Source organism: Myodes glareolus, chromosome 6 (assembly GCF_982192425.1).
Source record: "Myodes glareolus chromosome 6, mMyoGla1.1, whole genome shotgun sequence".
NCBI lineage: Eukaryota > Metazoa > Chordata > Mammalia > Rodentia > Cricetidae > Myodes > Myodes glareolus.
In genome coordinates, this window is record NC_142031.1 from 41,095,567 (window position 1) to 41,158,373 (window position 62,807).

Here is a 62,807-nt window from a genome sequence, read left to right on the forward strand (position 1 = left end):
TCAACTACCTCTGTCCCTTAAAGTCTCAGAGGTCAATGTACCTCTGCCTCCCAGGCGTTGGGATTAAAGGTGTGTACCACCACACCCTATTTCTCCCTTTCTTTTTTATTTTTAATGACTTTAACCTTTAGCCTGTATATATTTTTAACACACTGTAAACTCTTTAGAGGTTTTTTTATTTTATCTTTGAACCTCTCTTTACTGTATCTCTCTCTTTTTTGACTACATGAGTCTTTAAGGAGAAGATTAAAGCCGTGGCTTTGACGGCTAGATCTAGCCCATTTCTTAACTTTTTAGCCTCACGGCTGAGATACCAGCCAGAGCTGTGTTCACTGCCACAACTCTATGGTGTTTCAAGGTCCTTGCTAGCAAGCAAGCTGCAGCATTCTGCTCACAGACCACACTCAGTCGGACTGCCTGCCTGAAAGAGTCAGAGTTTGCCCTGGCAGGACGGTCCAGAAAACCGGCATTTTAAAACAGCGCAGCGTTTTTCCTGCTACCACTGAAAACCGAAAAGCATGCGTTCAGCTTTTCATCAATACCATTTAAGTGTTTCGTGGCAGGACCTCTCAATGAGCTACAAAGTTTTGTAGCTAAAGCTGAGTCAGGAAGCCTCTTTTAAATGAGAGCATTGCTTGCCTCTAGCAAGCAGAGCAGACCCGAGAAATTGCTGCCACCAAGAAAACATGCTTCACTCTATTCTTTCCCAAACTTTCTCAAGCTTTCTGTGGATTCAGTTATCCACGTTGGCGCCATCTGTAGTATGTGGGGCTGGCTTGTTGGGGTATATCTGTCCTGCCCAGTACCCCACAGCAGGCAGGCCCCAAAGAAAATCACGCACAAGACTCCATAAGGTTATAATCCAATATAGATATGTTAAAAATACCTTGACTTCTGAATTTGGATCTAAGGATATGATACTTTGGAAAGGAGGTTCTTCTTTTGTTTTCACAGAGGATGAGACCCTGTGGATTGCTTCTATCCCAATATGGTATGATAGACCACGCCCTCCTGAAAGGTTGCTGTGAACACCCTCAAAAAATTTCTTCACTCAACTGCCGACTGAGATGAACCTGGCAGACAGGTTATACCATGAAAGACCTGATTAACTGCGCCCCTATACAGCAGGAAGAAGTTTGGAGAGAAATAACTACGTCCATATTCCCAGATATTGTTTATAAATGTTCTTTTACATTTAAAGGGGGATATGATATAGATATGAATAATTTCATTGGTATGGATTTTAAGGTCAATTTTGTTATATGTATATATATATTTCTGATCTTGACTGATGTATTGTGATTGTGTAGTTCATTTTAAAAATGTAATGTATAATTAGAAAATATAGGTTGTTAATGGATAATCATCGATAATAGTAAAGCTTGTAGTAATGTTAGTCTGATTTTCTAGAAGTGCATAGATATATTTCAGATAGACATTCATATCTTTCAAAGACTACAGAGCATGGCATATAATGTTTTAATAACTTAGGACTTTTCATGACAATGAGACACGTCTGCTCCTGGCAGCACCAATCTACTTCAAGAGGAAGATGGGCATCGAAGAGGCTCCTTATGGAGTTGGTTAGCCATTTTGTGCAAGAAACTGCTCTTGCCTGGACTTTTGTATAAACTGGACACAAAGAACCCGCAGAGAGAGGACTGCTAAACTTGCCTAAAGGTGAGATGATCTTTCGGGGTTCCTGATTCATGAAAGAGTCTGCGAGACATTCTACAGGACACAACAGATAGTGACTGACTTGTCTTTAAAATTTCCTGCTTCATGGAAATGTCTCTGGATATTATGGGCCTGAAGGCCAAAGATGGGTGCCCCAACGATACAGAGGAACTTTGGGTGACTGTTATGTGTAATTTTACTATGTTAAAATGAAAGCCTTTCTTTTTTGTTTAAACAGAAAAAGGGGAAATGATGGAGGAGGGTTATATGTCTATTGTGTTATTTTCATTGGTCAATAAAGAGACTGCCTTGGCCCCTCTGATAGGACAGAAAATTAGGTAGGCGGAGTAAACAGAACAGAATGCTGGGAAGAGGGCAATGAGGCAGATGCCATGGAGCCAGCCACCAGGTCAGACATGCTGAATCTTTTCCGGTAAGCCACTACCTCGTGGTGCTACCACGAGATTATTAGAATTGGGTTAATATCAAGATATGAGAGTTAGTCAGTAACTAACTCTCTAGAGATAATGGGCCAGGCAGTGTTTAAATGAATATAACTTGTGTGTTATTATTTCTGGGGCTAAGCTAGCTGTGCAGGAGCCGGGCAGGATGAAAAGCAGGCCTGCCCACAGCCCCTCACTACAAGACAAGTACTACATGTTCTGTCTTCCTTGTGGATCTTAGCTCTGAATCTGTTAGTTTGAGTATGCAACCTGAAATGGTTTTTAATGTCTATTCAAATCCAGGCCTTTAATTTAACACTAATGGAAATCATTTACCTCATTTCGTCGATCTTTCTTTTCCTTGGTTCCTAACAGGAAAAACAAACAAACAAAAGAAACAGTAGGACTTGAGATACACTTCAGTGTAAAACTCTTGTGAATATGTGGAAGGTCATGGGTTCACACTCAGGCCTATGAATATTGATCAATATTTTATCAGTGCAGCTAAATTACCTGCTATGTGTCTGTTATGTATTTTGTATCCTCTTGTAACTACTAGATGATGCTTTCATGAAGTTATAAACTTCATGTGAGTAGACACTCAGCAAGCATCTCCCTTTAACTTTAGTACCTTAGATGAGGCTGCAGCTAAGTGTTCCTTCCCTCACTGGAAAATGCTAGACCAATTTGAAAGATTTTCAAAATACAGTTGTGTGAGTGATAGAACTATCAATATCATTAAGATTTAATCCAAACCACTCTTTGATGCTAGAAACTTCTGTCAATGCAGGGTGAGACTACAGATAAAGAACCCTGACTTCCTTTCCTGATGTTATTTGGTTTGGCACAATTTCTTGTGTAACTCAGCTATCAAGCATTCCTGTCAGATGAGTCTACCGGAGTCAGTAGTCCCACATTTAGAAACCAAGAAGGAAGAATAAGTTGTGATTATGTTTTTTGAGTTAAAGTTCAGACTTTACTAGCTTGTTGATATGTGATCGCAGCAAGGTTCTTGGACTATCTGAGTTTCAGTTTTCATCTTTAAAAATAGAGGTAAATACAGTATTTATAGGATTATTATAAAGACTGAAAGTTGTGATCTCAGGATCTCTTGAAATGTTCTGCACAGTATGAAAGACATAGTGAACTGTGTGTATTGTTGCTATCGATGTCATTAACATTTTTAATTACCCAGTAATTGATGCTGAGGGATGGCTAAGATAATTAAGCCGACTTGAATAGTCAGACCTTCCTCAACTGCCTATGCATGCATTGTAAACCAGGGGTGTAGCATGAATTCTAATTGGTTTTAATAATAAAAACCCCAAGTCAAATATAGTGGTAAATCCTGAAAGATCAGAGAAGCAAAGCAGCCAGCCACTAGTTCTACCTCCATTGAATTCTCAGGCTGAATGACTGATCCTGTCTCTAGGAATCCTCAGACTGAATTCTATGCTCCTATCTCCTCCTGCCATACATTCCTTTCTCTGCCCAGCCATGCCCCTTCCTGTCTCCACCTCCCCAGTTCTGGAATTAAAGGCATGTGACTCCCAAGTATTGGTGTTAAAGGTGTGAGCCACCACTAACTGGCTCTGTTTCTCTTTTAGACTGGATCAATCTCTTGTAGCCCAGGATGGCCTTGAATGCTCAGAAATCCATCTGCCTCTACCTCCCAAGAGCTGGAATTAAAGGTGTGTGCCACCACTTTCTGTCTCGATGACTAACTCCTGACTAACTCCATACTCTGATCTTCGGGAAGCTTTGTTTGTTAGGTCACAAAAAAAAATATCACCATGTAGGGGTTATGTTATTTAGAATGAAACATCTAAAAATAATAAAGCAGACAGTGTGGTACAATGAATCACGAGACACTGCAAATTTCACATTCAGAAAGACTAAAGTACATTTTTCCCTCTATGTGTTAAGAATTTTTCAGGCATTTGTAATACATTATATTAAGTAAAATATTTAATTAAAAATAATAATGAAATTTTATTATATTTATTTGATATTTTTATTGAAAACAGATTTTCCGTACAATATATTTAACTCACCCAAATTCACATCCTTTCTTGCTTTCTCTTAATCTAAGAAAAATTAATTATAAAATAGGATAAGATTAATAACAAGCAAGCCTGAATAGGTCAAAACAAATTTACAAAGACTCCAAGTAAAAGCACAAGAAACATATATAGTCACAGAGACAAATATAAGCACCCTCAAAAATCCCTAAAAACACAAAATCAGAAACTAATATATAAGAAAAGACCTTTAGGATAAATAAGAAAAAAAATGTCCAGACAAAGCATATTAAGACAAAAACAATCCTCAAAAAATTATCTTGAGTTTGCTGAGATTGCTTTAGTTGGCCATCTACTGCAGGTCCTGCAGATCATGGGGCTTATCCTTAACAGTGGTTTGTATGCTCAGTGAAACTCCGTTATATAAAATTAATTTTTTTTATTTGCCAGAAGTTATCATTTGGAGAAAGCTTCCAAGCCAGGGGTGAGGACTTGTATCTGCTTTGCACTGGGACCCCATCAGGCCCAAACCTGTTCAGAACCTATGCATGCTACCATAGTCTCTGTGAATTCATGTATGGTGTGGGAAGTCCTTCTCTGTGTTGGTTTCCTTGGTTAATGAATAAAGAAGCTTCTTGGCCTATTAATAAGGCAGAACTTAGGTAGGTGTGGAAGACAGAACTGAATGCTGGGAAGAAGAAGGGCAGAGTCAGGGGACGCCATAGAGTTGCTGCCTCCGGAGATAGACTGCTGAAACTTTGTTGGTAGGCCTGACCTTGTGGCAATACACAAATTACTAGAAATGAGTTAAATTAAAACATAAGAGTTAGCCAATAAGAAGCTAGAGCTAACAGGCCACACAGTGATTTAATTAATACAGTTTCTGTGCGATTATTTTAGTTCTGGGTGACTGGGATGAACAAGCAGTCTTCCTCCAACACATATATGTACTGGTCCAGCTGTGTTTAGAATACCTTGTTTCCATGGTGTTCTCCATGCCCTTGGCTCTTACATTCATTCTGTCTCCTCTTTCACATGGTTACCTGATCTGTGAGGTGAGGGTTTTGATGGAGACATCCAATATAGTACCAAGTAGTCCAAGGACTCTAATTTTGTGCATATTTTCTAGCTGGGGGTCTCTGTATTTGTTCTTATCTGCTTCGGGAGGAAACTCTCGGGATAGCTGAGTGAGACACTTACCTATGAGTATAGCAGAATGCTGTTAGAAGTCATTTTCTTGTTATGTTCCTTGATCAGAACAGTTATATTTGGTTTTCATGTAGGTCCCTGAACTATCTAGTCTTAGTTCCTTGGACAGTCAAGCAGTGTCAGGGATGGGTTTGATCTCATGGAGTACACCTTAAATCCTTTCAGATATCGATGGATCATTCCCCCAAGCTTTGTGCCTCTATTGCACAAGGGCATCTTTGTTGCAGAATATTCCTTTACACTGTGTGAAGATGTGTCATTATGACTGGCTTAATAAAGAGCTGAATGGCCAATAGCTAGGCAGGAAGAGGTTAGGTGGGACTTCTGGTGACAGAGAGGACTCAGGAGAAGAAGAAAGTTGAGTTACCATCCAGATTCTGAAGAAGGAGAATTTGCAAAATGAAGATGAGGTAACAAGCACATGGAAGAACATCGAACAAAAAAAATGGATGAATTTAAATTATAAGAGCTGGTTATAAACAAGCCTAGGCTAAGACTGAGTTGTAGGTACCCAGGTCTTTTTCCCTTTTCTTCCTTGCATTTCGCAGGGCTGTTTGACCTCTGGCCCCTGGAGATTCTGCACTAGCACTGGTTTGAGGGTAGCTTAGAAAGAACAAGGCTGTTTTTGTTATGATAATTTCACCTGTAAACAAGGTTGCAGCTGCGGGCCCTACACGCCTCCCACGCCTGCCTCCCCCATAGCTGATCCTGCCTGAGGCTCTGGGAATGTATCAATCTATTCTACTGCTCCTGATGGGAGGGGGCCATGCCCTTTTGAACCCTCTTGTCTCCTGGTATATATACCCGACCTGAGTTAATAAACAGCAGCTTTTTTACTCTCTGGCAAGCAAGCAGGTCTCTTGTGTCTTTGTCTGCTTAAACCCTTAGGACAATCGTCCATTCTCATGGCCCTGGTTCAGGAAAGCACGCTCCTGGATTAGGCCTGGGTATCCACAGAAAAGTGCGGAAGCTAACACTGAGTTTCATAATTAATAATATCTGTGTAATTTTTGTGAGCTGGAGGCTCAAAGAAAAAATTTGTCTACATCTTCCATACAAGTTATTATTGTAGATCAAAGGGTTTGTAGCGGATTTGGTGATTACCTTTCTCTCCTTTGATGGCACACAGAGTAGCTTCCAGCACTATGAATAATTGTCAGTAGGGATGAAGACCCTAGGAAAGCCCCAGCTAAACTTCTCTATATATTCAATGAGTTATTTAGGCGTTATTTTCAGCAATAAAGCCATACTATCACTTTGTGCAGAACAACCAATAGTCATGGCAATAGCCTGACTTGTATGGGGGTTCCCGTCAAGCCTCTTTTGCTAAGAACTTGATTATAGGAGTAAGCAGATCCTCAAAGTGGAAACTTCATTTGGTGAAGAGAGATGTCCAGTTGGAGCACAATCTTTTCCATTATTTGATGATCTCATTTACGTCACCTGCATATATGTATATACTTTAGGAGGCTTCTACTGTATTTGGTTTCTATAACACCATTAAAACGGCCCTTAGTTTTAGCTGTCCCTTTTTATACTCACTCCCTTACCCCTTCTTCCTTCCGCTTCCATGTTTGGGCCCTCTGAACACCCCTTCCTCATCCTATCTTATCCATCCATAACTACTTAATCTGTTTCATCTTGCTAAGAAGACCTTTCCATCTTCCTAGCTCCTTACACTGTAGTTGCCTTCTATGGTTCTACACATTGTACTTGTCTCTCAAAGACATAACAGAACAACTAATGTCCACATATGAGCAAAGACAAAACACATTTGTCTTTCTGGGTCTGTAATAAATTACTTGGAATAATTTTTACAACTCTATTTATTTACTGCAAATCTTATAATTTCATTTCTTTTAAAGAGTCACAGTTTCTTTATCCATTGATGGAGATTTGGGCTGTTTCTGATTTCTGGTTATTATAAGTAGAGCAGCAAAGAAAATGTCTGAAAGTATATTTTCAGTCTGATGTAATGTTTGGGTGTATTGCTAAGTGTAGTATAATTGTATTGTGATTTAGATCAGTTTCCAGCTTCTTGAGGAATTATCACACTGATTTCCATAGAGGCTGTGCAAGTTTGCTGTCCCATAGACAATGGAGGAGTGTTCACCTTACTTCCCATTTTCTCCTGAATGAATTGCCATTTGTTATTTATTCCATTCAAACTGGTTTAATATGAAATTCCAAAGTAGTTTTGATTTATAATGATATATATCATTATATTTACATTTGATTTACATTTGGCTAAGATGTTGAACATTTCTTAATTGATTCTCTGCCATTGGTGCTTCCTGTTTTAAGAATCCTCCTTCTATTTAGGTCTATATCACATTTTAAATTGAGTTGTTTTCTTGATGTGCAGAATTTTTTTTGTTCTTTTTCTTTATATAGTTTAGATATTATCCCTATATTCAATATACAGGTAGCAAAAATCTTTTCCCATTCTGTAGGCTGCCACTTTGTCTGAATGACTGTGTTCTTTGTCATTCATGAGCTTTTCAGTTTCATGTAGTACTTTTATTATTTATGGTTCATAGTGTCTGTGCTATGGCTGTTCTATTTAGAAAGTCCTCTTACTGTGCTAATACATTCAAGACTGTTCCCCACTCTCTCTTCTTTCAGGATTTACTGTGTCTGACTGTACATTAAGGTCTTTAATCCACTTTTAGTTGAGTTTCATGCAGGGGAAAAAGTATGACTATATTTGCATTTTTCTACATGCATCTATCTGTTCAGTTTGAACAACAGCATTTGTTGAAGAGGCTCTGTAATTTTCCAATGTTTATTCCTGACCTCTTTGTCAAAAATCAGGTGCCTATAGGTGTGTGAATATATGAACAGTTCTTCACACACACACACACACACACACACACACACACTGGAGGCAGAAACACAACCATACAAATTAATTTTGAGGAACATTCAAAAGATAGACAATGTTCATCTTCATTAAAGATAATAGAATAATCATGAAAAACATTTAATAATTTTTCTATTCACCATGCTAGAGGTTGAATGTAGTGTAAACTCCCAGGTTTACCTTCTTATTTATAGCACTACTACTGTCTTATTGGCATTTGAAAGAGTTAGTGGTGCTATTGAATAAAGGGCTTCTTACCAGTGATTGGAGGTCTATGGCTCTGTCTGTCTGTCTGTCTCTGTGTGTGTGTGTGTGTGTGTGTGTGTGTGTGTGTGTGTGTTTGTGTGTTTTTCAACCTCCAGCCCCTTGTCCGAAGCTCGCCAACTGTATTGTAGAGCATAGTGCACAGACGGGGTCGCAGTGCGCAGCACCTATTCAGGCTCCCTGATAGTCTTTTTGACTGTTTCATTGGCCTACACTTGGAGACACCATGTAAAGAATATGATTTTAATATATTAGGGACAATGATGCTCCAATGGACTGATTTTTTGCTCCTAATGATCATGTGTTGAACCTTAAAACCCTAAAAAAATAGTCTGTGGGACTTGGTGTGGTAGAATTATCTGTAGTCTGTCAATCATGTATTTTAATAAAACGTTGATTGGCCAGGCAGGAAATATAGGCGGGAAAACCAGACAGGAAGTAGAGGTGATGCAATGAGAACAGGAGAATTCTGGGAAGCAGAAACTTCCTCTGCCATTCCTGCACAGACCAGCAAAGAGGCAACATGTGAGCTGTCACGCTGAGAAAGGTACTGAGCCAGTGTGGCTAACATAGATAATGATAATGGATTAATATAAGTTACAAGGACTAATAAGTAGCCTGATCTAATGGGCCAATCAGCTTTATAACTTATAGAGATCTCTGTGTGATTGATTTTCTCTGGGACTTGCTGGTTGTGGGGTACTGGGCGGGACAGAAACCCCAACAAGCTGGCCGTCATGTTACAGGGACTGATCTAATGGGAGCTCACCAAGGCCAGCAGGACTGGGAGTGGTGGAGCATGTGATCAAACTGGACCCTCTGAATGTGGCTGGCAATGAAGTCTGACCGAGAAGCCAAGGACAAAGGCATTGGGTTTTGATTCTACTGCATGGACTGACTTTTTGGGACCTGATTTGTTTGGATGTTCACCTTTATAGACCTGGATGGAGGGGGAAGGACCTTGAACTTCCCACGGGGCAGGGAACCCTGACTGCTCTTAGGACTAGAGAGGGAGGGGGAGGTGAGGGGGAAGGGAGGTGGAAATTTTAAATAATTAAATTAATTAATTAAAAAATAGTCTTTTAAGATGGTACCTGTGAGATGCAATTAGCGTTAGAAGACATCATGAAGGTGGCGGCTTTGTGATGACTCTAGTGCCTTCTGAGAAAAGACAGACAAGAGAATGTATTTTTAATCAATCTCTCTACCTTTATCTCCCCCACTCCCCTGCTACCTCCTTTCCCTTATAAAGATAGGTTATTGAACCCACAGAGTGTCTGTAATTATCGAGAATGTCAGAAAGAGAGCCATAGCTACTACTAATTGAATCCAACAGAACATTGATCTTTGTTGGACCTCTGGATCCAGAATAGTGAGAAAACCTACTTTTATTATTTAATCTACAAGTTTATGGTGTTTTTATTGAAGTCTAAATAGGATAAAAGCATCTCTAAGAAAGAAAAACAGTCTTCAGAGCAAAAATTTTCATGGCAGCAAATGCAGTGACATATCATTGCTAGGGATGCTGAGACTAGGGAAGACTGAGTGCCCAGAAGACCATTTATGCTAATACCACTAAGGCTCAGGGATCATCATGGAAAAGGGAGTAGAAAGAACTTAAGGTAGAAGACAAGGAAGAAAGAAAGATTAATTTATTGGTTGTCTGCCAAAGACACAGGTTATCCTAAAAACCAGAAACATTTTGGAAGCAAACAGGTAGAGTATGTTTCCCTGAAAACTAACTGCGGGAGGGAACTGGAGTCATTATTTTAAAGTTAGGAAAAACAAGATGAAGAAAAGAAGCAGAATAAATTCGAAAAATTTTAAAAGTTCAGATAAGATACACTCCAAAACACCCTTGAGCTCATCCTCTGCTGGTCAGCTATGTCTGCGAATGTGGTCTGTCCCTGTGAGTGGTTTGTTTTCCTAGTGAGACTCACTTGGTGAGAACTCATTTATCATTTGTAAGTGGTTATCATTTGGAAATAGCTTAGGACTAGAGATGTTGACATGCGTTCACTTTTTCTTCTAACTCTAGGATCCTGTCTGGTACACACCCACGTAGACCCTACGCACACTGTTTCAGTATCTGTGAGTTGTTATGTGCGCCAGCTCTCTTGTGTCAAGAAAGGCTTGTTTACTTGGTATTCTCCATCTCCTCTGGCTACTACAGACTTCCTGCCTTCCCTTTTTAGGGATTTCCTGTGTCCTGAAGGAAGAAGTTTGATAGAGACATTATTTTTATTTTTACTTTTAATTTAGTTTATTTTTTTAAATAATTCTTTTTCTTTACACCACAGGTTTATTACAGCTTCTGGTTTTGCATTTTTATGGGAGTTCTGAGCATACAGGAATAAGTGAGTCTCTGCAACTGTTTCTGTTTCTTGTGCATTTTCTTGGACTCTTTCCCTTAGGTTTGTTTGTTTGTCCTTGTACAACTGGTTTGTTTTTGTTTTAAATTATTAGATTTTATTATTATCCCTTAACTGCCTTTTTTATGAGGAACAGAAAGGAGGTGGATTCACAGGGAAGGATAGGTGAAGAAGAACTGGGAGAATTGAGAGGAGAGAATATATTATATGAAAATTAATTAGAATATATTATATGAAAAGAAATCTATTCAATAAAATAAAAAAAACAAAAGGAAAAAGGACACAAAATGTTTGATTTAATAATATTTGTGTTGAACACCCATTGATTTTAAGATATTAAACTCATTTTACTAATATTGGGGAGGGGAGACCAAAAGTGAAAAATCTATGTTTGCTTATTGAAATTATTTTCTTAGTTCTTTAAACACCGAAGTCTGGTTTCTACCATCTATGACTTTCTTCAGGGCATCTTTCACATCCTTGTTTCTAAGGCTGTAGATCAAGGGGTTTAGCATGGGGATGATCACTGTGTAGAAGACAGAGGCCATCTTATCTGTATCAAGCGAGTGGTCAGAACTTGGCTGTAAGTACATAAAGATAAGAGTTCCGTAGAAGATGCTCACGGCCATCATGTGGGAGCTGCAGGTAGAAAAGGCTTTACGTCTTCCTGCAGCTGAGCGCATCCTAAGAATGGCAGAGATAATGAACATGTAGGAAACAGAAACAATCAGAACAGAAGAAATGAATGTGATTCCAGCACAGGCCAAAATAGACAGCTGTTTGTACTGAGTGTCTGAGCAAGCAAGCCTGAGAAGGGGCATGTCATCACAGTAGAAGTGATTGATGATATTGGAATGACAATAGCACAGGCGGAAAGTGAGAAGAGTGTGAATCAGTGCCATCAGGAAGCTGTAGGTGTAGGGCACAACTACAAGCTGGATGCAGATTCTTGGGGACATTGTGACCATATACAGTAGAGGATTACAGATGGCTGCGTATCTATCATACGCCATGGAAGCCAATAACAAGCACTCAGATACCATGAACGTGAGAAAGCAGCCTAACTGGGCAGCGCATGCATTGAAGGATATGAAATTTTTGCTATAGAGGAAATTTCCGAGCATCTTGGGTGTAATGACAGAGGAGTAGCAGAAATCAACAAAAGCCAAGTTGCTGAGGAAGAAGTACATGGGTGTGTTGAGTCTTGCATCTGTTCTAATGACAAGGATCAGCCCCAGGTTGCCTATTGCTGTGAAAATATAGATGGATAAGAATACCACAAAGAGGGGCATGTTTAACTCCTGGTGATTTGTGAGGCCCACAATAATGAACTGTGTGACTTGGGTGCAGTTTTTCTGAGCCATGAGTCTTCAGAGCATCTGTAGGAGTAGAGAAAAATCCAAATGATACATTTCCACTTTATGTAACTCAAAAGATACTTAATACTTTTTGATCACCTAAAAAGACATTTAGTCATTGATTCTATATAGTGTAGGGATTGTCATAATACTGGGGTGCTGAATATGGGGAGGTAACAGAAAGAATTATGGGCAATTGATTCGTGTTATTGGAAGGGCTTCATTTTCTTCAGTGGTATTGCCAGAGATAAATTCCCCTTCCTTCACTGAGTAACTTCCCACCCAATCTCAAACAAGGAACTCTAGTTTTTCTCAATGGATCACACATTAAAAGGAAGACATGAATGGGAAAGGGGACATGTTGTAAATAAGGGTAGAAGTGAAAGAGGGAAGATAGAAGTGTAGAAGTAAAATTAGTGCAACTTATTATATATGGTGGTGGTCCATGACTTTAATCCCAGCACTCAGAAGGTAGAGACAGGAGGATCTCTGGGTTCAAGGCCAACCTGTTCTAAAGAGTGAGACACAGAGAAATCTTGTCCTAAAAATGTAAAAGAAAACCAAAACAGTATAAAGCCATCAGGCAATAAAAATGGAAAAACAGAAGAGATATTTAGATAAGAAGGATATTTTTCTTCTTTTATTTAAAGATGAGTGAAAGAGTACACATTAGTACATTTTTGGTTGGTTCAAATATTTTGTTCAGTACATTCTTGAAGTTATTTCTTGATTTGTTATAATGTCTAAACCATGACTTTTGAATGTGTTTACAAAGTATACTATATCTTCTGAAGTTGCAATACTATTAAAATTTCCTCTTGTCTCCATAGTCAAACATATATATGTTCATACACACACATGTAAAATTAGAAAGGTGAACCAACTGTCTTGGAAGACAGAGACACAAGAGAAAGAAGTGACAAATATGGATGGATATATAAAGAGTACATGCTACACTGTAACCGGTCTGTTATTAGGAAACCCATGGTTTGTCAGATGAATATATTAAAATACATAATTTCAAGTGACTTATTGTTCCAGTATTGGGATAATACAGTTTTATATTTTTCCTTTTTTATGCTAGTAATTTATTTTATATAAGTAGTCTAACTTTTAGTATGCATACTGGTGTGCATCTTGGCTGTTCAGTCTGCACTGTTAAACCATCCAATACAGCCTGCCTAGAAATGGTACCACCCTTAGCAGGATGGTCCCTCCCTCCCATGTCATTCATCCATCAAAGAGTATAGTAATAACAATAATAACTTGTCTACAGGTCAATCTTATGAAGCCATTGACTCAATATTCCTTCTTCTTAGATGATTCGAATTTGTGTCATTGCATAACAGCTAGCAAGCACACGTAGCAATTAATAACTTTCGAAAACTAAATTACTTCAATTTTTCTTTCTTTTACTAAAGAAACTAGAATTTAGTTCTCATCTTGAGACCCTAACACTAATTAGAACCAACCGAGTTCTGCTTTCTAGTAAGAACTGCATGGACACTCTTAGGAGTAGTCTCTAGGGACACATTTTCCGAATCTCTACTACATACTAAGAAAGCAATTATGAATCACAAGGCAACAGATAGCACATGAAAATAAAGGTAAAATGAAAATACATTTTCTGTTAGCCTTCTCAGTATCAATTCATATTTTGAAAAATTAAGGAAATAAAAACTGTTACAAGATGCTGTAAGATGATTAACTAAAAAATAATAATGTTTTCATTTTCTGAATTTGTAAGCTATTTTTTGTTCTAGTATATGATTCTGTTTTAATCCAAATACCACCCAACGATTGAATTAATGATACATTTTCAGATATAAACAAATTTTCAATTTTTATACTCTGGCGTATATTCATCATGTGACTTTAGCTAATAAGCAGCTTGTCTGCAAAGAGGTCTGAATTATTTCACTCTGCTCTATAACCAAAATCCTAAGCACTCTGTGATTCATGTTTTCCTTGACAATGTATGTAATTACAGTACTCATATGAAATTCTCAAAATATATAACAATATAACAATGAATGTAATTACAATACTCATATTTGAAATTCTCGAAATACATACTAGGTACTCTTTACTTTTACAAAAGAATGTGAATTTTTTCATACTGTGTTCTTGAATATTTTTATATTCCTCATTTCATTCAGTTTCACCAACATTAACTGTATCTACTGATCTAGTGTATGCATTTAGACATCAATTTGGTTCCAATTAATTTGGTTCTTTGTTTGCCAATAAGAACATTTACTTTGTCTCATACATTTCCTTATACTTTGTTCTTATGCACTTCTCTTCTCTACCAAAATGCATGGGCACTAAAAGAACAATCAGTATTTATTCTCATCACTAGTGAAATATACCTTAGACTCATGTATCTGGATTTCCCTCTCAGGTTGATTACCTACTTTTATAGTATTCTTTAAAACCCCATTGACCTCTCTCATCTGTATTTTCTACCCTCTCATTTCTTCCCACACTTCTTTCCTCTGTTCAAGTTTAGACACTTTATATTTGATGGCAACACCATTTTCATTAATTTCTTAATTTAACAATTTCTAGATAATAGAAAAGGAAGGAAATAAATTCTACTAAGAATATTTGAATAGTTCTTCCCTGTACTTTGAAGGCATATTCTTTTCTTTGCAGGGTATATCTAGGGGCATATTAGTGGCATTTGTCTAATGTCACTTTTAATTTCTATAAAAATCTGTAGGTACTGAAAGAATAAAAGATAATTTATGCATGGATTATATTCTGATCAAATGTGAACTTGGTTTTTCCCTGAGCATGTAATTTATAAACTAGATTATTTATTTGATGAATATGCACTTAAAATGTCTCTGATTATAACTTCTAGTCATATATAAAAGGCTAAACAAACAAGAGAAAATACTCCTGACATTATATAATGAAGTGAGTCCCAGTTATAGTTCAAACAACTTTACCATATTGTAGTTAAGCTTCACCTTGAAACACTAAAGTAGTGTTCTAAGTCAGAGGCATTCTTTTTCAACCTACCCAAACAGGATGTTCTTCTTTGTCTCCTCATACTGTGTGCAAAGAGAAGTTGGCTGTAAGATTTTGTTCGTGTCTCTGTCCCAGAGGCTCCTACTCCAGAGAATTAGAAAATGAGGTGATCAGAAAAATGAGATTCTATACTCCTGTGGGAGACATATTTAAAGAACTCCCTGTCTCGGAAGAGTAAATTGATAATATTTAATGTCGTGTTTTTATAAGGGATCTGATAACTTTTTATGGAGGAGAAAGTGTAATTTTCATTGTCATTTTATCATTTAAATAATCATTTATTATTCATGTATTAATTATTAATACATTATCATTTTATTATTAATTGTTTAATTATTTTCACCAGTCAATCACAGTTTCCTCTCTTTCCCTTCTCCCTTCCCAGTCCTTCCCCCATCTCCTTCACTTCCCTGCCCTTTACCATCCCTTTCCCTCATCCCCAGTCCCTGCCTACCCTGGGCATGCATTCACTGCTCTTTCTTTTTAAAAAGGGCAGGCCTCCCTAACCCTTTGACATCAGCCAGCCGTGGCAATAATGTTGCAGAAAACCTGTCATCTCCTCTCCTATTGAGGTGGGATGAGGCAACCCAGTAGGAGGAAAGGGTCCCAAAAGCAGGCAGCAGAGTCAGAGACAGCCCCTGCTGCTTTTGTTCAGAATCCTACAAGAAGACCAAGCTACCCAACTGTAACATAGGTGGAGAGGGCCTAGGTCAGCCCCCTGCAAGTTCTCTGGTTGGCAGTTCAGTCTCAGTGAGGCCCTATGAACCAGGTTAGATTCTGTGGGTTTTCTTGTGTTGTCTTTGACTTTTCTCGCTCCCACAATCCTTCCATCCCCTCTTCCACAGGATTCCCGGGGTTCCACTCCATGTTCGGTTGTGGGTCTCCACATCTGCTTCCATCAATTACTGGTTGAAGCCTCTTTGATGACAAGTGGGCTGGGCAATGACCTATGAGTACAGTAGAGTGTTTAGCATGAGTACAACATCTAACTATTGGAAGAATTCATTGTCATCAGCTCTTTATGTAGAAAATATTTCGTAAATCCCTGAGTAATTACTTGGCCTTCAGGGCTAAAGTCAGAAGTTTGTTTAATATGAAGATTAGAAGTGTGGGTGAAGATGGTGAACAAAGAACTTGCCTCTGATAATATTCAAACATAAACATTAGCAAAGAAAAATACTTAAAGAATTTAAGAATTCCATATGATTCTTCATTTTAATTTATAATTAGTATCTAATACTTATAGATATTAATGGGATAACATACAGAATTTTAATGGATTAAAGCATTCACTGACGAAATACAGCCTCCTATTATAACTCTTTTATGTCGCCTTTCTTTAGTAAACAATTTTCTTCTTTCAGTCTAAAAATTATGTTTAAACTTCCATGTTTGATGGAGACCAGAAAGTAGTCATCTTGTCATGTCTGGCTTATTCCATAAGATATAATAAATATCCATGGTTATAACAGTACTGTTAAACTAAACCAAGATGAAGAAAAGTCTGTGTGTCCCTCACTGCATGGATGCAGAAAGACAATATCAAAAACACACCCACTTATACACTTGATTTCAACCATGAAGAAAGAAATTTTGTTATGAACATAAAATGAGTGAGACTGAAAGACATTATTTTTGTTATGCTTCTTACCTTTTGTTTTATAGTATGATATGAAGGAAATATTAAATTTTTATTAATCAATGAATGTAAATTGATATAGGGATAAGAAAAGTGCAAACTATAGTTGCTTATTTTTTATTTGGAGATTTATAACTGTATGTAGTGAGTATTGCATATATTTCACCTAATGGCCTTGTTTTATATAAGATATGAGAAAGAATGAGTCAGAAGTGTATGTGGGTTATGAAGAGGCTACAAGAGATAACTACGGTAACAGGGGTCAAGGGAGCAGAAAAGAGAACCACAAAAGCATGTGTTGTTAGAATATCATAACAGTATCTAGCAAGTTATATGCCAAACCAAAAAAAGGTTTAATATTTTGAAATCAAATCTGTGGCAGGCACTGCAAATGCCTATGAGTAGTGACTCGATCTTCAGTCCGTGGTGTACATTCTCACAGCTGGAATTCGTCACAAAATTTATGCCAGTTTCTATGACAAAATTCAAGTAAAGTTCAGGATTTATCACACTGCTGCTTATACCGACAGTGAATTATAACTTTCCTTTATGTAAAATAAAAGTAAATCAGCATTGTTAATGAGTGAGTGCATTCCTTAAAACACAGTACACTCTCACTCTTAAGGGATTTCAGAATTCCCCAATATGTTCAACTTTCAGAATACAAGGTCCACAGGGCTGTAAGACCTCCATGCTAGCTAAGGCTTCTGCTACGACTATTTGCTCTTGATGAAATTATGTAACAAAGCATATGAATGAAATTCAATGTCAACTAAAGAAGATGTTATAGTTCAGTGTTAAAGTTCTTAAGAATATTAACAGCTTCTGGGCCATGGTGGGACACACCTTTAACCCCAGTACTCGGGAGGCAGAGGCAGGTGGATCTCTGTGAGTTCATGGCCAGACTGGTCTACAGAGCCAGTTCTAGGTAGTCAGGGCTCTGCCTGGTAAGTGGGGGAGGGAGGGTCATGATTCACCTGTCTAAACTGGAGTCTAAAAGAAAACATTGCAGGGTTTTGATAGAAAATACTTTATTAACTTGCTTTTTTTTTCTACTAGTTTCATCTGCTCCCATCATCCACACACAGTTTCCTATTTAAAGCCGTTCAAGAGAAAAGAAAACATAAAAAAGGTGTTATTGACTCCACAAAACCTTGATTTACAAAGAACCAGCACCAGTAGCCCGTGGTGTTCATCAGTGTAATCATCCCAACACAAAGTGACACTCAGGACACAATGACTGTAGAGATTATAGTGCTGTGCCTAGGATCACTGAAAGAAACAAGGGCGTTTATACGATCTTCATTAATAGCAAGTAGGAAAGCATGACATAAAAATCTTTTCTCTTGTTATTGGCCTTTCTGGGTCTGGGTTGCCTCACTCAATATGATGTTGTATAGATCTATCCATTTGTCTGTTTCTTTCTAGATGTCATCATTTTTGTTTCCGCTGTGTAGAACTCCATTATGTAAATTTTTCACATTTTCCTTATCCTTTTTTCTGGTTGAGGGGCTTTTAGGTGTTGTTTCTAGGTTCTGGTTATGACAAATAATGCTGCTATGAACATAATTATGCACATGTCCTTGTGGTACAATTGAGCATCCTTTGGATATATACCCAAAAGTGATACTACTGGATCTTGAGGAAGGTTGTTTCCTAATTTTTTGAGAAATCGCTATACTTATATCCAAGGAGCTGTACCGGCTTGCTCTCCCACTAACAATACAGGAGTGTTCACTTTACCCTACAACTTCTCCAGCATAAATGTCCTCAGTGTTTTTGATCTTGACCATTCTTACAGGTGTAAGATTGAATCGCAGAGTTGTTTTGATTTACATTTCTCTGATGGCTAAGGAGGTTGAGCATTTCCTTAAGTGTCTCAGTCATTTTAGATTCCTCTATTGAGAGTTCTGTGTTTAGGACTGTATTCCACTTTTTATTGGATTGTTGGTTCTTTTGATTGGTTGATAGACACTTGGAATTTCATTCTTTTCTCACTTTGTGCACCTGGTATTCCATTTTCTAGGAACACTCATTCTCCATATTCTTAAACCCTGCTAATTTTCTCATGTCACCTTCCATATTTTTTCATTAATCATTACACCACAGCAGAAGTTTCATAAAGAATGAAATTTTGTGTCCAGAACTAGACAGACCTTACACTTTCCCGGAGACCCTGATGTATGTAGAAGGAATACAGTTACTCCTTTAAAACTGAAATATGTTTAGCAGAGCCTGTAACAGACTGGGATGAGGAACTGGTATAGATTTGGTTTCAGATCTAGAGAACCCAACTCTTTCTACCGTTTGGGGCTATGGTAATTAGTCCCAGCTCCACTGGCCACTGTGTGCTTTGTCTCAATGTCCTTGAGATGGTAGGGTAACCTGACATTGGAAAGTTACCCTGACCCCAGACTGACCGGAGCTCTGAGTCTTGGAAACCCCAGATCCAAGACTCTGCTTTAAAAACCAAAAAGTGTTTCAGAGTCAAGGCTAATCAATCCTTATGACTACATTGTACTTTTCCAATAGGTCACAGTACATGCTTCCGATATGCTTTAAAACCTGTCCCTCAACCCAGTCCTCGCCTGTCTCTATTGCTGCTCAGAAGCAGCCACCATCCTGGGAATCTCCTCGTTAAGTCTCTTGTGTAAGGTTTGTTGTCTGGTGTGACTTTGTGGAATGCCTTGGTTCCCGATTGCCAAGATGCTGTTGGACCCAGAAAAACCACTCCAGAGATAGCCTGTGTTCATGTGTAACCTTGTTTGATTTTGTGTATGAAGCATTGTTTGTTTTCCTGTAAGGAGCCGCCAGGATGTCGCCTTGGCGAGATAGTGCCAGCGGTCCTACAGCCTGAAGGTATACAAATCCTTTGATGTTGCCTGCAGGCCAGTGTGCTTGGGGCCTTGTTTTGCATTTCAGAGACTTGGTTCCCTGACCTGTCCTGGGCCTTGGGCCCTAGCAGAATGGCATCAACCAATCAGCATTCGAGCCTCTCACCCTAGAAAAGCGGCTGTCTTTGGGTTTTTTCCGCTCTCTCTAATCTTTCTCTCCTCCCTGCGCTCTCTCATCTCTCTCTCTGGCTTCCTCTCTCTAGGTTCTCTCTCTCTGGCTTCCTCTCTCTAGGTTCTCTAGGTTCTCTCTGGCTTCCTCTCTCTAGGTTCTCTAGGTTCTCTCTGGCTTCCTCTCTCTAGGTTCTCTAGGTTCTCTCTGGCTTCCTGCTCTCTCTCCTGCTCTCTCTAATCTCTCTTGTCCCTGTGCTCTCAGCTCGCTCTCTCTCTGAGTCTCTTCTCCCCAATTTTCCTCAACCGAGTGCTCCGAATAAAGACATGATAGGGAAGGAATCTCGTTTTCGTGGCCGTTCATTCCTGCTGGTCAGGAAGCGCGCCACATTTTCCTACTGATTTTGTTCCATTGTCTGATGCCTTGTTGTTGATTCTCTCCTATTTTTCTACTATAAGTGGCATATAATAAATTGTACTTCTTAATAAACTTCCTTGGCATAAGACATCAGTTTATGCAAGGCATTTTGATCCCAGATTTTTGTCTTCCAATCTTCTCATGTACCAGCTTCTCACTTAGGACCCTGTCACTGAAGAAGGGCCTGCTTGATCATGTCCTTTTCATTTATGATTTCATCATGAGAACCTAAAATAATACTTTGTACACAGTAAATACTGAAGTATTTCTGAAGTAGTTTAGAGTGGAAAAAGCCTATAGGATATTGTCCTTTTATTGATGATTTTGTCTCTGAAAACATATTTATTTATGTTTTCAAATGTTTTGCCTAAATGTAGGTATGTGTACCATGTCTGTTCAATACCCACAGGTTTCAGAAGAAGGTATCAGATCCTTGGAAACTGTAGTTACACATGATTTGAACTCTTTGTTGGTAATGCAAACAAAACACAGCACCCCTAGAAGAGCAGGGTGAGCTCTTAATTCCTTTGCTGCATCTCTAGCCCCTGAAGTAGCTTTTATTACGAAGATGACAAATTAATCAATGATCACTATGCATTCATCATACTCCTATTAGAGATAGCTGCTGAAATGTCATTCCTTTATATTTTACGTGACTCTTCATGGTTAATTTTTATCTCAAAGAGAAAAACTTATATTATTATTATTATTATTGTAATTGTGCAGTAGCATCAGCAAATGATTTATTAAATGTAAAATATGAATTAATCATTATTATACTTGTTTTTATAATTTAACACATTTTATTTTCAGTGAAATTTCTACAAAAGCTGTTTTCTTAGTTTCAACTTTCTTGAAACTGTGAATTTGAGATATGAAATTCGAGGTGTGTCTGTTATCTGTTGGGGTTTCTATTTTGTTAATAGAGTTGTTTGTTTTGAAATAGATATTTTTGTTTGCTTTCAGACTATAAAGATAAAATTGTCAGAATTCACTTCAGCACAAAGGATGATATTTCAGTGAGTGGAGTAGATCTGACTTGTGCATTAAAAAATCAGTCAGGAGACGTCCGTTCTTACAATCCTGTCATTGGTTGGTAGAGTTGTAAAAAGGTCTGCACAGGTGTAATAGTTACTTTCCTGCTGCTGGGGTAAAGCAGCATGGTCAGAATAAACTTGAAAAAGAAACAAGGTTTTTGAGTTTATGACTCCGAAAGGGTAAGATTTCATCATGGCAGTGAGATGGCCGCAAAACAGAAACTAGGAGCTGATACCTTCAAAGTCAAGCATGAAACACAGAGAGCAAACTGGAAACATAAAGAGGCTTTCAAAATAACAGCCTGACCCAGTAACTAACTTCCTCCTGCACAGCCCCAAACAGCATCACTAACTTGGGACCAGTGTTCAAATGCCCAGGACGAAGGAGACATTCTTACTCAAACCACTTTGCCAGGGAACTGAACCCAGCCTCCTGTACAAGCACAGAGAAGTTATTCTTAGCATTTTCAGGGAGCTGCCGTGTTCATTTACATTAAGGAGAATCTGTCTTACTCTACAGTGTTTTATTTTTTACATTTTTATTCGCATGATTTAAGTGTGTAAGGTTGGCTGAATCCTAATTATCAAGCTCTTAAAATAAAAGTTTTGTCTTCTCCCAGTGGCTTTGTTAAATTGCAATGAGACACTGTTGTTAATTAATTAATTATCCCCTTCTTAGTTATTACTGGGGAAATATACATGAAAACTTCATGTTAAAGCAATTTAGGTAATTATGTTAAGTAATTTGGAGACTTTACAACTGCAGAAAATCATGATACTATTAATTAACTATGTAATTGCTGCAATTCCAAATCTATTTATGTTGATATGAGTCAATATCAGGTAAATCACAGAAAATTAAAAAAAATATATTTAGAAATAAAAATACATATCAGCATAGCAAGAAATGTGAACTGTGTGTTATTAAATTTCTGACATAAAACTATATCATTTTAGTGATACTATTTACAACTTGAGGTCTCATGAGTTATTCTAGTCAATAAATGTCCACAAATTTGACATATGAACAGATTTTTTTTTATTATACAAAGCCTGTTGAAACTTTTGATCTTCCTCATCAGATCTCCAATTCTAAGGATTGCTCTTGTGTTCTGCCACAAACTGGATTCTGAAATTTTAGTGAAGTGTCAGTCATGGCTAAGGTACAATAGCTAAGATTTTTATTTTGTGTGGGTATGTATGTACATAAGGGGATTGTCCTGTACACACACATGTGCAGTGCTATGTGACTTTGCATGACTTGTCTCATGTTTCTTTTTTGTTTTTAAAGATGTTGTGTTGTCAGCAGACTCATAAGACAAAAAAAGAACACATTCTGAAGCCAAGTTTTATTTCATGAACGGTGCTTCACATCCTGTGCTGGGACCACACCTAGGGCTCCATATATATAATCCATGAGCATTTCTCCAGCTCAGTGACATTCTTAGTCATAGATTTTATTTTAAAATAAAAGGCCATATGATGATAGGAGAAATAGGAGATGCCTCATTATGTCTCAATAATATGTTTACTCCCCTTATTTCTTATCTTCTTTCTTTTTTCTCTTCTTCTTTTTTCATTATTATATTCCCTTCTCCCTTGCTCCTTTCTTTTCCCACCTGATCTCTAATGTTCAAGTTTACTTAACATAAAATTCAAAATAGTCAGTGGATTATAGACATTAATTAATTAATTGGAAGGGGAAGATAGAGTGAAATTGACTGGTATGTGAGACATCCAATAAGAGCTGTTAGAGAGAATAAGAGTAGATTTAATACAATGGAAATTTTCACAGAATAAATAAAAAAAACAAAAGACCCATACCTTTGTGTTCTTCTATACATTTCTTCCAAATTAGTTACTAGATTACTGGTGGGCAGTTATTCACATGCATGTGTGTAGGTTACTATTATAACCAGAAGTTCTACTTATTTTCTATCTGAGTTTTGCTTTTCTCCTTGACTCTTTTCTTGCCCAGGATTGACTTCAAACATGTAAGTCAACAGATACCTTTTTACTTCACAATGGTGAGTGATCAAATCCATGTCTTTATTAACCAAAGGTGTTTTAAAGTTACATTGATTTGAAAGAATTACATGGATTTGTTACGAATCTCCTTAGTGCAGCCTTCACATCCTTGTTCCGCAGGCTGTAGATCAAGGGGTTCAGCATTGGGATGACCAGTGTATAAAAGACAGAGGCCATCTTATCAGTATCTAGCGAGTGATTAGTTTGAGGCTGCAAATACATGAATAACAGTGCTCCATAGAACACCGTGACAGCCACCATATGTGAAGCACAGGTGGAAAAGGCTTTCCTCCGTCCTTCTGCTGAACGGATCCTTACGATAGATAACACGATGTTGAAATAAGACACTAGCACTATACTCATGGACAAAGATAGGTTTGTACCTGCAGATATAAAGACTACAGTTTCTGGGAGGTAGGTGTCAGAACAGGACAGTGCCAACAGAGGGACAGTGTCACAGTAAAAATGGTTGATTACATTGGAAGAGCAATAAGACACAGAGAACACACAAGATGAAGTAACAATGGCTGTGCAAAAGCCATAGACATATGTGAGGGAGACCAGCAGAAGGCACACATGCCGAGACACCACCACCATGTAGAGCAGGGGGTTGCAGATGGCCACATAGCGGTCATAGGCCATCACAGCCAACATAAAGGTCTCTGCTACAATGAAAACCAGGAATCCTCCCAGCTGGGTGGCACATTCATAGTACAAGGTGGTTTTCTTACTGACTAAGAAATTGACCAGCATTTTAGGAGCAATGACAGTGGAGTTGCCAAGGTTGATGACAGCCAGGTGTCTGAGGAAGAAGTACATGGGAGTTTGAAGTCGTGAGTCCATGGTGGTGAGGGTGATGATGCCCAGGTTTCCTGCTGCTGTCAGCATGTAGATGACCAGGAACACAAGGAAAAGTGGTACCTGCAGTTCCGGACGGTCTGAAACACCCACAAGAATAAACTCAGTGACATGAGATGTATTTCTAGGAGCCATGTAAAAACTGTGAATTCATCTGTTTGGAGAAGGAAAGAATTGCATACAAAGTTGAGGATGCATTTTCTGCATTGTCATTAGATAGGATGCTCCTAGGTGGAGAGCTGTTTTACAAAATGAACTTCCTACCTGCTTTCCTCATTTGTGAATCTTGGAGATATTTTTCAGAGAGAGAAATATTTTTGATTAATTTGATTTGAGTCACATTTTTTTTTCTTTTTGCTGTTGGCTGTTTGCTGTTGTATGGTTTGGATAGTCTGATGTTGGCTAACTAAAATAGTAATATTCTCATTTTCTGAATTTGTAAGCTCTTTTGTGTTCTAGTATATGATTATGTATTTAATCTAAATATTGCCCAAAATTGAATTCATGATATATTTTCAGATACAAACAAATTTTTAAATTGTGTACTCTGGTAAACATTCATCATATGATTTTAGCTAATTCACAGGGTAAGCAGATTGTTTGCAAAGTGGTCTGAATTCTTTCACTCTGCTCTATAACCAAAACCTAATCACTCTGTGACTCATATTTTCCTGCATAATCTATGTAATTATAGTACTCATATGAAATTTTCAAAATACATACTAATGTATGCAATTACAGTACCCATATGAAATGGTCAAAATACATACCATGTACCCTTTACTTTTACAAAAGAATGTGATTTTTTCATACTGTGTTATTGAATATTTTTATATTCTTCATTTCATTCAGTTTCAACAACACTAACTGTATCTACTGATCCAGTGTGTGCATCCAGATGTTAATTAGCTTTCTTTTTGTTTGTTAATAGGAACATTTACTTTGTCTCGTACATTTCCTTATACTTTGTTCTTATGCACTTCTCTTTTCTACCAAAATGCATGGGCATTGAAAGAACAATCAGTATTTACCATCATCAATAGTGAAATATACCTTAGACTCATATATCTGGATTTTCCCTCTCAGGTTGATTACCTACTTTTATAGTACTCTGTGAAACCCCATTGACCTCTCTCATCTATATTTCCTACTCTCTCATTTCTTCCCACACTTTTTTCCTCTGTTCAAGTTTAGACACTTTATATTTGATGACAACACCATTTTCATTAATTTCTTAATTTAACAATTTCTAGATAATAGAAAAGGAAGGAAATAAAATAAATTCTACTAAGAATATTTGAATAGTTCTTCCCTGAACTTTGAAGGTGTATTCTTTTCTTTGCAGGATATATCTAGGTGCATGTCAGTGACATTTGCCTAATGTAACCATTAATTTTCTTTAAAAGTCTGTAGGTACTGAAAGGATAAAATATAATATGTGCGTGGATTATATTCTGATCAAATCTGAACTTGGTTTTCCCCTAAGCACGTAGTTTATAAACTAGATTATTTGATGAATATACACTTAAAATGTCTCTTGTTATAACTTGTAACCATATGTAAAAGATTAAACAAACCAGAGAACATACTCCTGACATTATATAACAAAGTGAGCCCCAGTTATATTCCAAACAACTTTACCGTATTGTAGTTAAGATTAACCTTGAAACACTACAGTAGTGTTCTAAGTTAGAGATATTCTTTTTCAACCTACCCAAACAGGATGTTCTTCTTTGTCTTCTCATACTGTGTGCAAAGAGAAGCTGGGTGCAAGATTTTGTTCTCGTCTCTGTCCCGGAGGCTCCTACTCCAGAGAATAAAGAAAATGAGATGATCAGAAAAATGAGAGTCTATACTCCTGTGGGAGACATATTCAAAGAACTCCCTGTCTTGGAAGAGTAAATCGATAATATTTAATGTCGTGTTTTTATAAGGGGTCTGATAACTTTTTATGTAGTAGAAAATGTCATTTTCATTGCCATTTTATCATTTCAATAAATAAACACTTATAATTTATGTAACCAATAATTAATAGATTATCATTTTATTATTAATTTTTTAATTATTTCCCCAGCCATTGACAGTCCTTTCCCTCCTTTCTCCCTTCCCGATCCTCCCCCCCAACCTCCTAACCTCCCTGCCCTCCACCTGCCCTTTTCTGCTACCCCCAGTCCCTGCCTACCCTGGGCATTCACTCCTCTTTCTTTCCATTTAAAAAAACGGCATGCCTCCTTTGGATATCAGCCAGCCATGGCAATTAAGTTCCAGTAAAACTCGTCTCCTATTGAAGTTGGATGAGGCAACCCAGTAGGAGGAAAGGGTCCCAAAAACAGACAGCAGAGTCAGAGATACCCCCTACTGCTTTTGTTCAGAATCCTACAGGAAGATCAAGCTACACAACTGTAACAGGTGTAGAGGGCCTAGGTCAGTCCCATGCAAGATCTCTGGTTGGCAGTTCAGCCTTAGTGAGGCTCTATGTACCAGGTTAGAGTCCATGAGTTTTCTTGTGGTGTCCTTGGCTTTCCTGGCACCAGCAATCCTTCCTTCCCCTCTTCCACAGGATTCGCTGGGTTCCACGCCATGGTTAGCTGTGGGTCTCCACATGTGCTTTCATCAATTACTGGGTGAAGCCTCTTTGATATCATGTGAGCTGGGCAATGATCTATGAGTATTAGAGTGAGTTTAGCATGAGTACAACATCTAACTATTGGAAGAATTTATTGTCAACAACTCTTTATGCACGGAACATTTGGTAAATCCCTGGGTATTTACTTGACCTTCAGGTTTAAAGCCAGAAATTTGTTTAATGTAAAGTTTAGAAGTATGGGTGAAGATTGTGAACAAAGCATTTGATCCTGAATATAAACATAAATATTAGCATAAACATTAACAAAGAAGAATACTTTTTTTTAAGGATTTATTTATTATGTGTACAGCATTTCTTCCATGTGTGCTTGCAGGCCAGAAGAGGGCGCCAGATCTCATTATAGATGGCTGTGAACCACCATGTGGTTGCTGGGAATTGAACTCAGGACCTCTGGAAGAGCAGTCAGTGTTCTTAACCACTGAGCCATCTCTCCAGCCCCCCAAAGAAGAATACTTAAAGAGTGTAGGAATTCCACTTGATTCTTCATTTTTAATTTATGATTAATATCTAATACTTACAGATATTATTGGGATAAAATACAGCATTTTAATGGATTACAGCATTCACTGACGAAATACAGCCTCCTATAATAACTCTTCTATATCACCTTTCTTTAGTAAACAATTTTCTTCTCTCAGTCTAAAAATTATGTTTAAACTTCCATGTTTGAGGCAGACTAAAAATTAGTCATATTTTCGTGCCTGGCTTATTCCACAAAATGCAATTAATATCCATGTTTATGACAGTACTGTTAAACTCAACCAAGATAAAGAAAAGTCTATGTGTCCCTCGATGCATGGATGCAGAAAGACATCAAAAAGACACACAGTTACACACTTGATTTCAACCATGAAGAAGGAAATTTTGTTATGAACATAAAATGAATGAGACTGAAAAACATTATTTTGTTATGATTCTTACCTTTTGTTTTATAGTATGATATGAAGTAAATATTATATCTTAATAATCAATAAGTGCCATTTGAAAGAGCAATATGAAAAGTGCAAACTATAGTTGCTTATTTTTTATTTGGACATTTATAAATTTATGCAGTGAGTATTACATATATGCCACCTAATGGCCTTGTTTTATATAAGATATAAGAAAGAATGAGGCAGAATAATATGTGGGTTATGAAGAGGCTGCAAGGGATAACTACAGTAACAGCGGTCTAGGGAGTAGAAAGGAGAACCACAAAAGCATGTGTTGTTAGAATATCATAACAGTATCTAGCAAGTTATATGCCAAATCAAAAATGGTCTAATATTTTGAATTCAAAGCTGTGGTAGGCACTGCACATGCCTGTAAGTAATAACTCATTCTTCATTCCATGGTGTACTTTACATTCTCATAGTTGGATCTTGTCACAAAATTTATGTCATGTTCTATAACAAAATGTGGTAAAGTTCAGGATTTATCACATTGCTGATCATACCGACAGTGAATTATAGCTTTTTTATGTAAAATAAATAAAATAAAAGTAAATCAGCATTGTTAATGAGTGGGTGCATTCCTTTGAACACAGGACACTCTCACTCTTAAGGGCTTTCAGAATTCCCCAATATGTTTAAACCTTCAAAATTGAAAGTCCACAGGGCTGTAAGGCCTCCATGATAACTAAGGCCTCTGCTTTCGTAACAAAGCAAACAAGTGAAATTCAGTCTCAACTAAAGAAGCTGTTATAGTTCACAATATTAAACATGTTAAGAATACTAACAGCCTCCAGGCCATGGTGGGACATGCTTTTAACCCCAGTACTTGGGAGGCAGAGACTGGTGGATCTCTGCGAGTTCGAGGCCAGCCTGGTCTACAGAGCGAGTTCCAGGACAGTCAGGGCTCTGCCTGGAAAGTGGGAGAGGGTCATGATTCACCTATCTAAACTGGAGTCTAAAAGAAGACATCGTAGGGTTTTGATGGAAAATATTTTACTAACTTGATTTTTAATTCCACTAGTTTCATTTGCTCCCACCATCCACACACTGTTCCCTATTTAAAGCCATTCAAGAGAAAAGAAAACATGCAAAGATATTATTGACTCCACCAAACCTTGATTCACAGAGAAGAAACACCACTAGCCTATGGTGTTCATCAGTGTAATCATCCCAACACAAAGTGAAACTCAGGACACAAGGACCTGTAGAAATTATAGTGCTGTGCCTAGGATCACTGTAGGAAACAAGGGCGTTTATATGATCTTCATTTACAGCAAGTAGGAAAGCATGACATAAAAATCTTTGCACTTGTTATTGGCCTTTCTGGGTCTGGGTTGTCTTTCTGGGTCTGGGTTGCCTCACTCAATATGATGTTTCATAGATCTTTTTTTTTCTTTGCCTGCTTCTTTCAAGATGTCATTATTTTTTTTTTATTTTTATCTGCTGTGTAGTACGCCATTGTTTAAATATAGCACATTATCTTTATTCTGTCTTCGTTCAGGGGCATTTAGGTTGTTTCCAGGTTCTGGCTATGACAAACAAGGCTGCTATGAACATAACTGTGCACATGTATTTGTGGTACAATAGAGCATACTTTGGATTTATACCCAAAAGTGGTATTACTGGATCTTGAGGAAGGTTGTTTCTCAATTTTCTTAGAAATCGCTATACTGATATCAAAAGGGGCTGTACCAGCTTGCACCCCAACTAACAATGCAGGAGTGTTCATTTTACCCCACAATGTCTCCAGTATAAGTTGTCATCAGTGTTTTTTTTCAAATTTATTTATTTATTTGTTTATATAAATTTCACTTCCTCCCCTCCTCCCCATACCCTCTCATTCCCCCCACTCCCTTTCCTCCTTCCCTCACTCCCTCTCCTCCTCCCTCTCCATCTCTAAGAGCAGTCAGGGTTTCCAGCCCTGTGAGAAGTTCAAGTTCCTCCACTCTCCCTCCAGGTCTAGGAAGGTGAGCATCCAATCAGACTAGGATCCCAAATAGCCAGTCCATGCAGACAAAACAAGACCCAGTGCCATTGTCAATGGCTTCTCAGTCAGCCCCCATGTCAGCCACATTCAGAGACTTCGGTTTGATCACATGCTCATTCAGTCTCAGTCCAGCTGGCCTTGGTGAGCTCTCATTCGATCAGTCCCCTTGTATCAGAGGGTGAACGCAAACCTCGCGGTCCTGATTTCCTTTTTCATGGTCTCCCTCCATCTGCTCCTCATTTGGACCTTGGGGGCTCAGTCCAGTGCTCCAATGTGGGTCTCCGTCTCTATCTCCATCTATCGTCAGATGAGGGTTCCCTCTGTTCCTGCCTTTCTTGCTCGCGTTCTCCCTCCTTCTGCTTCTCATTTGGACCTAGGGAGTTAAGACCAGGGTTCCAATATGAGTCACTGTCTCTATCTCCATCCATCGCCAGATGAAGGTTCTATGGTGATATGCAAAATATTCATCAGTATGGTTATGGGCCAAGGCCAGTTCAGGCACCCTCTTCTCTGCTGCCCAGGGAACAATCTGGGGACCTCTCCTTGGGCCTGGGAACCCCTCTAGAATCAAGTCTCTTGCAAACCCTAAAATGGCTACCTTAGTTGAGATATATACTTCCTGCTCCCATATCCATCCTTCCTCCCTCCCCCCATTACATTCCCCCAAGCCATCCCCAATCCTCCCCCTCTCCCTTCTCTCTAACCATCTCCCCTTACTTCCACCCCTCATCCCCCGTTCACCCAAGTTTGCCTGGTAATCTTGTCTACTTCAAATATCCAGGAGGATAACTATATGATTTTCTTCAGGTTCAACTTCTTATTTAGCTTTTCTAGGATCACGAATTATAGGCTCAAAGACCTTTAATTATGGCTAGAATCCACTTATGAGTGAGTACATACCATATTCCTCTATTTGGGTCTGTAGTACCTCACTCAGTAAAGTGTTTTCTATTTCCATCCATTTGCATGCAAAATTCAAGGTGTCATTGTTTTTTACCGCTGAGTAAAACTCAAATGTGTATATGTTCCACACCTTTTTTAACCATTCTTATATTGAGGGGTACCTAGGTTGTTTCCAGGTTCTGGCTATTACAAATAGTGCTGCTATGAACATAGTTGAACAAATGCTTTTGCAGTATGATAGGGCATCTCTTGGGTATATTTCCAAGAGTGGAATTGCTGGGTCCTGAGGGAGGTTGACTCCCAGTTTCCTGAGAAACCGCCACACTGGTTTCCAAAATGGTTGCACAAGTTTGCATTCCCACCAACAATGGATGAGTGTTCCCCTCATTCCACATCCTCTCCAGCATAGACTATTATTGGTGTTTTTGAGTTTGACTATTCTGACAGGTGTAAGATGGTATTTCAAAGTTGTTTTGATTTGCATTTCCCTGATCGCTAAGGAGGTAGAGAATGACCATAAGTGCCTTTTGGCCATTCGAAGTTCATCTGTTGTGAATTCTCTGTTCAGTTCAGTACCCCATTTTTTAATTGGGTTAATTAGAGTTTTAGTGTCTAGTTTCTTGAGTTCTTTGTATATTTTGGAAATCAGACTTTTTTCTGATGAGGGATTGGTGAAGATCTTCTCCCCGTCGGAAGGCAGCCTTTTTGTCTTAATGACAGGGTCCTTTGCTTTACAGAAGCTTCTCAGTTTCAGGAGGTCCCATTTATTCATTGATTCTCTTATTGTCTGTGCTACTGGGGTTCTACTTTGGAAGTGGTCTCCTGTGCCTATATCTTGTAGACTACTTCCCATTTTCTCTTCTATCAGGTTCAAAGTGGACAGATTAATGTTGATGTCTTTAATCCATTTGGGCTTGAGTTTTGTGCATGGTGATAGATATGGATCTACTTTCATTCTTCTACAGGTTGACATCCAGTTATGCCAGCACCATTTGTTAAAGATGCTTTCCTTCTGCAGTTGTATACCTTTAGCTCCCTTGTCGAAAATCAGGTGTTTATAGGTTTGTGGGTTAATATCTGGGTCTTCTATTCGATTCCATAGGTCGACTTCTCTGTTCTTATGCCAATACCAAGCTGTTTTCTATACTGTTGCTCTGTAATAGAGTTTGAAGTCAGGAATGGTAATGCCTCCAGAAGTTCCTTTATTGTATAAGATTGTTTTGGCTATCCTGGGTTTTTTTGTTTTGCCATATAAACTTGATTATTGTTCTCTCAAGGTCTGTGAAGAAATTTGATGGGATTTTGATGGGGATTGCATTGAATCTATAGATTGCTTTTTGTAGAATTGCCATTTTTACTATGTTGATTCTCCCAATCCAAGAGCAGGGGAGGTCTTTCCATTTTCTGGTAACCTCCTCAATTTCTTTCTTCAAAGACTTAAAGTTCTTGTCAAATAGGTCTTTCACTTCCTTGGTCAGAGTTACCCCAAGATATTTTATGCTATTTGTGGCTATAGTGAAAGGTGATGTTTCTTTGATTTCCCTCTCTGCTTCTTTATCCTTTGTGTATAGGAGGGCAACCGATTTTTTGGAGTTGATCTTGTATCCTGCCACCTTACTAAAGGTGTTTATCAGCTGTAGGAGTTCTTTGGTAGAGTTTTGGGGGTCGCTTATGTACACTATCATATCTTCTACAAATAACAAAAGTTTAACTTCATCCTTTCCAATTCAAATCCCCTCGATCTCTTTATGCTGTCTTATTCTTATTGCTAGAACTTCAAGCACTATATTGAAGAGGTATGGAGAGAGTGGACAGCCGTGTCATGTTCCTAATTTTAGTGTAGTGGATTTGAGTTTCTCTCCATTCAATTTGATGTTGGCTGTCGGCTTGCTATATATTGCTTTTATTATATTTACGTATGATCCTCGTATCCGCAATCTCTCCAACACCTTTATCATAAAGGGGTGTTGAATTTGTCAAATGCTTTTTCAACAGCCAATGAAATGATCATATGGTTTTTTCTCTTTCAGTTTATTTATATGATGGATTACATTGATAGATTTGCATATGTTGAACCAGCCCTGCATCTCTGGGATGGAGCCCACTTCATCATAATGGATAATTTTTGTAATGTGTTCTTGGATTCGGTTTGCAAGTATTTTATTGAGAATTTTCGCGTCAATGTTCATGAGTGAGATTGGCCTATAATTCTCTTTGTTGGTTGTGTCTTTTTTGTGGTTTTGGTATCAGGGTAACTGTAGCTTCATAAAAAGCGTTTGGCAATGACTCTTCTGTTTCTATATTGTGAAATACATTAAGGAGTGTAGGTATTAGCTCTTCCTGGAAGTTCTGGTAGAATTCTGCATTGAAACCATCTGGTCCTGGGCGTTTTTGGTAGGGAGATTTTTGATAACAGCTTCTAATTTTTCATGACTGTCAGGTCTATATAGGTTGTTCACCTGGTCTTGGTTCAATTTTGGTATATGGTACTTTTCTAGAAATGTCCATTTCTTTTACATTTTCCAATTTTGTGGCATACAAGCTTTTGTAGTAAGATCTAATGATTCTCTGAATTTCCTCTGTGTCTGTGGTTATGTCTCTCTTTTCATTTCTGATCTTATTAATTTGTGCGTTCTCTCTCTGCTGTTTGATTAGTTTGGAGAAGGGTTTGTCAATCTTGTTGATTTTCTCCAAGAACCAGCTTTTTGTTTCATTGATTCTTTGGATTGTTTTCTGTGTTTCTATTTTGTTGATCTTGGTCAATCTTACAGGTTTAAGATGTAATCGCAGAATTGTTTTTATTTGCATTTGTCTGGTTGCTAAGGAGGTTGAGCATTTCCTTAAGTGTCTTTCAGCTATTTTAGATTCCTCTGCTGAGAGTTCTGTGTTTAGGTCTGTACTCCATTTTTAATTGGATTGTTGGTTCTTTTGATTGTTTGATAGACATTTGGAATTTCATTCTTTTCTCGTTTTGTGCACCTGGTATTTCACTTTCTAGGAACACTCCTCCTAATCATAAGTGTTGCTAAAATTCTCATGTCATCTTGCATACTTTTTCATTAATCCTTACACCACAGTAGAAGTTCATGAAGAATGAAATTTTGCGTCCAGGGATAGAAGGGCCTAACACTTTCCCTGAGGCCTCGATGTATGGAGAAAGAATACAGTTACTTCATTGATACCAAAATATGCTTGACAGCAAGTAACAGACTGGGACCAGGGACTGGTGGGGCTTTGGTTTCAGATTCTGAGAACCCAACTCTTTCTACCATAAGGGGCTATCGTAATTAGTCCCAACTCCACTGGCCACTGTGTGCTTTGTCTCAATGTCCTTGATATTGTAGAGTAGAAGTCAGTGGGATATTACCCTGACCGAGTTCTGAGTCTTGAAAGTCCCCTATTGGAGACTCTGCTTTAAAATCCAAAAGTGTTTCAGAGTCAAGGGTAACCAATACTTCTGACTGCATTGTACTTTTCTGATAGGTCACATCACCTGCTTCCGATATGCTATAAAACCTGCCCCTCCTCCCAGTTTGCTGCTGTCTCTATTTTTGTGCAGAAGCAGGCACCATTCTATGAGTCTTCCCAGTAAGTCTCTTGTGTAAGGATGTTGTCCGGTGTGACTTTGTGGAATGCCTTGACTCCCAACTGCAAAGATGTGATTGGACCTGGAAAAACCTTTCCAGAGACAGCTTATGTTCCCCTGGAGCAACCTTGTTTGATTTTATGTATGTGTATGATGTATGTTTGTTTTCCTACCGATTTTGTTCCATTGTCTGATGCCTTGTTGTTGATTCTCTCCTAATTGTTCTACTGTAAGTGGCATATAATAAATTGTACTTTTTAATAAGCTTGCTTGGCATAAGTCATTATTTTTTTGTAAGACATTCTGATCCTAGGTTTCTGTCTTCCAATCTTCTCGTGTACCAGCCTCTCACTTAGGACCCTGTCACTGAAGAGTGGCCTGCTTGACCATGTCCCTTTCATTTATGATTTCATCATAAGAACCTAAAATAATACTTTGTACACAGTAAGTACTGAAGTATTTCTGAAGTAGCCAAGAGTAAAATAGACTATAGGATATTGTCATATTGTCCTTTTAAAGATGATTTTTGTCTTTGAAAGCACATTTATTTTTACGTGGAAGGGTGTTTTGCCCACATGTAGGTATGTGTGCCATATTTGTTCAATACCCACAGGTTTCAGAAGAAGGCATCAGAGCCTCAGGAACTGTAGTTACACATGGTGTGAACCCCTAGCTGGTAGTGAAAACAAAATCCAGGTCCTCTGGAAGAGCAGGGAGTGTTCTTAACTGCTTTGCTGACTCTCTAGTCCCTGGAGTAGTTTTTCTTACTTAGATGACAAATTAACGAATGACCACTATTCATTCATCAGATTCCTATTAGAGATAGCTGCTGAAATGTCATTTCTTTATATTTTAGGTGAATCTTTATGGTTTAATTTTTCATCAAAGAGAAAAGCTAATTATTATTTTTGTTGTAATTGTGAAATAACATTAGCAATGATTTACTAAATGTAAAATAAAAATTAATCATTATTAGACTTGTTTTTATAATTTAACACATTTTATTTTCTATGAAATTTTTACAAAGTTGTTTTCTTAGCTTCAACTTTCTTGAAACTATGAAATTGAGATATGAAACTTGTGTCTCTTATCTGCTGGGATTTTTACTTTGTAAATAATGTTGTTTCTTTTGAAATGGATGTTTTTGTTTGTTTGCTTTAAGACTACAAAGATAAAATTGTCAGAATTCACTTTGGCACAAAGAATAATATTTCAGTGAATGGAGTAGATGTGATTCCCACACGAGGTAATCAATCAGGAGACATCCGTTCCTACAACCATGCCATTGATTGGTAGAGTTGTGAAGTGGTCTGCACAGGCATATTAGCTACTTTCCTGCTGTGGGGATAAAACATCATGATCAGAAGAATCTTGGAAAAGGAACAAGTTTTTTGAGTTTATGACACTGGAGGAGTAAAACTCCATCATGGCATCAAGATGCCTGAAAATTACAAAGTAGGAGCTGATACTTTCAAAGTCAAGCATGAAACACAGAGAGCAAATGGAAGCAGAATGAGGCTTTCAAAATAATGGCCTTTTCCAGGAACTTTCTTCCTCCTGCACAGCCCCAAACAGCATCACTAACTTGGGACCAGTGTTCAAATGCCCAGGAGAAGGGAGACATTCTTACTCAAACCACTTTGCCAGGGAACTGAACCCAGCATCCTGTACAAGCACAGAGAAGTTATTCTTAGCATTTTCAGGGAGCTGCTGTGTTCATTTACATTAAGGAGAATCTGTCTTACTCTACAGTGTTTTATTTTTTACATTTTTATTTGCATGATTTAAGTGTGTAAGGTTTGCTGAATCCTAATTATCAAGCTCTTGAAATAAAGATTTTGTCTTCTCCCAGTGGCTTTGTTAAATTGCAATGAGACACTGTTATTAATTAATTATCCCCTTCTTAGTTATTACTGGGGAAATATACATGAAAACTTTATGTTAGAGCAATTTAAGTAATTATGTTAAGTAATTTGGAGACTTTATAATGCAGAAAATCATAATACTATTAATTTATATGTATTTGCTACAATTCTAAATATGTTTATGTTAATAAGAGTGACGATCAGGTACATCACAGAAAAATAAATAAAATAACAACATAAAATGATATAAAAATAAAATAGACATAAAAATACATATCAACATAGCTAAGAAATGTGAACTGTGTGTTATTAAATTTCTGACATAAAACTATCCCATTTTTAGTGATACTATTTACAGTTTGAGGTCTCATGAGTCATTCAAGTCAATAAATGTCCACAAATTTGACGTATAAACAGATGTATTTTTTCTATAAAAACTCTGTTTCAACTTTTGGTCCTCCTCTTCAGATCTCCAATTCTAAGGATTACACATGTGTGCTCTCACCAACAGGAGGTCTGAAATGTCAGTTAAGTGTCAGTCAGGAGCAATGTACATACCTAAAAGTTTTATTTTGCGTGTGTGTGTATGTACGTGAAAGGGGAGTGTTGTGGACACACACGTGTGCAGCGCTATGTGACTTTACATTACTCGTTTCATTTTTATATTTTGTTTTTAATGATTTTGTGTTGACAGTAGTCTCATATAACAAAAAAGAACACATTCTGAATCCAAGTTTTACTTCATGAACGGTGCTTCACACCCAAAGTTGTGTTGGGACCAAACCTAGGGCTCCATGTGTAATCAATATTCACTTCAGCAGCTCAGTGATATCCTCAGCACCTAGAGTTTATATTAAATTAAAAGCCCATGTGATAACAGAAGAAATGAGAATATGCCATACTATGTCTTAATAGTATGTTTGATGAATATCATATATTTAGTTATTATTCATCGATTACAGATTTTACTCAGAATATAGTTTTATATCCAATAGGTTCAGATGTCCCATCCAAAATAGACATGTAGTTATTCTGTCTCCTTAATGTCTTCTATGCTGTCTAGTTTCTCTGTATGTTATGGTGAGTTGGGGGAATATACTGGCCAGTATTTTCTGCATTGCTATTCTGCTTGGTTTCTTCTCAGTTTTTCTCATACTTGGATTGAAGTTATAGGTGTAGGTAAACAAATAAAAGCAGTAGATTGCTACCTTGTTCACGTCATGATGAAGGGTTCCTTTGTAGACTTATCACTGGTCGTGTTAATCTACTTTTGTGGCCAAGTAAGTTTTGGGCATTTTTTTTATTATCGTGTGAAACCTTTACTTTACATATTGCACTATTTGAAAGGAAACCATCAAGATAAAGTAACATAAGAAGACTTATCAGTCCATTCCCCAAAGGCAGAGTTAGATGCAAATCAATACAAATTCTCATGTTTGGAAAAATTGTTTCTCACTACTTATAAAGTATGTAAATATTTTAATATAGTATGGAATCTTGTATTGTAGGTAAGAAAAACTTTAATGAAAGCGTACATATTCACATATTTCAACTAATAATGCTTTGGTTTTATCTGTTGAAAATACTGTGTGTGGGGGGGTCCTCCTGTACTATTTTGATCCTTTGACCTCACAATCGTATATTCTCTCATATTTTCTCTTTCTCCTTGCCTCTCCCCCTCTTTACTCCCCTTATTTCTTATCTTCTTTCGTTTTTCCTTCTTCTTTCTTTCATTATTATTTTCCCTGCCCCTTATCTTTTTTTCTCACTTGATCTCTAATGTTCAAGTTTACTTAGCATAAAATTCAAAATATTTAGTGGATTATGCACATTAATTAATTGGAAAGGAAAGAGGAGATTAAAATTGACCATCTGTGGGAAACAATCCAATAGTAACTATTAGAAAGAATAATAATAATAAAGTAGATTTAATGCAACGGAAATTATCAAAGAATAAATAAAAGAACAAAAGATCTAATATCCTTGTGTTTTTGAATCATTTCTTCCAAATTAGTTACCAGATTGCCGGAGGGCAGTTATTCACATGTATTTGGGTAGGTTACTATTATAACCAGAAGTTCTACTTATTTTGTATCTGAGTTCTGCTTTTCTCCTTGACTTTTGTTGCCCAGGATTGACATCAAACAAATAAGTCAGCCATCTCACTTTTTATTTCACAATAGTGAGTGATCAAATCCATGTCTTTATTAACCAAAGGTATGTTAAAGTTACATTGATTTGAAAGAATTACATGGATTTGTTACGAATCTCCTTAGTGCAGCCTTCACATCCTTGTTCCGCAGGCTGTAGATTAAGGGGTTCAGCATTGGGATGACCAGTGTATAAAAGACAGAGGCCATCTTATCAGTATCTAGCGAGTGATCAGTTTGAGGCAGCAAATACATGAATAACAGTGCTCCATAGAACACCGTGACAGCCACCACATGTGAAGCACAGATGAAAAAGGCTTTCCTCCGTCCTTCTGCTGAACGGATCCTTACGATAGATAACACATTGTTGAAATAAGACACTAGCACTATACTCATGGACAAAGATAGGTTTGTACCTGCAGATATAAAGACTACGGTTCTGGGAGGTAGGTGTCAGAACAGGACAGTGCCAACAGAGGGACAGTGTCACAGTAAAAATGGTTGATTACAATGGACGAGCAATAAGACACAGAGAACACACAAGATGAAGCAACAATGACTGTACAAAAGCCACAGACATATGTGAGGGAGACCAGCAGAAGGCACACATGTCGAGACACCACCACCATGTAGAGCAGGGGGTTGCAGATGGCCACATAGCGGTCATAGGCCATCACAGCCAACATAAAGGTCTCTGCTACAATGAAAACCAGGAATCCTCCCAGTTGGGTGGCACATTCATAGTACAAGGTGGTTTTCTTACTGACTAAGAAATTGACCAGCATTTTAGGAGCAATGACAGTGGAGTTGCCAAGGTTGATGACAGCCAGGTGTCTGAGGAAGAAGTACATGGGAGTTTGAAGTCGTGAGTCCATGGTGGTGAGGATGATGATGCCCAAGTTTCCTGCTGCTGTCAGCATGTAGATGACCAGGAACACAAGGAAAAGTGGTACCTGCAGTTCCGGACGGTCTGAAACACCCACAAGAATAAACTCAGTGACATGAGATGTATTTCTAGGAGTCATGTAAAAGCTGTGAATTCATCTGTTTGGAGAACGAAAGAATTGCATAAGAAGTTAAGGAAGCAATTTCTAAATTGTCATTAGATAGGATGATCCTTGGTAGAGAGTTATATTGCAAAATGGACTTCCTAATTGCTTTTTCTCATTTGTGAATCATGGAGACATTTTAGAGAGATAAATATTTTCATTACTTGATTTGAGCCACAGATTTTTTATTCTATCTATCTATCTATCTATCTATCTATCTATCTATCTATCTATCTATCTATCTATCTACTTATTTTTGCTGCTGTGATGATTATGAATTGTATGGTTTGGAAAAAGTCTAGAGGTTGGACCACAAAGAAAATCTAAAGAATATAAAATACACTTAGTAATTTTTATGAGCTTTTTTTTTTGTAGTGAGATAGCACTGGGTAGGCCAATGTGCAAAAGATGGAGATTGAAAGAAAAATTTGACAGCTAGAAGAATAAGATGGTATTTTTTATATATTATTTGAATTTGATTATATGAAGTGGGGGAAAGATGATTATGCAGATACATCTGATTTTATGGAGATCCTTGAGAATCTGGTCAATATTCATGGATTTGTTTGAGTTATAATAGGAAATGATTTAAAAATGCAGCAATCCAAGCCTTGTTTTTAGTATATTGTACATTTCATGTTTGAAAAATGTTTACTTGGCATTTAGGGAATCAAGTGTTAGTGGTGTCTGTATTACAGATACTCCTGAGACTACGACGTATGTGGGAGGTCATGCATTACAAGACAAGTATTAAGTCATGCATTACAAGACAAGTATTAGGTCATGCATTACAAGACAAGTATTAGGTCCTGTATTACAAGACATTTCTGTCTTCACTTTAAAACAAAGTTTAATATGCTGTTTACAAAAATCTGTCACTAATCACTGACAATCAATTCTTTGAGTTTAGAAAACCTACTTAATATCAAACTAAAATATAGGTCTGGTGGTTGGCACTAATAATCACAAAATTCATGAAGCTGAGGTGGGGGATGGTGAATTACTTGTCAGTTTCTAGCCTGGTTTCAGTCACACAGTAAGAGATTACCTTAAAAAGGGAAAACAGGAAAGAAAAAACAGAAAGAAGAAAAACAGTTGTCATAGTGCTGGTCTGTACTTCCAGGACTCAAGAAAATGTGGAGGCAGGATGAAGGGCTGTTCAAGATCATCTGGAGTCTTGCTCTGGAACATGCTGGAAGGAGGCAGAGAAGTTTATTCTGAACTCTCTGTACTTGGTAAATGAGCTAAGTACAAATTTCAGAAAGCATGTTTTCTTCCTGAGAAATTACCCATAAATATGAAACAGGCTTCATCAAAGTAAATTAGTGTTCTGGGATTCCATAAAGTCCACTCTTTTAGTGGATGCCCCCTTTCAACGTGACCCAGTTTTCTGATACCTCATCAAAGTACTTCCTTTCAACAGACCCTTTACTAAATTGTAGACAGACTCAATGACTGATAGATGACTTTTGTAAATGTGTTCCACTACTTAGTTTACTTCATATGTTAAAACCCTATATTTATGTGTTTATGTGGCATCTAATATTTTTAATATCTTCATGAGGCTGTCTCACTTTGTAGTGTTGACTGGTGTGTACCTGACCTCCATTTTTTCCCATGTTCTATTTGTTTCAGCCTTCTAGAAACTTGGTTTCTGAGCATGTACCGTGATGCAGGAATATCATTCCGTTTAAACATATTTTTCCAAAGAAATTTACATTCTCTAGGAGGAATGTAATTTGTTTGGAGCAAATTGTATCTACTTTTCTTTTATAAATCAATCATGAAAACATAAAATTTTTCTTTTAGATAATATAATAGGGCTGGAGAGGTGACTCAGCAGTTAAGAGCATTCATTGCCTGCTCTTCCAAAGGTCCTGAGTTCAATTCCCAGCAACCACATGGTGGCTCACAACCATCAGTAATGAGGTTTGATGCCCTCTTCTGGCCTGCAGGCATACACACAAACAATATTATATACACAATAAATAAATACTTAAAAAATAATAAATAAATAAACTCAGTGGGGCAGTGAAACCTTTAAAAATAGATAATATAATAATGATAAAATAACAAAAACGATTCACCAAGAAAACTGTATTGTTTAATAAAATATTTACTTAATCCATGAGACACAGTGATAATTCTATTTAAAAACTAGGATGGCTTATCATTATGCCATTCTCTGTTGATCAATATAGTCACAATCTCCAAAAATAGTGCTAGTTTAAATATTTTGCTACTTGATTATCAGCAGTTCATACTTCCAAAATTAAAGGGAGAATGGTTCTGTTTAAAGCATTATATGGATATTTAAAGTCCTTATACAAAAATAGGAAATATTCTAAACCAACCTGGAGTAGACATTGGACTTCATGCTCATAAGTAAAATCTCTACATGGCTGCATTCATGAGTTGATTCAGCTCTATACGACTTTGAGGTTCAGAATGTGAAGCCCAGGGATGCTAGGATCCAGAAAAAGTCCTTGGGGAAGATGCTCTCAGGACTGGTTCCACAACAGGACTCTCCTCTAAGAATTAAGCCAGTCATAAACAGATAATTTCTCTCTCTTTTAAGACAAGGTCTCACAGTGTATGCCCAGGACAGATGGGAACTCATTATCCTCCCATCCTTTGGGTGCACAGTTTTCTTTGTACAGTACTGTTTTAGTCTGAACTTGTATTACTGAATTGTATAGAGCTCAAAACCATATGAATTAATTTACATTTGTCAAAGGACCTCATTTCTTTGCCAGGATTTCCTTATTGCAAACGTGAATTATTTAAGACCTAAGAACTAGCAATCTAGCAATAAGGTGAGAACATGTTGTATCTCCAAGAAATGTGTGAATCATTCCACCATGTGCTTCCTTGCGTTATTCCCCTTTATTTCAAAATAGACTCAGCATACTCATTGCTTCAGGAATGGCATGACACAGATTTTAAGCTATAACATTCATGGATTAAGTAGATGATTGTGTGTGTAAGAGTATTTGCAGTGCAAGTATGTAGACTCTAGTACCTACATTAAAACGTTGGTAATGGTTTCAGTTGACTGTCAATCAGCATTGAGAAGTAAACACAGGAGATCCCAAGTACTTACTGGTTAGTCAGCTTTGTCAAACTGAAAGTTCACAATTCACTGAAATAGTAAGTCAAGACAATAGAAGGAAAGCCGTAAAGCTGTAGAGGAAGACTTTGGAAATGTTGTTATGGATTCAGTATATATGTGCCTTTGGATAAATCAGCCACCAATTTCCACCCACTCCACTTAAACTCTCAGTCACCATAATACACACATACAAACTTCCTACTCATGCCTTCTATGTATCAAAGCATTCTTTTCCTATTAATTTAAATTTCCATTTCAGTTGAGTCTAAAGCAGAAAACTAATAGAAAAGAACTAAACAGTATCACAAAGTAAAATCTTGTCTTTTGACTATGACTATACATTTTTTATTTAAAAATTTATTTCATAATTATTGTGTATTTAGATTTGTGTATTTTTTTACACTTAATGTGCAATGCAAATTTTATAAAATTTTATGCAATGGGTACATTCTTTTCTGTGTAGATTAAGCCTTTTGTGACTATGAAGACAATGAAAACATTTTTATATCAATATGTAAGGTTTTGATGTACTGAATTATGGACAGTCTGAAATTATGTACAGGCTACCTATTTAAACTATATAAATTTAAATTCCTATGTCTAAAAATAGAAATGTATTTAGAAATTGGGAATTAAAATTTAGGTGATTGGTAAAAATGGACACATTTGTTCATTTATATATTTATTATATACACACACCTGTCTGCATATTACATAGTAATATATTTTTAAAAAAATTTTGATAGACAAAAAAGTTAGAAATTTTGGTATGATTACCTGCTTCTGGTGATGATTAGATAAAGAAATGAGCACAAGGTCAGATTTTGTAGCACAGGCTTTTAATCTCTTCACTCAGAAGGCAGAGGCAGGCAAACCTCTGTGAATCTGAGGCCACTCTTATTCATGTAGGGACCATAATTCTAGGACAGGTATAACTACATAGATAGACAATCCTCTTAGGTGGACTAATTACCTGTTGGGTATATCTCCTGCCTCTGTCCTAACTCCTTCTTCTTTTTTATAATTTAACAATATTTTAATTAAAAACCAACAAGCATACAAAGAAGAAGTGTGAATGTACTTTGATTGAGTAATAAATACTCTAACAACTTTCTTTTTAATTCACATTGAAATTGCAGTCCCTAGAAAAAGTAGTTGCAAATGTTTTTATTGTTGCTGCTGTTTCTATTTCTAAGTGACGAGATCTAGTTTTGCATGGGAATAGATTTAGGAAAAGCACAGTGCATATTCTTGTCAAACAACTGCTTTGAAAACATTAACATGGCCATTCTTTGTGGACCTGTAGATGTAGGTGATTTTTCTCAACAGAATGTTGAAGCTGAATAAATGGGAGACTTTTGTATCAAAGTAAATGGGCAAAACTTCAAAGCAAAGGCAACAAGATTATTAAATGTCTGCTAGGCTTCTCTTTTAAAATTAATTTTTATTTTTTAGTTATTTCTCCCTTTTATTAATAATAGATTATTTTCTTGTACATTATATCCTGATTACAGTTTTCCCTCTCTTACTCTAATTTACATTAATTACTAATTACTTGTATTATAATTTTAGACAGTAGTATTTCTTTATGACATTTTTAGACATCCTCCATCCTTGACATTTTGGAATAAATTATAAACATATACCATGGTTTATTATTTTGTTTTTAAATTTACTTGTATTTTTTAAAATCTTTATTAGAGAAAACACATGTCACTTATACAGGGGCCTAGAAATTGATACAAACCATTGTCAGACACTTCCTGGATACACACAGCAGTTATTATAGCATGTACAAGACTAGTACAGGCTCCAGATAGACCAAATCCTAGCGTGAAGAGGGCAGTGGGGCACCAAGTTCCACACCTAACAAAGGCACTCTTGGAAAGTGTTAGCTTCTGTTATAGCAAAGGCTAATTTTCTAAAAAAAAAAAAAGTGTAGCCTCCAATAAGTCAACAACAATCCAGTGGAAAGCTACAAACATATCCAGGAATATTTAGACAGCACAAACACCATTGAAGTGAGAAAAAAAGACACAAAATTTGTTGGAGAAGCAAGGTGGGTAGATATGGGAAGAATTAAAGGAAGAGGACATGTACAAAATTAACTAAGAACTAATGAAAATATTTTAAAAATTAGAAAACTTATGCAAAAATTACTATTGTCCATGGATGGCATTGAAAAATATTTACCAGAAATAGAATATTGCATCACCCTAAAATGACCCCCAGTGTTTCCTCAAAACAAATTATGTAGTACCATAATTCTGATAATAATAGATTAATTTAATTGTTTTAAAGATTAATCCAAATATAGCATAGTGCTTATTTAGTGATATTGGTGTTCTTCTATGTGTTTGAATGTGTAGCTCATTCATTTTGTGTTATTTCTGATTAGTATTTCATGTAACGAGTATAGTTTAGTTTATATTTTTAACAATTTTTGGAGTATACCTATATGTAGTGCAATGAATTTGGTTTCTTCTGGACCTAGTGAAATAGATGGGTATAAATACAAAGGTTTGGGCAAATTAGGCATCATTTAATTATTCAAATCTCTTAGGTAATCTGCTGATTCCCTATAAGTACTTGCATTTTGGAATAATGTTTTGCCATTCTTGTGTCCTGAAGTTTTTGTATATGTGTGATCGTTCAAATTTGCTCTTAATTGGGACTGTTTTAAACATTGTGATTTTTTTCTGCCTCAGTTTCAGTGCAGCCTGGGTTTAGATCCTGAGACAAAGAAGGGCATCGGTGCAAAGAAATGTGCTGTCTGATCACCAGATGATCTTCACATAAGTGGCCAGTCCCGAATAGATCCAACCCTTACATAACCAAAGCAAGCATGTTTTTCCATACTAACAAACAACTGTTTCCCATCCTCCGATGTTAACCTCCAGCAAAACCAAATATATCAAATATGATTTTTTCCTCCCAAAACATTTTAAAACCCCAAACAGCACTTATTTGCTAGTTTGACCAAATATCGAGCCAGGTACATCCTGTTTTTACAACACTAACATAGGCACATTGACATAGGCACACATTTTTAAGAACAACAATCCTGATCAAAACATATTTACAGAAATTTGAGTGATTTGTCTGTGATCCTGTCAGCACTGAATCAGAACAGTTCCCAGGTGCTGAAGTAGCAAGTGGCATTCCCAGAGGAGGAAAGGGGCCAAGATCATGATGCTTTGTCATAGAAACAGAAACAGATGCCTCTAGCTAGTGGGAGCTCACTGACCCTGGACTGACAGCTGCAGAACCTGTGTAAGACTGAACCAGGCCCTCTGAAAGTGGGTGACAGTTATGTGACTTGGGCAGTTTGTGAGGCCACTAACAGTGGGACCATATTCATCGCTAGAGTGTAAATTGACTCTTTGGAGCCTGTTCCCGATGGAGGGGTATCTTGCTCAGCTTAGTTATAGGGGGCAGGGAAGGGGTCTTGGTTCTGCCTAAAGTGATGTGCCAGACTTTGCTGACTCCCCATGGGAGACATCACCCTCTCTGAGGAGTGGATGGGGGGTGGGGTGGGAAGAAGGTGGAGGGAGTGGGAAGGCAGGAGGGAGAGGGAACAATAAAAAACCTGAGAAGCATCAGTTCCCAAAGAGTTTTAGGGGAAAATACTTGAGAAAGCAAAGTGGGGTTTTCAAGAATGATCACATCTGTACAATGCATGATTGACGAAATGACAATAAAACCTCCGAGATAATCAATGTTATAAGAGAGAAGAGAGCATGCAGGTCGTGTGGCCCCAGCAGTAATGTGTGCTGTCCCGAAGTCCGCTGTTTCTTGCCAAGTGAGATTGTCCCAGTGGAATGGGCATCATCTGGAGACCCATTGAGCAAGCATTCATATTCTGGTCAGAAACTCGGCCACACAACTCCCGACACCTTTCTCTAATCCAGAGAAGCAGTGTAAACTACACATGAAACGGTTTGATTTTTATTCCTTGTGGACACCTGTGGTAGTAACTTTATTTTAAAAAAAATTAAAACTGGTTCATAAAGGAAAACAATCCTTTGAAACTGCCCTTTGATTTCAAACATGCTTTATTGAATTAAGGGGTGAACTGGGTCAACACTTAGGATATAGTCTTAACAGAATTTTCTTTGCCTGTTTGTGTTTCACAACTTCATACCTGAATTAAGATATTTATTCCATGCAGAAAGTTAGATATCTTTGAGAAGAATGCATCAAGGAAGAGTTTATAGTAAAGATATTGTGAAATAAGAGCTGAGGCTGTCTGATTTTGGGGAAACAGGAAAGAACCAGTGTTTTAGAGTCTACACAATTTCATATAAGCTTTCAATGGAAGCAAGACTCCTAGGAGGGTTTCACAATGACCTCTGAAATACCAGTTATCTTTCCTACATAATCACCATTAGATATTTAAAAAATGTTTGTAATGAAGCAGTACGTGGTCAGATGACCATAATTCATTTGACATTTTCAGTCATAAGCCATTGCAACATGAAACTATAAACCCAAATTTATTCATGAGAACTGTTCATGGTGTCTAATTAAAAAAAATCTTCCTCAATGTACAATTTCTCCTTAATATATAAAATATTATCTTAAGCTGAATGATGCTTCATTGTGAGGTCTGATCCTTTGTTTGACACTTAGAGCTTAGTTTTTTTTATTTTAAAAAAATGATTTTCTGTTGTAATTACATTTTTTCTTGCCTCCTCATTAGCTGGCTTATTCTTCATGGCATAATCTTATTTAACCTTAATGCTCAAAGACTACTGTAAATTATATATGTATATATATATATATAATTCTATAATTTGCATTTATTCATTTTAATTAGGAATGATTTTTCCTTTTTTAAAATTAAGCTCCAAACTGAGCTGGGCAGTGGCACTGCATGCCTTTAATCCCAGCATTCGGGAGGCAGAGACAGGAGGATCTCAGTGAATTTGAGGCCTTTCTAGTCTATAGAGGGAATTTCAGAACAGACTCTAAAGGTCCACAGAGAAACCTTGTCCTGAAAAACCATAACCAAAACAAAGCAAAGCGAAACAAAGCAACAAAAAAGCAAAGACTAAGCCAAAACAACAAAAGCTGCATTTCCATGTTTATAAACTATAGCATGCATAAAAAACACTCAGAGACAAATATTGGGGTTCAAGCTAAAGATCATAAAAGCAAAAGAGTCAAGTCACTAGAGAAGTCTTACGCTTCTAAAACTTGGCAACTGCAGACTGAGCCCTGAGCTTCTGTCTCCTCCTGTTTTACAATCCCTTTATTGCTGGGATTAAAGGCTTGTAACTCCCTAGTACTAGGAATAAAGGTGTAAACTACCACCGCGGGGATGTGTTTCTGCATTGATTTTATGTAGCCCAGGGTGGTCTTGAACTCACAGAGATCCATCTGCCTCTGTCTCCCAAATCCTGGGATTAAAGAAGTGTGACACCACTACCTGGCCTCTAGTGAGTTAGTTTTACCCTCTAATCTTCAGACAGGATTTATTTATTTAACATAAATTAATTATCACTATAATAAGCTTTAATTTCCAGTGTGACCTTGAATAGCATTTGAGGATTTTAATTAGTTAGTACTGTGTGTTTTATTCTTTTGAGGTGAAAAAGAAGCAGGAGCTTGCATAGAGTGAATTCTTTATGGAGAGGTTTAAACTTGCTATTTACTTTTATTATTAAATGATCTCATGTGTATCATGGTCTGAAAAAATATGACAACTGTGTGACTGAATATTGAGGTATTAAGTGTGGATTCTGAATCCAAGAGTAAAAGTTCTCTTAAAGGCCTCTTTTACTTCTTTGTTTCTGAGACTGTAAATCAATGGATTAAGCATAGGAATGACTAATGTATAAAATACAGAGGCCATTTTATCAATATCAAAAGCATGAGTGGATTTGGGCTGCAGGTAAATAAACAGCAGCGTTCCGTAGAATACAACCACCACTGTCAGATGAGAGCTGCACGTGGAGAAGGCTTTGGACCTCCCCTCCTTTGAGTTCATCCTGAGAATTGCCACAAAAATAAACATGTAAGATATGAGAACAATCAAGAGGGAGGATAGTAAATTACAGCCTGAGAAAATTAATATGATCAGCTCTAATTCACGTGTGTCGGAACAGAGCAGAGATATCAGAGGGACACAGTCACAATAAAAATACCTGATTACATTAGAGCCACAAAAGGAGAGTGTAAATAGCTTCACCGTGAGAAGTAGTGACACAAATATGCTGTACAGATAGGGTACCAGTACCAGCGCCCAGCGCACTTTCCCTGACATGATGATCACATAGAGAAGAGGTTTACAGATGGCTACGTAACGATCATAGGCCATGGCTGAAAGGATAAATAGTTCAGTAATGATGAAAATCTCAAAGAATGTCAGCTGCACAGCACACCCAGCATAGGAAATGGTATTTTGCTGCATAAGAAAATTTACCATCATTTTGGGACCAATAACTGTGGAGTAACCAAGATCAGTGATCGATAAATGTCTCAGGAAAAAGTACATAGGAGTGTGTAGTTTAGGGTCCAAATGAGTCAGAATAACCATGCCCAGATTGCCCACCAGGGTGACCAAGTATATGATTAAAAATATTCCAAAGAGTGGTGCCTTCAGGCCGGGGCTGGAGGTGAGTCCCAGGAGAATAAACTCAGTAACTTGGATCTTTGCAGTGTGGTTGAGTTTCCTCATTGGGCTTAACAGCGACAACCTGTTTAGGGAGTAAGTTTAATATAAGTTATTTTTGAAATAGTACGTCAAGAACATGCATATAAGATAGGCTTTTTTTTCATATGAAATCACCAGTCCTGCTCCAGCTCAGAAATATATAAAACAATATTTGTGTTCCACAAAATTATGATACCGTGGACTTTAAAAGAGCAGAATAATAAAAATATTAGAATGGTCTTCATTTTGTTTCCTTGTTTTATTCTCTGTTATTTATTTATTTATTAGATTTTTAAAACATACCAATTCAAGTTTCCATCCCCTCCCTCTTCTCATTCCTTCCACATGCCCCACCCCCATCCAATCCTCAGAAATCATAAGGTACATTGTTTTGGGGATGGTCCAAGGTCCTCCCTACTATATCTAGGCTGAGCAGGTATACATCCAAAAAGAATAGGATCCCAAAAAACCTGAACATGCAGTAGGAATAAATTCTGGTGCCACAGTGGACCATCAGTCTGCCTCAACAATTCAACTGTCAACCACATGATTTTTGAAAAAGAAGCTAAAATTAAACAACGGAAAAAAGAAAGTATCTTCAACAAATGGTGCTTGCATAACTAGATGTCACCATATAGAACACTGAATTAGATCCATATGTATTGCCATGCACAAAACTCAAGTCCAAATGGATTAAAGACATCAATATAAATCTGACCACATTGAATCTGATGGAAGAAAAAGTGGGATGTATTCTTCAATGCATGGACGTAGGAGACCATTTCCTAAATATAACCCCAGTATCACACACAGACACAGCAACAATAAATAAATGGGACGTCCTGGATCTGAGAAGCTTCTGTAAAGCAAAGGTCATGTTCAATAAGACAAAAGGCAGCCTACTGAATGGGAAAAGATTTCACCAACCCCACATCAGACAAAGGACTGATCTCCAAAATATATAAAGAACTTAAGAAATTAGACATTAAAATTCTAAATAATGCAATTAAAAATTGTAGTACAGAACTAAATAGAAAATTCTCAACAGAAGAATCTCAAATGGTCAAAAGATACTTAAGGAAATATTCAACATCTTTAGCCATCAGGGAACAGCAAATTAAAACAACTCTGAGATACAATCTTACACCTGTCAAAATGGCCAAGATCAAAAACACCAATGACAGCTTATGGTGGAGAGGATGTGGAGTAAGGCAAACACTCATCCATTGCTGGTGGGAATGAAAACTTGTGCAAACACTTTGGAAATCAGTATGGTAGTTTCTCAGAAAATTGGGAATCAACCTACCTCAGGATCCAGGAATACCACTCGGGTATATACCTAAAAGACGCTCAATCGTACTACAAAAGCATTTATTCAACTATGTTCATAGCAGCATTATTTGTAATAGCCAGAATCTGAAAACAACTTAGATGCACCTCAAATGAAGAATGGATAAATAAATTGTGGCACATTTATACATTAGAGTACTATTCAGTGGAAAAAAAAACAATGACATCTTGAATTTTGCATGCAAATGGATGGAATTAGAAAACACTATCCTGAATGAGGTAACCTAGACCCAAAAAGATGAATATGGTATGTTCTCACTCATAACTGGATACTAGCTATAAACAAAGGACATTTAACCTATAATTCCTGATCCCAGGGAAGCGAAGAAATAAGGTGAGCACAAAGAAAAACATATGCAGATCCACCTTGGAAACAGACAAGATTGCCTGATAAAATTGGGAGCATGGGGGTGGGGAATAGGGGAGGGTAGAAAGGGCAGAGGAGGGAAGAGGGGAGGTTTGAGGAGAACTTGAGGGAATGGGATAGTTGAGATGGAGGAAGGGCAGACATGAGAGCAAGGAAAAAGATATAGTTCTTTGTTTTGAGACTTGGTCTTTCTATGTAGCCCAGGGTGACCTGGAATTTGTGTTCTTAATGTCTCTACATCAAGAAAGTCTTCTGTAGCTTCTGACCCTATTTCTTCTACCCAATGAGAGCTGGGATTACAGGCGTGTGCCATCATTTTCAGCAGTAAAGTCATTTTGATAAAAGAACTAATAACTACTTAGTCTGTTGCCAATGTTTTAAAATTATGTACAAAAGTTTCTTATTTTATTTCTTCATTTAATATTTCAAGTTTTAAAGCACACACACAATCACACACACATGTGTGTACCTATTTTTTGTGTGTATTTGTAAATCTTTATTTCCTTCTTATTAAGTCAAGCATATGTTTAAAGAAGCAATAAGTCTACTTTAGAAACTATGTTTATAATATATTGCATAAATCTTTAGCTAAGGATAAAAGTTTTAGTACATCTCAGCTTTTTCACTAAAGTTCAATACTTAATTCTCAAGACTCATTTCAAATCTCCCAACAATCTGATTTTCTGCCACTTCTTTGTTCTTCATGATGAATCACAATTTCTAATGATCTCTGAACCATACATCTCTCTTCTGTGAAAACAAAGTTCTGATGGAATATCCCGACAGTTCTTACACACTTGTGAAGAATTATGAAAAGAGGCCCAGTGGAAAGAATATAAGTTCCAAGAGAAATAGGAAAAATATTGTGTGCTGAGTATACTCCCAAGCTCTTTGCTGACCTGAACTCATGTGATCCTCACAGTACACTAGGAAGTAGGTAGTTATGTCTTCTCTACTCCTACAGGACACAAGTAAGCTGTGACTCAGAGGGCTGCAATACTTAGTAAAGGGTCACTCAAATACACATGGTAAAGTCAAGATTCAAATACTTCATGCAACATATGAATATAGTCTCAAAAACCCTGTCTCATTCTGCCTCTCCAGGAAGGGCATCCTGAGTAATTAGTAGATATGAGACAGAGATGATATCACATAGGAAAAGGGTCTGGTTAAATGAATGACTGAGGAGCAAGATAGTCATCTTAACATGAGCATTGTGAATAATGAACACAGACCATTATTGACTGCAGAAAAGGCCTATCCTGGTTATTAATACTATTAATATTTAGGTTTTTGGTAATAGCTCAGTTTAAGTATGCTTCTTAAAAACTTTCAAAGCCCACTGTTCCTTCTTACCTGTGTGGAGACCCTGCTTAGCAATCCAGTTTTGATCTTCTTAGTTTGTAAATGAACAGATTTAATGTACTTTCAATTATATAACTTTTCATTTCTAGTCCCAAGAGATTCACTGTATTGAAGCTCAAATGCAGGTGGGTAAACAAATTGCACATGATTTCCTGAGGGAGGCAGAGTGTCTTGTTCATCTATTAATTGTATAAGAACAATAAAATACTCCTTGTGTTAGTCTAGTGGAATATATGAAACAAACAATATCATTAAACATTAAAAATCACAAATAGAACTTTATTAGCATCTGAGACAATAGAATTATTCATTGCACTATCCTTTCACTACCTACAAATAAAAGGAACAATACATTTAATTCTTATACATTAATATGATATGATATGGAAAACTTCTTGTGTAATATATTGTTTATAATAAGATATCCATAGTAAAAATTGGTCAATCATGACACATCTTTATAACATATTTAATATATGGTTGATTTTCAGAAAAACTGATTTGGTTGCACCTCTATGTATTTTTAATTATATAAGTTTTGTTGGATTCATATTAATTTTGCTGGTAGAATTATATTTCTTTTAAAAAAGAGAGATATGGGTGTTCAGGTTGGGGGTAGAGTGGAGAGGGCGAGCAATGAAAAGAGGTATCTTGATAGAAGGGGCCATTATGGGGCTAGGGTGCAACCTTGTACAAGGAAAATTCCTAGGAATCCATAAGAATGATCCCAAATAAGACTCCTAGCAATAGTGAAGAGCATGCATGGATTGATCCCCTGTAATCAGATAGATTGTCATCATAGAACCTTCATCTGATAACAGTCTAATTAAGACCTCCTATGTTACCTACATTTGTCTTTAGAATGAAGTCCTGCTGCAACAGACTGCCGAGTGCTGGGACAGCAGTATAGGCCAGCACTCCCAGAAATGTGTTATTGTGATTCTCATTGCTAAATAATTTTCTGGGTGACTGACGTTCATATAAAACTACTCGAGTTCAAGTAGAAAATATGAAGACTTTCTCACCGATCGAGCTTACTTTTTTGTGGAAAAAATTATTGCTTATTAATAGTGTTTAGGGTAGTCATTATTTCAGCAAAGTAATAAGAATTTTATTTCCTGTAAACAAATGCAGAGGTCTCTGGCTCAGGGTGCTCCAGCAGAGGTAACATTATGGAATATAAATGAAAACTATTATATTAAGAAGTAAAGGTTAAGTCTGAGATAAAGCACTTACATGGACAAAATGATCAAATAGATCAGCTACTTTGGGCTTTAATTCAACAAATGATAAACACACAAGGAACTTAGTCATTTTCTTTCTGAAATTCTCATTATCTTCCATGCTTCCTCATCATATCTCTCTCCTTATTGCTGATGTATATATGTATATTTGTGTGTGCGTGTATGTTTGCATGTGTACACGTGCACTTGCATCTGTTTAGAGGAGAGATTTCTGGTGTGTATTCTCTCCACTTTTGTTTAAAATCAACTTATTGTGGAAAAGTTTTATTTAATCTTTCAGTTTTTCACTATTACTCTATCTATAACAGCTAAAAATAATATAAAATAAGACATTTACAAATTAATATAGCAACAATTTGTTTTTGATGTCTTTTGAATGCATTTCATTAGGAAAATTTATATTTTATGAAAACCAAAAGAAAATAATTTGCACAAATTATTCAATGTCCTTTGCAGTGCATATTTTACATCTTTGTTCCTCAAACTGTAGATCAAGGGATTCAACATGGGAATGACCATGGTATAAAATATGGAAGCCACTTTATCTGTGTCAAAGGAGTGGCTAGAATTGGGCTGCACATACATAAATATCAAAGTTCCATAGAAGACGATGACCACTGTCAGGTGGGACCCACAGGTGGAGAAAGCCTTCTGTCTGCCCTCAGCAGAGTTCATTCTCAGAATAGTTATGAGGATGAGCAGGTAGGACACAAGGACAACCAGAAGAGAAGAAATCAAATCAAAGGCTGCTAAAATTAGAATGATCAGTTCAACTTCATGTGTATCTGCGCACAGCAGAGGTAACAACGGAAGACTGTCACAGTAGAAATGACTGATAACATTGTAGCCACAGAAAGACAAAGAGAAAATCTTAATTGTAACTAGAAGAGAAACAAATGAGCAATAGAGATAAGGAATTGCCACTAGTACCCAACACACCCTTTGTGACATGATGACAGTGTAGAGCAGAGGCTTACAGATGGCCACGTAGCGGTCATAGGACATTGCAGACAGAATAAAAAGTTCACTAACGATGAACACAAGAAAAAAAGCAAGCTGTGTAGCACAAAGGTTAAATGATATTGTATTTTGATCGACAACAAAATTTACTAACATTTTGGGTCCAACAGATGTAGAATAACCCAGATCTGTAATAGCCAGATGTTTGAGAAAGAAGTACATGGGTGTTTGTAGCCTTGGGTCCACTGTGGTGAGGATGATCATGCCCAGGTTGCCCATCAGTGAGATCAGATAGATGATGAGGAAGAGCCCAAACAATGGGGCCTGAAGTTCAGTGTGGTCTGTGATGCCCATTAGGATGAATTCTGTCACCACGGTAAGGTTGTGATTCCCCATTGTGGCCTTTCAGAAAACCTGCTCAGAGTAGAAACACCAATATTAACAATAGCTGCCCTGTACTATCAACGGACAGATATTTCATATACAACACTAATATAATTGACATAATTTAAAATTTAAAAAAATTTGATTTGTGAGTATAAACTCATTGTTCTTTTTTTAATTTTTATTTTTCCATTCAATTATTTACACTTTCTTCCCTCCTCCCAATCCCTTCCCGCTCCCCCACACCCCTTCCTCCCTCTCCTGTCCTGCTTGAGGGAGGGCCAGGAATCCTGTAAGGTGGGAAGTCCAAGGCCCTCCCTGCTACATCCAGGTCTAGGGAGCTGTGCATCCATATAGACTAGGCAGAAGGAGGGAGAAGATGAGCAAGGAAGTAAGGACTCTGAGGGGTTAGTCCACCAACTGAAGCAGTGTGCCTGTTCTAATGGGAGCTCACCAAATCCAGCTGGACAGGGTCTGAATGAGCATGTGATCAAATCGGACTCTTGACTGTGGCTGACAATGGGGGCTGACTGAGAAGCCATTGATAAGCTCATTGTTAGATATGAAAAGATAGACTGGGTATTTTAATTGTGCTTGATTGCATTCATCAAACATTTATAGACTGCATATATATATATATATATATATATATATATATATATATCATATTTGTAATCCAAAAGCAGGCTTCTTTTGCTGTTAATGGATTGAAGATAGAAAAAGCATCAATATCTCAATATATCCAATATCCCTTTTCTCAATAATATCATATAATATCTCCTTGATGTTATAAAACATGACACATTCTATATAAATATAGAGATACAGACCATAGTTAGATGGCAGATAGATAGTAGATATATGGATTGATTTATGATAGCTCTGTGGTAGATATGACAACCACGGAAATATAAGGCAGAGTTTTACAAAATTCATCATAACACCAAATGTTCAGTAGGGCCAACACACATGTCTGCAACTTCAGAATATCTGAAGGTGACAGAAAGAGATAGTTTGTTTGAGATCAATATGGGACCAATAGGGGATCTTGTCAAAAATACTCAGATCTAAAGCAAAAGAAAATTGAGCAAAAATGTTTGTTTTCAATATACAGAATGATTATCCTCTTTAATGTTTGGTATGTAACTGTAATCATATAGAGAGCCTAGTTTGGAAAGAGCTTGCATTGAATTATAAAGATTGCATTAACTAAAAAATATCACTGTTTCAGTCATGAAATTTTTCAACAGAAAAAATTTACATGACTTGTTTGTACATGTCAAACTTCAACACACTGGAAAGAAGTGGAAAATATGTATAAATGAGCCAATAAACCATGTTGTCCTATTAATCATTTTATGAAGTGAGGAAAAAAACAGAAGATATTTTTATGGAGATATTCTTTATATTGTTCTCCTTCCCCTCTTCTATGAGCCAGGATCTCATTATATACTCCAATTGTACTCAGACAATGACAAACCTCTTACTTCATCATCCTAGTGCTGTGTGGTCAACACCTGGCTTTATGCTGCCCGGATAACAAAATCACACAAAGACTTAACCAAGAAAGAGAATTACAGACCAATCTCACTCATGAACATCGATGCAAAAATTCACAATAAAATACTGGCAAACAGAATCCAAGAACACATCCAAAAAATTATACATTATGATGAAGTGGGCTTCATCCCAAAGAGGCAGGGCTGGTTCAACATACGAAAATCTGTCAATGTAATCCATCATATAAATAAACTGAAGAAAAAACCATATGATCATTTCATTAGATGCTGAAAAAGCATTTGACAAAATTCAACACCCCTTGAGGATAAAGGTCTTGGAGAGATTAGGAATACAAGGTTCATTCCTAAATATAATAAAAGCAATATACAGCAAGCCGACAGCTAACATTAAATTAAATGGAGAGAAACTCAAAGCCATCCCACTAAAATCAGGAACAAGATAAGGCTGTCCACTCTCTCCATACCTCTTTAATATAGTGCTTGAAGTTCTAGCAATCACCTTTCACGATAGCCACAAATAACATAAAGTATCTTGGGATAACTCTAATCAAGAAAGTGAAAGATCTATTTGACAAGAACTTTAAGTCTTTGAAGAAAGAAATTGAAGAGGATACCACAAAATAGAAGAATCTTCCATGCTCTTGAATTTGGAGGAGCAACATAATAAAAATGGCAATTCTATTAAAAAGCAATCTATAGATTCAATGCAATCCCCATCAAAATCCCAACAAAATTCTTAACAGACCTTAAGAGAACAATAATCAAGTTTATATGGCAAAACAAAAAACTCAGGATAGCCAAAACAATCCTATACAATAAAAGTACTTCCAGAGGCATTACCATTCCTGACTTCAAACTCTATTACAGTGCTACAGTATTGAAAACTGCTTGGTATTGGCACAAAAACAGAGATGTTGACCAATGGAATCGAATCAAAGACCCAGATCTTAATCCACAAACCTATGAACACATGATTTTCGACAAAGGAGCTAAAACTATACAATGAAAGAAAGAAATCATCTTTAACAAATGGTGCTGGCATAACTGGATGTCAACCTGTAGAAGAATGAAAATAGATATATATCTATCACCATGCACAAAACTCAAGTCCAAATGAATTAAAGACCTCAATATTAATCTGACCACACTGAACATGATAGAAAAGAAAGTGGGAAGTAGTCTACAAGACATGGGCACAGGAGACCACTTCCTAGGTAGAACCCTAGTAGCACAGACAATAAGAGCAACAATGAATAAGTGGGACCTCCAGAAACTGAGAAGCTTCTGTAAAGCAAAGGACACTGTCATTAAGACAAAAAGGCAGCCTACTGATTGGGAGAAGATTTTCACCAACCCCTCATCAGAAAAGGGTCTGATCTCCAAAATATACAAAGAACTCAAGAAACTAGACACTAAAACTCTAATTAACCCAATTAAAAAATGGGGTACTGAACTGAACAGTGAATTCTCAACAGAAGAACTTCGAATGGCCAAAAGACACTTAAGGTCATGCTCAGCTTCCTTAGTGATCAGGGAAATGCAAATCAAAACCACTGTGAGATACCATCTTACACCTGTCAGAATAGCTAAACTCAAAAACATCAATGATAGCATATGCTGGAGAGGATGTGGAATGAGGGGAACACTCATCCATTGTTGGTGGGAATGCAAACTTGTGCAGCCACTGTGGAAATCAGTGTGGCAGTTTCTCAGGAAGCTGGGAGTCAACCTCCCTCAGGACCCAGCAATTCCACTCTTGGGAATATACCCAAGAGATGCCCTATTACACTACAAAAGCATTTGTTCAACTATGTTCATAGCAGCACTATTTGTAATAGCCAGAACCTGGAAAGAACCCAGGTGTCCCTCAATAGAAGAATGGTTAAAAAAGGTGTGGAACATATACACATTGGAGTTTTACTCAGCGGTGAAAAACAATGACATCTTGAATTTTGCCTGCAAATGGATGGAAATAGAAAACACTTTACTGAGTCAGGTAACCCAGACCCAAAAAGAGGAATATGGTATGTACTCACTCATAAGTGGATTCTAACCATAATTAAAGGACATTGAGCCTATAATTCGTGATCCTAGAGAAGCTAAATAAGAAGATGAACCTAAAGAAAATCATATAGTTATCCTCCTGGATATTGGAAGTAGACAAGATTGCCAGGCAAAACTTGGGTGCATGGGAGTGGGGGGGTGAATGTAAGGGGAGATAGGTAGAGAGAAGGGAGAAGAGGAGGATTTGGGAGAGTTTGGGGGAATGGAATGGGTGGGATGCAGGAAGGGTAGTTATGGGAGCAAGGTAGTAAATATCTTAATCAAGGGTACCATTTTAGGATTTACAAGAGACTTGACTCTAGAGGGTTTCCCAGGTCCAAGGAGAGGTCCCCAGATTTTTCATTGGGCAGCAGAGGAGAGGGTGCCTGAACTGGCCTTGTCCCTTAGCCACACTGATGAATATCTTGCATATCACCATAGAACCTTCATCTGGCAATGGACGGAGATAGAGACAGAGCTCCACATTGGAGCACCAGACTTAGCTCCAAGGTCCAAATGAGGACCAGAAGGAGGGAGAACGTGAGCAAGGAAGTCAGGACCATGAGGGGTACGTCCACCCACTGAGACGGTGGGACTGATCTAATGGGAGCTCACCAAGTCCAGCTGGCCTGGGAGTGATGGAGCATGTGATCTAACTTGACACTCTGAATGTGGCTGGCAATGAATGCTGATTGAGAAGCCAAGGACAATGGCACTGGGTTTTGATTCTACTGCATGGCCTGACTTTGTGGGAGTCTGGTTTGTTTGGATGCTCACCTTTATAGTTTTGGACGGAGGGGGAATGATCTGGACTTCCCACGGGGCAGGGAACCCTGACTGCTCTTAGGAGTAGAGAGGGAGGGGAAGGTAAAGAGGGGGAGGGAAAGGGAGTTGGGGAGGAGGTGGAAATTTTTAATAAATAGATAAATAAATAGATAGATAAATAAATAAAATGCAAACAAATAAGCTTATGGCAGGGGGCACCTAGATTTGAACTAGAGACCTCTTGATCTGCAGTCAAATGTTCTTCCCCCGAGCTATACCACCACCTTGTCAAAGATGTTTTATAAGTGTCTTTCACCTCATAGTCACACCCAGTATTCCTACAACTTATACTTTTTACTTGGCAAGACCGTACTGCTGCCTCCACAAACTCAGCGCAGACAGGCCCCTCTCCTGTCTTACTTTCTTCATCTCTACTCCCCTGGTCTCATCTCTGCACTCCACCACACACACACACAGCCTGTGGGAGCAGCCCAGCTGGAGACAGGAGGACATGAGCTACTACAAAGACTTCAGATTTACATGTCTGCTTTCTTCAGTTATATACAAGCTCTCAGTGTGAAGAGACCCTGTCTGACTTATCTGGGCAACTATGTGGTACTGGCATTTGAAGACATCTCTCCATTCCATGGATGACCTGTGTGTTAGACCCTGAGGGTAGCGCCTGGGTAGGTGGTGACGCTGTCTCTTCAGGCCTGAATGAGTCATCAAGGAACTGTGGACAGCTGTCCTGTGTTAGAAGGACACAGAGAGTCAGGAGTGACCTGGGATCCTGACCTTTGCCCATAAAGGTCGGCTGCACTTTAAAGACCCTGTGACTTCCTTTACCTTCACCTTCACCATGACCTGCTTCAGTTCCACCATCTCTCCTGTGTGCAAGTCTCTCTCCCAGGTGGCAAGTTCTGGAATGTTTAACAAACTGACATTCCTTTTGGGAGATGAGCCCCTTTTGTGAGAGGTCTACAATGGAAAGGATCAAGAGGGCAAAACAGAATACAACATGGCTGACACTGTTCCCTTGGAGTCATCCATCACCTTTGACTCTTACAATCTCTCTCCCTCCTCTTCAGCATAGAACCCTGAAAACTGAGTTGAGGGGGGTTTGATGAAGACAACTGAGAGTGCCAAAATCTCTCACTGTGTGTACCTTATGCAGTTGTGGGTCTCTGTGCTAATATCCATCCCTGCAAGGAGAAGCTTCCATGGTGTGGACTGAGTAAAGCCCTGACCTGTGGGTACAGCAGTATCCATTAGAAGTCAGGGTGTTGCTATGTTCCTTAGCAGAAATATAGTACCAGATTTTCTCCAAGGGCCCATGTGCTAGCTAGTCTCAGGTTCATGTCCATTTTAGCAAGGTCAGATAAGTGTTAGATCGCATGGAATGGACCTTATACCCAGTTTTTAAAAAGTTGTGGTTTTGGTGGGTGGTGAGAGCACACGTTTAAATCCCAGCACTCTGGAACCAGAAGCAGTGGATCTCTGGGTTCAAGGCCAGGCCCGCCTGGACTAAAGAGCAAGTTGAAGGACTGCAAGAACTACACAGAGAAACCCTGTCTCAGAAAAACAATAAATAAAAATAATAATGAATTATTATTCATATTTATTATAGATAAAACTGTATCTATTTCTGTCAGATTTCATTGAGCGTCCAAAGAACATTTGAATATTCTATTTTAGCATGAGATTGACTTTTTAAATATCTACTATCTATTTAAATAATGATTGAGAATAACAAGATCCTTGCTTTCTAACAAAACCCCACCATTTTTAGCGTCACCAAAGCATAGACACTCAGTAAGTGTTTGTAGGAAAATCAACGTGAACTATCAATGCTGCCAAAAGCTTCATCATGCCATTTAGACATTCGTATCTATAGAGTTATTCATTATTTACTCTCAGTTCTTGTTTCAGTTTAAAATAAACATGTAAATACACACATTTATATAAAATATATGTAGAATATATTGTAAAAGTATATAAAATATAAAAAATGCTCACATGAATTTAGAGAAGTAAAGTCTTACTGTCCCTCAGTTACATTTGGTAGAAAGTATCACTGAATACTGAATAATAAATGTTGACAATTTTCTGTGTCCCCATTATTTAAGTGGTGATATAAATGTTATCCAAACATTTCAGGTGTCTGTGACACATAAAATCACATGACAATACTCTTTTTTACCTGTGATGAAGCCTCTATCTTGCCTTTCATGTGTTTCTCACATGGAAAAAAATGAGCGTAGCTTATATTTTTCCTCACCTTTTGAGGTTTACTCTTGGGAGATACCAAGCAATATTTTAATAATCCCAGAGCATTTATGAGTATAATTAAATTCCTAGAGGATCCCCATTAACAGAGGGAAATTGTGTGTGCTAGTGTGTAATGATGCATCATAATATTATAATAATTCAGCTTTATAATATATATTGCATATATTTATTTGAAACTATATACAACAATATATAGTTATATACCATGCATAAATGCTCTCTCTCAGTTTATATATATATATAATTATATATATAATTGTGTTTTATATGTGTATATATATACATATAAAACAATAGTGTAACTTGGAAATTCATCTCCACATAGTTATGGAGAATATAACCCAGTAATCATTCTAATAATTTAGTAATACCCAGAAAAGCAGAATGTGAAGGCTTAAACAAAAATTTCAGCTTCTGAACATTTGTCTATATTTTCACAGCTGTAAAGAAATACCCACCACAGGACCACTTATAAGGGACAGAAATGAAGTTCTTCATATGTGGGAATGTTTAAGCTCATGACCAATATGTCTGCATACATGATGTCTACACAAAGTCTGCCTCTCATAGACAATTGGCTTGTTGCCTCCATATTGCTTTATGTTCCCTCATGTACTATGTTAATGGTCCTACTTTCACCTCTACCCTGTAAGTATTCTTCCTACAGGACTTAATTGAATAATTAAGGGCCCACCTCTCTATTTTCACTTTGTCTATTGTCTTAGTCACTTTTCTATTGTTGTAAAAAATTAAACAACCAAGACTACTTATGCAAAAAGAGTTTTATTGGGGACTTAAAATCCATGACTATGATGGTAGGAAACATGACAGTAGGTAGGCAGGCATAGTGCTAGACCTATTGCAGAGAGTTTGCATTTTGATCAACAAGAGGCAAGGAAAGCTAAGCTGAAATCAGGTGAGGGTTTGCAACCTCAAAGCAACCCCTAGTCACACATCTCCTTCAATAAGGTCACATCTCCTTATCCTTCCCAAATGGTTCTACTAACTGGGACTAAGCTTTGAAATATATTAACTTGTAAGAACATTCCCATTAAAAACACTATAGTTACTAATTGGAAGCACATGAATTTGGGGGACATATTAGACCTCAGTAGTGTTGAAGTGTGATCTACATCACAGGACAACAGAGTTAATTCATGGTTAGTGGAACTTAGAAATTTTTCTGACCAATTATTAGCTTATGTTCAAAATAAATATACAAATATTCCTATTGAGCACACACTCGACAAAATGTATACTTCGTGTCACAAAATTCACTAAGAAAACAAAAATTACAATACAAACAATACTAAAAACACCAACCCTAGTGCATGTGAATGGGAATTCAACAGTGTGTATGTATATGTTTGTGTATTATTTATGAAAGCTGCTTATTATAATCC

The 62,807-nt window shown here is 37.4% G+C and overlaps 4 protein-coding genes and 1 pseudogene across 4 annotated transcripts; all 5 read right to left on the reverse strand.

The window, feature by feature from the left end:
- Positions 1–11,253: 11,253 nt before the first annotated feature.
- On the reverse strand, positions 11,254–12,213 carry LOC125406280 (olfactory receptor 8U8-like). Its single transcript, XM_048443198.3, has one exon. The coding sequence runs from the start codon at positions 12,211–12,213 to the stop codon at positions 11,254–11,256; it is 960 nt and encodes a 319-aa protein (XP_048299155.3).
- Positions 12,214–23,415: 11,202 nt separating this feature from the next.
- LOC125406335 (olfactory receptor 8J3-like) lies at positions 23,416–24,363 on the reverse strand. The gene has a single exon (XM_087906710.1). It carries the CDS (start codon positions 24,361–24,363, stop codon positions 23,416–23,418), a length of 948 nt encoding a protein of 315 aa, XP_087762836.1.
- Positions 24,364–38,376: 14,013 nt separating this feature from the next.
- Positions 38,377–39,323, reverse strand: LOC125406405 (olfactory receptor 8J3-like; annotated as a pseudogene).
- Positions 39,324–48,190: 8,867 nt separating this feature from the next.
- On the reverse strand, positions 48,191–49,141 carry LOC125406479 (olfactory receptor 8K1-like). The gene has a single exon (XM_048443544.3). It carries the CDS (start codon positions 49,139–49,141, stop codon positions 48,191–48,193), a length of 951 nt encoding a protein of 316 aa, XP_048299501.2.
- A 4,698-nt stretch (positions 49,142–53,839) lies between these two features.
- LOC125406568 (olfactory receptor 8K3-like) lies at positions 53,840–54,799 on the reverse strand. The gene has a single exon (XM_048443619.3). It carries the CDS (start codon positions 54,797–54,799, stop codon positions 53,840–53,842), a length of 960 nt encoding a protein of 319 aa, XP_048299576.3.
- Positions 54,800–62,807: the final 8,008 nt, after the last annotated feature.

What these genes read in the sequence shown, in the direction of transcription:
- LOC125406335 (XM_087906710.1), bottom strand. Translation starts at nt 24,363, where the DNA reads ATGGCTCCTAGAAATACATCTCATGTCACTGAGTTTATTCTTGTGGGT.
- LOC125406479 (XM_048443544.3), bottom strand. Translation starts at nt 49,141, where the DNA reads ATGAGGAAACTCAACCACACTGCAAAGATCCAAGTTACTGAGTTTATT.
- LOC125406568 (XM_048443619.3), bottom strand. Translation starts at nt 54,799, where the DNA reads ATGGGGAATCACAACCTTACCGTGGTGACAGAATTCATCCTAATGGGC.
- LOC125406280 (XM_048443198.3), bottom strand. Translation starts at nt 12,213, where the DNA reads ATGGCTCAGAAAAACTGCACCCAAGTCACACAGTTCATTATTGTGGGC.